Below are 72,089 nucleotides of genomic sequence, written 5' to 3'. Positions count from 1 at the left end.
CGACGACGAAAGTGTGGCAAGTGGGTGGGATGACGCGCAACGTCGATTTGCATTTTATTGGTCATTGCAACACCAGGTGAAATTCAGCATGATGCAGTACGAACTCGCTCCGCTCGTTTGCCCCTCGCTGTGGTCCTTTATGTTACGTGTAATAGGAGTGCTCATACTCTTTGTACCAGCTTCATTTTATTCTTCAAGATATGCTTGAATGCTGACCGAGCCGCAGTTGGTCTTTGAACGGGGAGTTTCGATATCCCGAAACTTCCTCGCAAAGCCGTAATATTAGTGTCATTTCCCCACACAATGTCAGCGGCATCGCTGCACCAAGTACACCTTTCAAGGCGCTTAGTAGGACCCAATTATTTGGCTCCGTATGCTATCACCTGCACACACCTTGGTTGAACAGCATTCATTGTAGTGACAGAGATGACCTACTATTCAGTAGTTCCTTCCGCCAGTTTTTAGTGGCTGAAATGTTCCTTTCATGGCTTCTCCCAATCAAGCCTCATAAGAAACCGCTCCTCTAGACACGATGTAAATAATATCGGTCAGATGAAATTTTGTTCCATGAGGCCCTTTCTTGGAGGGGACTTCTCACTCATCACATGACTAAATATTATGTTCCTGCATTTTAACACGAACGTGTTTTATTTCGGGATTCAAGCAGATCTCACTTGCGTCATATCCGTCTCGGAAGTGACGCCAGTACAACAAAGCAAGCGGCCTGTGAAGGGTGCACCCCCTCACACATGGTCTTCTTGTGCGGAAGCAACTTTTAGTACTGAATACTACGTTATGCTTAGGGTCTTTTTTTGTTTTAGAATTTTATATTTTAACACGAAAGTGTTTGATGCCGGGATACAGCAAGATTTCATTCAAGTCATATCCGTCACGGAAATGACGCCAGTACGCCTTTGCCGGAGCGACCCGCCAGCAGGGTATCGCTTGCCAAGCACACCCACAAGACGGCCGCCGACCCACAAATCATGCTCAGTTGCACATTTCGCTGCACATTTCACTTTCGTGCTTTACCGATTTCTATGACAGAGGAATCAACCACAGTTTTTTTTTGCCGCGAAGATAGATGTAGATTACATTTCCAGCGTTTTCCTTGCTCTCCTTCTCCTCTCCTTGTACTCCTCTCTTCAACATCCTGTTCTTGCAACACTTCTATTATTACGACCGTTTCTGGTGAATCAAACGCTTTCTTCATTTTGTGTGAAGGCCTTGCGCAGAAGTTGATTATGTTCTGCATATTTACCGATTAGCCGGTTGTTAGCGTGAATGCCACCCATCTTCTATTAAACTGTTTTGGTTTAGGGCCAGTAAATAAGGCGTCTATCCTTCCACACCACGACCACCTTCCGCCGCACCCATTTCGTTTACTCCCCAATAAAATTTGCTCCACATCGAATTCTTGCCTTCAGTTCCTCTAATTGCCTTCAGTTGTGTGTCTGTTCTTTCACTTCCCACTTTTGCGCAAGCATGCTCGTTGGTGTGCTCAAAATAATAGGTGCTGTCCTCCTCATTCTCCCCGTCGGTCCTTGTTCATTAGGTTGCCGCTCAAATTCCTCGCTCAGCGCCTTGCCATTAACTATTAACCAGCGTCCCTGCATACCACGCCTTGCTGCTAGCTCAAATAGTAAGAGTCGTAACACGGCGAACGTACACCCTAGAGACGCGTGGTCGTAAGCGCGGCTATGTGACGTCAAGGTGGCACGACAGCACCTACGAAAAGTAATTTGATTAGAAGGCTTGCTGCTCGCAGCTTGTTAGGGAGCATTGGGCGTCGCAATCGATTCTAGCTCTGCCATGGCAGCTGCTTGCTCGGGCGGCTAAGCCTGACGTCTGCGCGCTCTAATTTAATTGGCGAGACTTGTTAACAACCACCTGCTGTCAGCGAGCGCAAAACAGCGTTGACGTACTGCTGCGACGCTCTTCCGAGGCGGCTGAAGAGTTTTCACTGTAATCAGAGGCAAGAAAACCTCGTTACGAGCACCGGAAAGAAACAACTTCGCGAGTTGCCACAAAAGCAAGGGGGCGACATTGCGCAGTATTTACCTTCCCTGCCTTCCGTGCGTGTACTTCAAAGAGGGGGAGGGGGGGGGGGGGTTGGAGGAGTTGATACGCTGCCCTAAGAATAACCAAGGGAAAAGAAATGTTGTTATAAGGTTCTGCTTGCCAGCCACGGCAAAACTTGCACTAAAAAAACACGAAGAATTACGCAATCAAATAGACGAAGACGTTTGAAACCCGATGTTTTTGTGACTGATTAGGGCGCGAAATATTCGATACAGTTACGCTTTGTAGTAACTGTTGCCGATAGTTTTTGGGGAATGCCCAATGAGAAATGCGTTATGCGGCTACGTCGCATTTATTAAAGAAAGCAACTTCCACCCTCGCTACAGCACTAAAGGAAGGTTACGTTCTGTCCTCTTTTCCTCGGTAAAACAACGACGCGTTCTAGTCTGTTGAACACAGTAAATCACATGAACAATACATGATGAACATCCTTACACGACAGCGCTCACACAGCGAGGAAGTAGCAGGCTGAGGATTTTTGTCTCGGCCCGACCTCTCATCTTTTAACTAAATACAGTTCCTCCTTTCCCCCCAGGGGTGCTGCTACTGCTATATTGGTATAACTACGGCTGGTGTTTTCTAGTTTAATGCCCAAATGATCGTTTTCTAAACGCCTATACGCAAAAAGTGCCCGATCTGTTATTTTATAGGATTACGTATAATTAAATTAGGTGCAATATTTTTCAACTACAGACAACCCTTGAGCAGTGGGAGTGCGCGTTGCAGAGCTGCCAGCTCGAAGACCAGGGGGCGCTGGTCTCTCCCGTGAAGATGGCAGCCGCAGCACGCAGCTATGGTGGCTAGAAGGGCCCCTTCTAGCCACCATAACGCAGCCTACCGGAATAGGGTGGCCACCCACTGCCCATGGATTTTTCTCCCCTACGCCTGCCGATAGTTGTTTCAATAAACTTTGTTCTCTCTCTTTCTCTCTCTCTCTCTTTCTCTCTCTCTTGAGACTCTTTAATACAACTCATTACATAGTTCCAACAAGGGTGCCTCCAACAAACTGCCCCTTTCGCACGAGTACTAATATTGTTAAAACCGCGTCACGTATTCAGAACACAGAATTCGCCCAGTCACGAAGCCAGAACCCCGCAAATATGATTATCAGTGACTAAAGTGACTTAAGCATCTCATCCTTGATCACCTTGTATGGGAATGTCAGCAATCCCCTCTTTTGTCCCCCGTCTCCACCTCCACCCACCAGCTGTAGGTGGACCGGCTGACTAGGTCGTACTTTGAGGCGCAATACGAAGTCATCGCTGGAGCCCGGACGGCCAGCAAAAGCCACAGCGTTTTGGAGGCGCCCCTGGTGCTGGTGCCTCTGAAATCTAGAACCAAACTTGCTCGTTTAAATAAACTTTTACGCTCCCCCCTGGTATCGTTGATGCCGTGGTATCTTTGCTGCTGTAATTTTTTAACCTAGAAGTTAGGCTTAACTTCCCAAAGCTACTTTTAAGCTACAAGTCGCATTGTAAGGAGGACTAGGAAGGAATTAAAATCCCTTGGGTGTCCTGGGTGCTTCATCTTTACGAGAAATACACTCTTAAAGGCTGGATATCGAATCCGCGGCCGCGTCCATAATTTTCCCACAGCGGCTGACTTTTTTCTTCTAGTTTTTATCAGTCAAAACAATAAATCCTGAAGTGCATTGGCCCGGACATCTCTATCCAATTCACATAAAAAATACTAACAAGCAAGGGAAGGCGGACTAATATGAAGCTTACGTAATGTTGCGGTAAATCGAGATCAGTGGAGTCCAACCATCGGCCATCCAATTCCTGATGATACCGAGCACTGTGACATCTCACGACGGCTTTGCCTCTAATATTGTCTTTATGACCTTGATGATCACCACGATGGATGAAAACGTGTTGTTTTTGTTCCTATTTCTGTGTTTTTCTTTCCTTCTACCATCTCAGGCACCGTGCATCGTAAGAACAGTAACATTTTGCTAACAATCTCTGCACTTTTTAAAAGCTTTTTTTGATGTTAGTTTTATTACCCAGAAAAACCTCTTACTTTTAATGGCACGTGGTATTCCTGCAATAGAAAGTACCCGATGTTATTTGAACCAAGCGCTTACTAAAGAACCTAGTTAATTTTTTTCTTTACGCTCGCAACTACGGAAAAAATAATCCCAATTTTTTCCAAGATTGTGGTCGTGCCGGAGTAATACACTTCCGAGCTCCATAACTCGAACACGTGTAGGGGGAAAGAATTCAGCGGAAGTAGGGAATGTCAAGGAGAAACTCTAAAAAAAAAGAAAGACGGAGAAATAGCAATTCGATTAGGGGAGGTTCTAAGGCGGTCTTCATTTTGTGTTCAGTGGCTTGGAGGGCGGAAACAAAAGGAAAGAAGCCCACATGAGATGATCAGGGAAAGTAATCGACACGTGGGCGACCAGACACCGTCAATCTCCCCCTAATGGCACTTCAATTCAATCTTGGTTTCAGCGCTTAGACCCTCACAGCGTAGGTGGATGTTTCCTTCGAGGCAATCTATCCCGGACTCGTTAACACTGTGCATGATCGCCGCTTATGAAGATCTGTTCCGTACTGTGTACTACCGTCGCGGTGCCTATGTCGATATAAATAAGACCACCAGAAATTCATTTCAAGCGTTATTATATTTCTCTTTTAAATGGGACACTCTTTCTTCTGATAACAAAACGCGAAAATGCTGGTGCGTCTGTCTGTCTGTCTGTCTGTCTGTCTGTCTGTCTGTCTGTCTGTCTGTCTGTCTGTCTGTCTGTCTGTCTGTCTGTCTGTCTGTCTGTCTGTCTGTCTGTCTGTCTGCCTGTGACTTGATTCAGCCAGCCGGCTAAAGTGATACAAGGTCTGCGCAATAATCTTATATGCTCGCATCCAAATCTAATTGTCTAAGTCCAGTGTAATGTTCAGACTTGTCAACATTACGCAAGGCAAGGTATTACGCAAATACAAGACAACAAATAAATACGTAAGTGATATTTGGAGGGTCTCTTTGTCAAAAATTATAGATACTCGATTTTTGCGAAATGAAATACTACATCCATTGCAGAAAAAAAAAATTCACTCCGCAGTCGCCTGCTGTCGCCAGCGCCCCTATAGCTTCTGGGAGCATTTTAAGAAATTAAGCGGCAACAGTTACGAAAGGTTCCACTAAATAGGTTCCACGGTCTGCTTGGAACGCACGTGGAGTAGGGCAACGTGGTTCTATAAAGGTTGAAGTAGGGCGCCTCGATTTACGCGCGTCTCCGCCGTACGGCAGCGCTGGCATCGAGGCACCCGGCCTGGAGGAGTGGAACGCGGTAAATTTAAATCGACTTGAGCAAACCTTTAGCGTGTTTACCTTAAAAGGAGCGCGACAGAAGAGGAACAGCATGAAATGTGAGCGTGAAAGCGAAGACAGGCATTTACTTTACAAATGTCGACAAAGACTATGGTCTTTTCCCGACATTTGGAACCATAGGAGCAGATACGCGGCCATTTTTTTTACATATTGGTAATCCCGGATTTTTACAGGAGCTTAGCCAGATGAACGAAGTGCACCATTGGTATCTCATTTGCAACGTGAAGCCAAGGTTGTAAACATGGACTTTTTAAGGCATAACTGTCTCTTTAGTGCTTCAGGTTTTGTTTTGATTTCTCGCTCCTAGTGGTCCCAAATAAAGGCGCGGATGGAATGTTCAACACTGTGAACCGTGGTACAGACTCATACGTGCATGTAAGGCGCACAGAATGTAGCATGCTTTCTCTATTGCTTATACTCAGTACAATTTTGGCGGTGAGATGTTTGAGTGGCGCCCCCTGGCTCTGACGTCGGCTTAGGGACTCGCGCCGCTGTCGTTTGCTGCACTCCGCTTGTGAGGGGAGACAGTGCGTGGGCTAGAAATCGCCCGCTTTGATGCTTTGGTGCATTAAAAAGCGTATTTACACTAATGAAGTTCTTTTGCCAGCTTTCGATCACTCTGAATAATTTCAAGCTGTATCCCGCACTAGTTTGCAACACACGAGGAGAGAGAGAAGAACTTTCTTCAAAGCATCTGTCAGATGATCGTGCGTTACTCATCCTTTCTTATTTGCGAGGTTCAGTGCTCAGAGCTCCTCGATAAGTATCTTAATGCGTTGGCTCCCTTAAAGTATTTTTGAGATGCTCTTACGAAGATTCAACAGTCTAATGCTACGCACCAAGCAGAGGGTCCTTACACGCGCATCGCACAGCGGGAAATGAAACGGCTGTCTTCTACTTCTTTTGTTGTTGTTGACTTGTATCAGATGACTCTTTTTTCTGTTCCCAACACACTATTTTTTCTGCAGGGTCACAAACGTCTTATTAGGAAGTTTGGGGGTGTTTGCAGGGCTCACAACGCTCGTGCGGATATTTTCTTCAGGCTGTAAGGCATACAGTTCCTTCTTCGCAAATTGGCTTTCGTTATGGCTGCGTGCAAGAAGGTGCATATCCGCAGCGTGCGTTGTTTACTATGCAATAACAAGGTTTCTGCTACGCCAGTGCGAAATGGCGCAGACAACGTCGTCCAGACTATTCGAAGGCGGCTTTTGTGCCCAGAATTGCTATCGTAACGTATTCTTATCAAAGCGAACTGACTTTCAACCCGCACAGTTATGACATGATTATGGAGTTGAATGGTTAATATACTGGCTAATGAAATAAATAAATAAAAAGTATACGGGCCGGTTTCCAGTGCAACAAGAATCGAAACCGATGAATAGGTACAAGCAACTCTTTATTGTTTTCGGAGCCTTTCGGGCGTAAAACCAAACCCTGGCCTACTCGGGATGGCGTTCTATAAATTGAAGAAAATTACTCTTACTCTCTTGTCCTGGACGAAGGACGTCGCCCACTAACCAGGTCAGGTTCACTGTTTAATAAAGTTTTCTCCTCCTCCTCCTAGTCCTCCGCTTGTGTGCAGTTTCACTGTAATGATGATGATGATGGTTTAAGTTTAATGGCGCAAGGCCGACATGGGCAAAGAGCGCCAAATACAAAGTTATTTGATAAGGAGGGAAATCGAATTAAGTCAGTTAAATACTATGAGCACGGCTGGTGTAAAGGGCCAGGGTGAAGAACGTGAGTGGTTAAAAGATAAATACGGTGGCTGGTGTATAGGACCAGGGGTAAAACTATGGGTGATATGAGATGAGTTGTAAGAAATGAACTTCAGATAGGAACCTTAAGGTTCGCTGAACAGAGAACATGGCATCATCTCCTAAGAAGTATGACGGGTGTGGTGGAATATGTCGTGTGTGTAGTTGTGGGAAGTGTTTTCGTCGTGTAATGTCGAGTGACTTACATTGTATGAGGATGTGGATCACGGATAGGGCCTCTCCGCACCTGCTGCACAGAGGTCTTGGAGACCCCGTGAGAAGGTGCGAGTGCGTTGCATGAGTGTGCCCTATCCGTAATCTAGCCAAGGCGACTTCAGTGTATCTATTACGTGTGTCGGTGGTGTATGGTCCCAAGTGTGGTTTTATTACGTGTAACTTGTTGTCTGTTTGTTCACTCCAGTGTGTTTGCCATGTTGTGCGAAGTTGTTGTCTGATGTGTGGTTTCACTTCGGTGTAGGGTAATGTGGTTATGTCTACTGTATTCGTGAGTGTAGCAGCAGCAGCCATTCGGTCCGCTGCTTCATTCCCGGCTATACCACAGTGGCCAGGGACCCAGCAAAGAACCAGTTCAAACTTGCGTACATGCACAGACATATTACCCTTGACGATCAGATTGACAACGTGGTTTTTCGAAGGCTTTGTTGACGACAGTGCCCGCACAACACTGAGCGAATCTGTATAGATAATGGATTGTGAGATGTGGCTTTGAAGTATATGATCGACAACAAGAAGTACACCGTAAGCCTCTGCCGTAAATATACTAGTATGACTATTCAGAGTTTTGGTGACCCTAAGGCCGGGCCCATGCGCCGCGCAGGACACAGAGGTGGAAGTCTTAGAGGCATCCGTATAAAATTCAGAGCACTCATACTTCTGCTGCAAATACAAGAAATGGTGCAGAATTGCACATGTGGGTGCTCGGTTTTTATCTACATGTGTGAATGATGTGTCGCATGAGACAGGGCGGAGATGCCATGGTGCTATGAGATCTGTTACAGAACTTTGGATGGTATCTAAAAAGGAGACAGCAAGCTCTGACGCTTCCTCTCTAACTCTGTAAGAGAAGGGCGCAGAGAAAGATGGTCGATTTAAAAGGAGTTCAGTCATGGAGGTATCATGAAAAACTGATTTAAAAGGATGGTGAGGCATGGATGAAATTTTAAAAGCGTAAAGGAGGTCTGTGTATGCTCGCTGACGTTGTAGGTTCCATTTGTTGCACTCTACATACAGGCTTTCGACTGGACTAGTCCGAAAGGCACCACAGGACAAGCGGAGCCCTAGATAAAGCACAGGGTCCAGCATTATGAGGGATGTTTTAGCGGCTGACCCATAGACAACGCTGCCATAGTCCAATCGTGAGCCTATGAAGCTGGTAAAAACACGCAACAGAAGCTGTTTGTCAGCACCAAAAGAGATGTGCGAGAGAACCTTCAGGATATTCATTGTTTTTAAGCATTTATTTTTTAGTTGTTTTATGTGTGGGATGAATGTGAGCTTTTCGTCAAAGATTATACCTAAAAACTTGTGTTCCTTTTTGACAGGAATCGAGACACCGTGGAGTCGAATGTCTGGATCCGGCCGGATGCCACGCCTCTTGGAAAACAAGACACAAGTGCACTTCCCTGGATTAAATTTAAAACCGTTGCTGTCTGCCCAACCAGCTAGCTTGTTAACACCAAGCTGGACTTGGCGCTCGCAGACAGACAGGTTACAAGACTTAAAGGATAATTGTACGTCGTCTACATAAATTGAGCAGGAGATCGATGGTGGCAGTGCCTTCTGAAGAGAATTCATTTTTACAATAAACAAAGTGCAACTCAAAACACCACCTTGCGGCACGCCGTTTTCCTGCACATGAACCCTAGAGAGTGCAGCTCCAACTCGCACACGAAACGTTCTTTCAGAAAGGTAACTAACAAGCGTATTCATCATGTTACCCGACATGCCAAAGGACTTCAAATCGCTGAGGATGCCGTACCGCCAAGCAGTGTCGTACGCCTTTTCAAGATCAAAGAATACTGTCATACAGTACTGCTTGTGGAGGAAAGCATCTTTAATATATGACTCTAACGCAACGAGTTGATCGTTCGTAGATCGGCCCGCCCTAAAGCCCGCCTGGCAGCTCTCGAGAAGACCGTTGTACTCTAAGAAGTACACGAGTCTCCTGTTTATCATCTTTTCGAAGAGCTTACAGAGGCAGCTTGTCAGGGCAATGGGACGATAACTGGCGGGAGAGGAAGGGTCCTTCCCTTCCTTAAGGACAGCCACTACTATGGCCTCCCTCCAAGAGCGTGGAATGTGCCCCGAAAGCCATATTTTGTTGTATAGGTGTAAGAGTGTTTCAAGAGTGTCTGGGTGTAGGTGCTGTATCATGGTGTATGTAATCTTATCTGCGCCTGGAGCTGAAGGTTTGCACGTGCTCAGGGCAGCCCTCAACTCATAGAGAGTGAATTCAGAGTTGTAGGAAGTTTTTGATCTGTCTTTGTCGTGTAAGGGCTTTTTTTCTGCAGATGTTTTGTGTTTCATAAAGTGTTCGTGTAGTGTGCTGAACTGGACACGTGTTCGAAGTGTTGTGCAAGCGTGTTAGCCTGGTCTTCAAGTGTGTCCCCTGTTGTGCTAACCAGAGGCAGGCGGTGTGTCTGTTGTCCTTTGAGCTTGCGTATACGTGTCCAGACTTTGTGTGTGTCCGTGTATGAATTAATGGATGTCAAGAAGGTATGCCAACTCTCTCGTTTCGCCTCACGGCGCACACGTTTTCCTAACGCCTTGGCCCGTTTGAACAAAATGAGGTTACCCGACGTGGGGTACCGACGAAGGACACCCCACGCCTTGTTCTGGGCCTCTCGCGCCCGCCTACAGTCCTCATTCCACCACGGCCTCCGCTGGTTGCGCGGGGCACCAGAGGCGTGGGGAATGGACTTTTCGGCGGCGTCGAGGATGTGCGCCGTGAGGAGTTGGGTAGCTTCTTCAACGTGTAGGTGTCCTATGGATGTGTGGTGTAGTTTGAATGTCTCTGTAAATGTGTTCCAGTTAGCTCGGGCTTCATTGAACCTATTATGGGAAGATGAACTGCTTGGGCCTTTACCTATATATGTAAGTGAGGTGGGGAAGTGGTCACTGCCATATGGGTCAGTGCCCACACCCCACTCAAGACATGGAAAAAGAACTGCGGAGCCAATCGCCAAGTCAAGACATGAGTATGTGTTGTGTCCTATATTATGGTATGTAGGCTGTTTATTATTGAAAAGGCATGCTCCTGAAGATGTAAGAAATTTTTCTATAAGGCGACCTCGGGCATCCGTGCGAGAAGAGCCCCAAAGAGCGTTGTGAGCATTAAGGTCGCCTGTCAGGATGTATGGTTCGGGCAGCTGGTCAACCAGCGCCTCGAAGTCAGAGCTTAAAAGTGAAACATCAGGAGGAATGTATATGGAGCATACCGTTATCAACCTATTAAATATTATTAAGCGTATTGCTACAGCCTCAAGGACGGTGTTCAAGGTGACAGGGTGGCATGCTAAGGATTTGCGGGCGATTATGGCCACACCGCCAGAACAGTGTGTGCTGCCAACCCTGTCCTTTCTGTATACCAGGTAACTATTCAAAAAATTTGTGTGCTTGGAATTCAAATGTGTTTCCTGAACACACATTACACTTGGCTGATTAGCATGCAGTAGTTCGTATACATCGTCAAGATTTTTAAGAAGGCCTCTACAGTTCCATTGAATTATGTTTTCTCTTCCCATTATTTAGTGTGAGAGCTACTGGAGTGTGTGTGTTTGTTTATGTGTCGTCTTTCGGGGCTGTGACTCTCGCCTTTTCTGGCTTGTCAGGAGGCTTTGGCGTCGGGACGCGTTCCTTGCGCTGCGTTGCAGGCAGGAACGGCCCGACATCCATGTCGTCGTCGGATGTCCGAGGGGTGCCCGACGGACCGGGCCCCCCGGACTTGGCCCCCCCTCGGGAGCCCTTCGTTTGAGCCGCCACCGCCGAGGGCGCCCGGGGCGCCAGAGGTGGCACGGGCGGTGCGGTGGCGGTGGGAACCGGTGCGGGGCCCGTGGTGTCGGTACCCTCGGTACCGACACCTCGGTACCCTCACCTCGGTACCCTCCAACGCACTGGAGGACGGGGAGACAGAGGCGGGAGCAGCACCGGTCCCGACGGAAGAGGTTGCCACCACAACCGCTGCTGCCTCAGCAAGCGGCGTGGCGACGGATTGGGCTGCCTGAGGCACCCCAGGGGGGGGGGGGGGGCGGAGAAGGGACCAGGTCAGACTCGCTGAACTGGGTGAACTGGGTCCCTGTAGACACCAGACGCCGCTCCGCCCCCCGGCGAGCCGCGTCGGCGTACCTCCCCAGGGGGAAAGAGGCGAACCTCTTTCGCGCCTCCGGGAAGGAAATGTTCTCGGTTACTTTTACGTTTATGATTTTCTTTTCTACTTGGAATTTTTCGCAGGTGCGGGAGTATGCTGGGTGGGGTCCCTGGCAGTTGGCACAGGTGAAGACCTGTGTGTTGCAATTATCAGTGGGGTGATCGTTCTGGGCGCATTTGGCGCAGGTTAGTCTTCCGCGACAAGCGTTAGTGCTGTGACCGAACCGCTGGCACTTGAAGCAGCGGCGCGGGTTCGGAATGTATGGACGGACTGGGCAACGGATGAATCCTGCATTTATGTGTTCTGGAAGTGTGGATCTGTCGAATGTTAGGATGATGTGCTTCGTAGCTATTTCTTTGTTGTCTCTCCGGTTTCTGATCCGCCTCACTGCCGTCACACCTTGATCTTTGAGGCCCTCGAGGAGGTCGATGTCTGTCTCGTTTAGGAGATCCGTCTCAGAGATCACACCCTGCGAGCTGTTGAGGCTGCGGTGGGGTGTGATCCTGACATCTAGATCGGCCATGCGGGTTTGCTTGAGAAGACTTGTTGCCTGTTGCTGATTATTGAGTTCTACTAGGAGTTCACCAGTTCTTTGTTTTTTAGCCTTATAAGATTTGCCCACAATGTTTTCAAGGAATTTCGAGATCAGAAATACAGACTTGGAAGTGATGGGGTTTTCTTTTTTTGTTGATTCGATTATTAGGAAGCGGGGGTAGTTGTCCGGTTTAGGGGCAGCGATTGCAGGGAGTAGTGGGAAGGAAACTTCGGTGCGGCCCCTTTTCAGGGACCGATCGTGTTTGGAGGGGGGTTTTGAAGAAGCCATGAATTAATAAATTCTATTCGGCCGTGGTGCATCCGCCCACCCCGGGGCCCAACAAGGGGACGCGACAGGTACTTGCAAGCAAGGCCTGCCTGCGCCAGATTTACACCACAGCTATAACCACATATGGCATAACACAGGGTTGTTAGCCACACCAGGTTAACCCTAGCCGCCAAGAAAAGGAGAAGAACCAAGAAGAGAGAAGGTGACAGGAAAGTTGTTAGAAAGAGGATAGGAAAGTAAAAGATGTAGAGGAGGACAAGAACAGGCGACTGCCGATTCCCTCCGGTCGGGTCAGGCCGGAGGTGCCGTCTACGTGAAGCGTGGGCCAAAGTGGTGTGTTGCCTTTGCCGAGGGGCCTTAAAGGTCCAAACACTCGGCATTGGCTCAACCACCAGGTTCCCCTTTTCCCCGGACACGGCTCTGCCACGCACGGCTAGACGTGGGTGCTCGGGGTCCGTGGTGTCGCACATACACCAAACATCTGCTTGCGCAGATGCCCCCTGCGGGGAGTTTCACTGTAATGCATATCTGAATATTGTGAAGATATGGCTGTAGGAAATGCGCCCAAATATGCCTCCAGGTCTCACCAAACATAGTGTTACTGTATTTTTACCAGACGCGTGACTCGTTTTGCTCAATAAGGATCCGTACTGGTTAGAAACCTGGTATAAAACCAGCACGCGTTTATACACACAATAGGTATTCGGAACTCAAGCTGCATTTTTTGCCGCCCATAGTGCACGTCGGCATACTTGATGCCTGTCGGCATACTTTTATGCCATGTCAACGTAAGGTGATGTGATAGAATGCTTTCGAGAGTTCGGCAAGGTTGCAAAAACTGTTTTACCTTACATACGATTACTGGGAATCGTAAATCCTCCTGCCAAAGCCGACAGCCCCGAAGACCTGGGATTTAGTCTTGGTTTTGCATTCTCACTGTTGTCGGTTATTAGCAGCTGACTGTTCCCTTTGTTCGAAAGATTGCTGGATACAGAACCTGACGCATAGCTCCAACTCTTCGCGTTCTGCACTGGACCGGCTTCGAAGGAATGGGGCGACGCCGGAAACGTTTCTTCCGGAATGGTGTCAAAAACTGTAATTTAAATTACGTCCTGAGCTAGTCTATACAATTTTAAGTATTTTATTATGGTAAAAAGTTACGCACAAACAAAATCTGGCGCGGACAAGCATCAAAAGTCAACCGAGCGCAAAGAAATAGCACGGAGAGCGACCCCGAGTGAAGCAGACGACAAATGCGGGATACCCTATACCGACGTCACGGAGACGCGCTTCGCAGCGCCGCCCGTGGTCGCGCTCAGCGCCAATAGAAAAGGGAACGACATGACAGGGAACGTTCTCTTGTTTCCGCCGCTTCATGCCCGTACTTGTTTTTTTTTTTTTTTTGGTCACCGTCTCATATTATCCTATAGCATATTCTATGCTCATTAAGAGCAGAAAACTAAGAATCTACCAATAATAATTTTTCCGCGTTCATCAATGATGAGCAACATTTTAAGGCGTGTATTAAATTTCTACAGACTCACTTATTCTCACTAAAGCTAAGCTTCGAGTTTTCGCTACTGGTTGACTAAAACGGAAAATATAAAATTCCCAGAACGTTCATATGTTTGTACTAGACTCCTTGTTTGAGTATGCTTGCTTTCTGGGGATCACATCTTGAGCGCTGCTCACTTGTACTTTTACTGCAATCCCGATTTCAGGTAGATTTATTTTTTAGCAAATTTTCTGGAAGTTTATGACCGCAAAAGGCAAAAATATCTAAGCGGAGAAGAGCGGGCTATTTCGAAGGGCCTATGTTCTGCCGCCTTGAGCACATGAGAGAAACATCTTCATTTAAAACAATATGGGGGAGGGGGGGGGGGGAATCGCGGAACTCATGGCGTGTTCAAATAACCGATGCTTACATAGCTGTTCAGCGTGGAGTACCTGTGCTGCACAGAGCTGGTCCACCCCATCGTGTGGACAAGTCACTTCACTACCCCAGATAACGATAAACACTTGAGGTCTGGAACGCGATAACAACACCGGTAGTGCCTACAAGTATCACAGAAGAAGTCTGGAGAAGATGGGAATATCTATCTCGATGTTTTCCTCTGGGCGCGGGGGGCGCTGCTTCCGTTGTGCTGCCATTTGCTTTCTCACTTTGCAATGATTTTTGGACAGCAATTCAGTGTCCATCCTTTCATTTTCTTGTTTCATGAAGATGATTTTAAATATTCAAAGAAATTCAACTCATCTCTTGGTGCGCACTGCCGCAAGGTCACATCGCCGTGTTTTCGGACTGTTGCAACACAAAAATTGATACTAGAAGTGACAAAACTGGGATGGTGTCGTATATACATAATATAGATGATAACTATTCTACCTGTAGTATATGCGGAGTAAAGTTCAATCAAGGATATCTGCGTTTCCAAAGCTTACCTTTTCTGCCAGTACTAGTAAGATTACTCGTCGTGTTTTACGAACACTAGGTGCCGCATGTCGAATCCTTAAAGAGTTCAGCTACCAGACACACTCTTTCGGCTCTATACAAAATTCTGCCGTACTTTACCACAGTATTCATCGGTTGCATGGAACGTAAGGGGTCCGCCTAACGCAGACGTTTTTGAATTAGTGCAAGCAAAATTTCTGTCTATAGTAGGATGTACACGCACTACTGCGGAGGATATACGGGTACATAGCAACTGACAACTCAGACGGCCAACATTAGTGTATCTAGCCCGTCCCCGTGCCCGCCTGAGGCGTAGACAAGAATCCCCCGGGACGTATTCAACGTCTTTACAATAAACTCGCAGAAAGGTTGGCCGTTTTCTACCATTCCCTTTCAACGCATTGTAATGAAATGCGCTGTTTGGCAAACAGTCAGTAGTTTGCATGTCTGATTGCCTCGTACTCCAAACACTGTGCGAAAATGGCATTATTTTTCTATGTACGTAAGCTAATTGGTTTTTTAAGTATATTGCCGTTATACAAACCTGAAAGTTAGCCGGGGTTTGTAGAGTTTGTAAGTTTACTTTCAGCGGGTATCTTTTTTTCTGCTTTGTTTGCTCCCCATGTGTAGTCTCGCAATTTATGCTCTAGTACACTTCTTCGCGTTTCAGTATACCTAAAAGTCGTGAACGTCATTCTCATAGGCTTTTATACCTAGTTCATGTGTTTGTTTGTTTTTGTGTTTCTCTCTTCCGCCACATATAGGTGATATTCATTGAAAAGTTTAGCTGTCAATTTATTCGCTTGGCAACACTGGAAATTGCCACGGAAATGGCCGAAGTGCCACGGACATGGCGCGGCTTGTGCCACTGCCCCCGCACGCCGAAGAAAAAAAAACACCGGCGTGCGTCGTCTGCTCCGTTTCAACGCGATTCTCATCGGTGGTGTCAACAGAGATGTTATTAATAGCACTCACATTGGAGCCGAGGCATTACTTTGCTTTCGGTGGGGTAGAATTTGGAACGTCCAACACACAAAATGGGCTTAGCACGGACAAGTGCACCGGCGCAACCAGTGACGGTGCACTCACATGGTTGATTGATTGATTGTAGGGTTTTACGCGCCGACGCAACGCAGGCGATGAGGCGCGCCGTAGTGGAGGACTCCGGATTAATTTTGACCACCTGGGGATCTTTAACGTGCGCCGAAATCTCGTACACACAGGCGTTTTTGCTTTTCGCCTCCATCAGAAAAGCGGCCGCCGCGGCCGGGAATCGAACCCGCGACTTCGTGCTCAGCAGCGCAACGCCTTAGCCACTGAGCCACCGCGGCGGGTACTCACATGGTTGCCTGCAAGCGTGCCTCGCCAGTGAATACAAGCTATATTTTGCTGTGACCGTTTCTTGCCTCAAAAAGTGCGTAGTACCAAGAACGCCTGGCTGTTACTAGGCACTGAAATGAAAATTGATTGATTGATTGATTGATTGATTGATTGATTGATTGATTGATTGATTGATTGATTGATTGATTGATTGATTGATTGATTGATTGATTGATTGATTGATTGATTGATATTAGTGTCATCAGGATCAACACCATTCAAGTCGTTCGTTGACATATCAGTCGTTGGATTTCCGCCCCTGAGGGACGCAGCCACCTCTAGTGTTTTGTAGCCACCCCCCTTTATCGTTAACCCAATCGCTCCCATTTTCTCGCCCTAGTTTTTTGTCGCCATATCACCGTCTAGTTCTCTAGCATTCACTGCCTTTCGCTTCGTCGCGCACTCGCCGCACTGTTATCTGTCATCCTTGGCATTACATGCCACGCATAACACAACCTCTTCTTCCCTAACTTTAGCCAAAATTCCCACTACCTTCATTTCTTCCAGAATCAATGGTGGACGCTTTTTACCCCACAGCTTGAAACTCTGGTCATTCTGGTGCTCCTCACCAGCTTCTGGTGACTGCTCCTTCCTTCTGCCTATGAATAAGAGAAAATAAAGCTCAGTTGATTTGATTCGAGAAGAGAGCCGCAGCTTTTGTCACTATACCTTGTGGTCGTTTTCTTACCTACCGTTTGATAATGAACGCCACGTTTATCAAGCTTATCTTTTTCTTTACCGCTTCGTGTAAGCACGAGAAGTTCGAAAATCACTCATATAAACGTCTCCAATGACCGTTTTCAACTGAAAAAGCATCATACTTTCATTGCGCAGAGACAAACATCTTTTGCGGTGATGTGTTTATTAACTCTTGCTTTATTAACGCGTTTTAGAATACAAGTAAAATATTTTATTTAAGGACGAAAACCTGGGCTGATTATTTACTTGATACTGAGGACATTACCGCTAAAAGATGGGATACAAAATGGACGTACACGGGAATAACTCCAAGTCCTCAGTATATGTTGACCGAACCTTTCATCGTTGTGGGTAAATAGACGCCGTGAAGGCACAATCATTATTCCACCTCCTCTTCTCAGGCGATCAAGAACATCGAACTTCCAGCCTTAAAATCGTTGCCATAGGTATACATGGGTAAAACTGCCATCAACTCTTTGCTGCTCTTATTTTTTAAAGGTACGAATACGTCCCTTACAGATGTGCAGCCAGCACGCGAGTGTGTACAGTATGCAGCCTGAATCAAAACGGATATAAATTATCCCAGTTCTGAAGAGCTGGCAATAACTGCTATAAAAATAGTACAGCCCGGTTATGCTACTAATTTGGTCTCCAAGGCAATAGTGGCGATCTGCCCCCCCACACTCCGCAGTTTTTAAGTAACACAGCATTCACTACATCCATGCGTAGAGGTACACTGGTGCTCGCGACAATACCAGGCCTTTTACTGCGATCGATGTCCCTGAAAGCTCCCTTTCGCATTTCCTCGAATGCCCCTCCCATCACGCCTGGCACTTACGGAAGCGAACACAATAGCTGAAAACTCAATGTCTCTCCCACTAAATCGCACGTTAATTTATTTTAGCGTAATGTAACAAATGCAGGTATAAGAGGATTGAAAGGCCTACATTATGCGGAATTTTGTGTGTGTGTGTGTGTGTGTGTGTGTGTACCTGCACTGTCGATATTTGTTGGGCGGGAAAATTCTAATTTTGCCCGCCAAAGGCGGCGTTCAGGAACTAGTTTAATACGTATTCGTCGCAGCGACGCGCGCATAAAGTACGCCGATAAGCTCATGTCGTCACAACGCCCTGTTTGTTTGCCCATGTTGGCGCTATTTATTCCGCCTGTTTCATTTTATTACAGCTGAAGAAACCTTGTTTTACGGCCCGGTTTCGCGTTTTGATGTTCTGTCTCCCATGCCTGGGACATTTCTCCGTTTTTTTTTTTTCTCGAAAGCAATAACGGGACAGCCCAAAAATAAAATAGCTCTAAAAACAAAACTACCGCCCTCTGACGAGATTCCCTCTGATTTGGTGACTCTGTCGTGAAACTTTGGCTGGCGAGCGAAGCGGGCCGGAAGCTTGCTCCGTCGTTAGATTTTATTGCGTGACGCGAAACAACGTGGCGAGAGAGTAGGAATTAAAGTTGATAGGCGGAGGGCACGGGCCGCGCTCACGGGATAACCCCGCTTTACGGCCCGGTTCCAGATGTCCCCCGTAACGTTGTACACTGGAACTGCATTAGGGTTGCCATTCTTTGGGGAGCGCGCGACATTCCCGCCCAGGACGGTGGTCGTTTGTCACGGGGAGGGATTCCCTCCTGGTCGGCCTGCAGTGTGCGCAGGAAAAAGTTTCCGCCGCGTTCTGCACCGCAGCTCGCACCTGGCGGGACCGGCACTGTGCGAAATCACTGCGCGCTACCGCCGTGCTTGCGCCAACGACTCACACGCAGTAATAATTCCTTAGTTATTATAAATAACTTACAGGCCATATTGCAGGACATTGAATGATGGGAAATGACAATATGAGAAGTGTCGCAATATAGTTCGAACAAACGGCTTGCATTTGAAATGAACAAAAAGAAACGAACATAACCATGACGACATAATGGTCAGCAATATAAATGTGGGGGAAAGAAGCTAACATGAATAAAATTCGTATGGGCACCTGAATCTGCTTACGAGGTTTGAATGCGCCGGCCTTGCGGCTTCCGCTGCCATCTTATACCTCCTTTTCTTCCGGCTTGTTGAGGTACTTGCGTGATCAACCGCGCTTAGCGTACTCGGTAACTGGCGGTACATCCAACGTCGAACTCAGCCGAGCGCCTGCCTTTGTGGTGGAGAGGTTTCTTGTTACTTGCGTAATCACAAGGGCAATGGTTCGAGTCCGGTTCTTGCCTCCTTTGTTTTTGTATGGGTGAGCCCCTTGGGGGCTGGGACTGTTGGCGTCTCCTGTCGTCGCCGTCATAGTCTCAAATAGTCACAGTGCTAAAACATCGGGAAACTCGTTTACGCCTCGCGCTAGAACGTAACGCGCACTAAAACAAACATCGGGACACTCGTTTACGCCTCGCGCTAAAGAGCTTTCTGCTTCAAAGACAAGAGACTTTTGCAGCCAAGCTGTATACCTGTACCCCAAACGGTTTCATCTCCGTTGGCAAAAACGCCAAGGCGCCATACACTGCATGCTTCACCCCTCCGTAGGTATCGCGTTTGTGGAGATGGCCCGGGATTTTTTCTTCATAGCTTAGTTTAAATTAAGATTGTCATGTCTGAAGTTAATTTTAACATGAAAATGTTTTATTCCCCAATACACGAAGATTTCGCTGACGTCATATCTGTCACGGAAGTGACGCCTGTACAACGAAGCAAACGGCCTGCAAAGGGTGCACCCCTGCACACAAAGTATTCTTGCGGGAAAGCAACCTTTAGTACTAAAGAGTACGTTATGCTTAGGGTTGTTCGTTTTCGGGTTTTATATTTTAACACAAAAGTGGTTTATGCCGCGATATCCAATATTTCACTGATGTCATATTCGTCGCGGAAATGACGCCAGTACACCTTTGCCGAAGCGACCCGCCAGCAGGACATCGCTCACCAAGCACACCCACAAGACAGCCACAGACCCGCAAATCATGCTCAGCTGCAGATTTCGCTGCATATAACCCTTTCGTATTTTACTGATTCCTATGACAGAGGAATCAACCACAGTTTTTTTGGGGGGGTTTTGCTTTATGTTCGTTAGGTTAGGTTACCTTACGTTATGTAAGGGAGAGCGAAGTAGTGCCAGACGCGGCATTCTTTTTTTTACGAAACGTCGGTGGACATCGCTTTAGTAGAGGGCTTGTAGCTAGTTTTAGGGACGGAGAAGTTGCCCCGTCCGTGCTTCTACGTCACCTTCACAGAAAACCCGGAAACCCTTCAGTGCCTCGGTCGGAACGACACAGCACCTACCGTTATATTCCGACATGAGTCGTCATAATGCTGGTGAACCAGGAAGTCCTATGAAAAGAAATGTATGGCTGTTGTGCCCTTGTATAGCTAGCCGGCTCGTTCCACATTCTGAAAAATACGCCCACAGAACAGGCTGTATGCATGTGGTAACTGTCACGTAACCCTAATGCCCCCTTGCGTGTGCAATTAACGCGGGAGGTTCAAGCCTCCACTCTTTACCCCACCTCAGGGGTGCAAGATCCTCTTACCAACTGGGACAATCTTTTTCCAATTATCCCCGCAAGGTTAGGCGGAAATGGCAATAAAGTAACTGTCACTGTCATGTCGCTCCCTTACATCTAGCAGAAAAATACCAGCAGCGCACCGCTTTACACTTAACTAAGTTGAATTAAGCTATGCTCGACTGGCACCCTTTCGGTCTCTAGATTGGAAAATTCCAGCTTTGTTGGGTTGTCAGCGCTTCGATTTTCCAACCTGAGCAGCTCACACGAGCGAAAGTCATCTAAGTACGAGCAAGAACGGTTTCGCTGTAATGGCCTGACTTATGCGCGGGTTAACGACCTAAGAAAATTACAGCTGAAACAGAGTCTACCCTGCAGTACGCCACTTTTCTTGGTCCACTTTGTCGTTGCCGTGTTTCGATAATGAAGCAAAAAATGGACGTTACAGGCTGCTCAACCACCGATTCGCTAGCAGGCTTGCTGTTCGTAGGCGCTCTGCCCTGCACACCGGCCCATTCGGCTGCTCGTTAAAAGTTAATTATCACTGGGCGCATTAACAGACATAACGCCCACTATTCGTCTATCTGTAATTGAGGTCCGTAATGAAGGTGCTTAGACCTCGTTTCACGACTCACTCCTAGCGGCGTCACATTTTTTTTATTTCGCTACCGTGACACCTTTTTGCTCCAGCGTCGTTTTTTTTCGATCTCCAGGGACACAAAACAATTTTCATGAGCCCGGCCCCACCGCCGTCATTTTCCGGGTCGCTCCGAAATATAGTCCCCGGGAATTTCTCCCGAGCGTTCGGCGCCGTAATGTTTTGTTACGTTTTGTTCTCTTAGAAGCAGCGAAGATATGAAAGCCGGATGTCATCCGTGTCTCATTTTCATAATTGTTATTACCTAAATGTGGTCTCGCAAAAATAAAATGTAGCCAACGCTGTAGTTATACAGTTCGCGCTTCATTTACTTCGGGGCTCCTGTCACAGTGTTGAACGTATACGGTCCGAAATGGCTGATGTCATTGAATTCCTTTAACCTCGAGCACCTTTTGCTCTGCCGGGACGTGTGTATCAGGTAATTGGCTTTTGTTTTGGCGACAGCGCTTCGCTTATTTTTGTTAAGGAATGTTGATTCTCATCTGCAGAGTCAAAGCGAAATGATGTCTCGTGCGGACGAGAGCTTATGCAAGGAAGATGTAAGGCGGCCTCGTGGATTCAGTACATAGTTTATAATGTTGACTGCGGCGAGAATATATATACAGTTACACCTGGACATGACGAAGTTGACAAAAATTCGCAATATTTTGTTACACGCAGGTTTTTGTTGCACGCAGGTTTCGAGTTAAGGTTCGCGTGAATGAAGTAGAAGCGAAACCAAAATGCTAGACATGAGTGACGGTGAACTCACCCTTAAAAGTTTTTTTTTCACAGTGAAAAACTCCACGATTTCCAGCGGCTGCTTTTCTCACTGGCCTAATCACTACCCGGCACTCCAAAGGTCACCAAGGACCATATTCCAAGGCCCGTACCAAGGCCCGTATTCACAAACGTAACTTAAATATCCGTGCTGCTTTTGACACTTTTTGGTGCCTTAACGCGTTTTGAGAACCAAACTTATGCTGAAAGTACGCCAGTCGGCAAACTTGGTGCTCTTTTTCCGCGCTTGAAATTTGTCAAATTTCAAATTGCGAGCTCGTCTAGGAAAGACAAAACTTTTTGTTTTGTGGCAGTATAAATCATCATCGACGAAGCGACACAGCAGATAGCAGTGGAGACGCGCGACTACACGCCGACAAGCAGGCCTATAGCACCTAACCGACCCCACACTGACCCGTGGAAATGCACGGTGCATTTTACCAGCCGATTTTTCAGAAAAAGTGCAAAGAACATTGAACCATCGGTGCAGCGAATTCGTTGCATCAAGGTTAACCATCGCACCACCTTCGTTGCATAGAGGTCGCAAATACAGAGGTTTAATTGGGGCTGGAATTGAGAATTGAAAAAATTCGTTAAATTAAGGAATTCGTTACATAGCGGTTCGTTACATCCAGGTTTAACTGTATATAGAAGTTGTTGTTAAAACTCCTACGGGGAAAGGGTAAAAAAACCGGCTGGTAGCTAATACAAGGGACGGCGCACGAATTCCGGCCTCCTAACTGCTGCTCTATTATGCACGGGAAGGACCTTAGTCCTGTTTATGAAAGGAGCTGGGAACACGGATCGATAATTGGCGGCTTCCAAACTTTGTCGCTTTCCCCTCTGCTTGAAAGCACTGCGAAGGCTGCTCCATCGCCGCAAATCAGCACTCCGGGCTGTCTTCACACGCACCAAAGTCATGCGTATAGTCTGCGTTAGTTTAAGCGCGTTAATATGCATATATGTTTGAAGTTTCCACTGCTGTATCTGGTACCAACTTGCCACGGGTGGTGTGGGTTCTGTGATGTATTAGGCCCAAAACTGCACTTTCGAAGTCACGAAATTCTCCGAGGGTCTGAAGCAGGCTACGGAAAGGTAAAGTGACCCTTTCAGCCGCTGATTTAAGGTTTATTAGACATGACTTATATTCGTCATCATAGACAGGGAAATGGTGGTTTAGAGCGCTGATTTGATTACTGTGTAGCCACAGAAAAAGATGCTGCATAATTTCAGAGAATTATCTACTAATGCGTAGCATTCTTATGCCGCTTGACTTGAGTGTGAGTTTTTTCCAGCTAAATCTTCGGTTTTTCTAAATCCTGTCAGACCAATTATCTCCATTTGCGCTATTATAACGAATATAGATGGAACTTCCGCAAAACCTGCGTCATAATGGAATTTCAGGTAGTTGTACGACTTCCCATTTTCCGTATTTTTATATTTTAGTTAATTATTATTTTCCAAATTTCGTTCGAGCAATTATCTCCATTTACGCTATTATAGCAACTGCAGCTGGAACTTTTTCAGAATCTGCATTATTGTGAAATTGCAGGGCGTTACCCGGTTCGCTATTTTGCGTAATTATTTTATGTTTTTCTTATTTCTTAGTTTTTCGAAATTTAGTTCGACCAATTATCTCCATTTACGCTATTATAACGATTACAGGTGAAACTCTGAGGAAATCTGCATCATTGTGGAAATGCAGGGCGTTACACGTTTCGCCATTTCCCGTAATTTTTTTATTTTTCTTATTTTTTAGTTTTTCAAAATTTTGTGGGACCAGTTATTTCCATTTACGCCATTACAGCGATTACAGGTTCAACCTCCGTGACATCAGACATTTTTTTGGAAATCCAGGGCATTACACGGTCCTGGCTGGGGGGGTACTTGGCAAAGAATGCTACGCATTATAAAATCTGAAATAAATCGCAGATAAATAAGTTTCCGTTAGCTTCAGTGAGAATTCCGGAAAAAGTTCCCGTGACGAAAAAAAAAAAAAAAAAACAGGCGTGGGGTTCAAGAAGTCGCTCAAGTAGGACAATTCCTGCAACCCTTTTGCTTTCCCTACGGTGAGGGTAGATATCGTGATTTATCAGTCCCTAAAATCTGCGTTCGCGCCTACGTCTGATCGAAAAACCTTGTTTATATATCTTCCCTGCTGTCGCAATGAGGCTGGATAAGGCAGAGCACCAGGGGGCGGAAAGCAACCGACAGCGTGATTGATTGACTGCGAGCAAGCAAACACGCAGTGCTGTCGCCTCGGGGAATAAATTAAATAAACTCGAGCACACAGGTCACGCCCAAATTGCCCACAGGAAATCAGCGCGCTCGAAAGAAGGCCTGCGAGGGTCTCGTGTGTAGTGCCGTCGTTCAGGTCCCCATTATCGCGGCGCCCGCTAAGCCCGGCTCTTCCGATCGGCGGTGACGCTGGGAAACGACGGCTGCCAGCCGCCGCCGGCGGCCCAAGCCGGGGCGAGACAGCAACTTCAGGGCCGTTGTTCGCCTCGCCTTCCCCAGTGTGTTTACCACAGAGGAGGATTGATGCCGAAACTTTGGTCCGCACCACGGAGCCCACATTGTTCTCCGAGAAGAACAATACACAAAACGGGGCGCGCTAATTAGGTTCGCGGCTGCGTCATCCCCGGGGAACAAGCTACGCCCGCCGTCTTCTGTCTGAGACAGAAACAACGGAATATTTTCTCGTTAGTTACTGAGAAACGGCCGCGGACACTCCTGAGCCGCGCGCGTGGCATCTCGTCTTCTATTTGCGTCGCTCTCTTCGTTCCCTTCAACGTTACACCTACCGCTGAACGGTGCGCTAACCGAGAGAGTGTGACTAGCATCTTCTCCACATCCGCGACTTCCCGAGTTACGGCAACAGTGGGACTCCCGGCAGTCTTATTTTGCTTTTGGTAGGACTTCAATGCGAGATGTCAGCTTTGCACGGATGCAATGCGAATAAAGGATACAAGTAGCGAAACGGGAAAGCTCTCTGGGGCGAATGTAAGTTTAAAGCCTGGAAAAGAAATTATATGTCGTCTGTACGTTGCACGTTGTTAAAATCCCAGCTGCCAAGACGCCCCGCGCTACGCGACGCAGTCAAACACACGCCTTTTTACGCTCTTCAAAATCAGCCCGGTCTAAAAAGCTACCCGTATTTGGAAAGCAAGTTATCTCCTTGCGGATGTCACGATAAAAGCAAGAATGAGGGAAAAAAATGCTTCACCGTTCATTTGCAACGGCTCTGAAGTTTTTCACATTCCGGTGCAGAGCAGTAGGCACAGCATTTTCCGGAAACAACGTTCTTCGTTCACAGCAGAATGATTCAAACAAAGATGCCAAGACATCTCGTTATCAGCGTAAACACGCCGAAGAAAGTATTCGCGCACTGACAGCATCCCGTGTTGTAGCCTGGTACCGAGCCTAAATCACAATAAATAATCATATAGAAAAGCTTGGAACACCAAAAAAACAACGAGAAAGGCGTCGGCCAGGATGCACTTTTTTTGGAGCAGCGCTTCGGAGAACGTCTAGTCAAGGATGTTTATGACCACCGCGAATATCGCGCGGGATGAGAAGGGTGGCTGTCCCCCTTTTTTGTCGATTATTACGCCGTCCTACCTGCAGCCAGAATGTATACCTGGTTTCTCTTCCGTCATAAAAAGCAACGGGGGGAGATTGATCATAAAAACTTTGATGGCAATGTACTCCGTTTACGCCCAATACACCTTTTGAAGTTAAAACTCCGTATACATTCAACGTGATGCTCGGATTCAAGAATTCAAGCACAGGAAAAAGATAAAGTGACTCAAAACTCCATCGTGGTATTTTTATAGATAGTCAAACCCGGGCTTGAAAACTGTAAAAATTCGATACAGCGTCCAGCTAGTTCTTTATAACTCCATAAATGTGATTTTGGTGAGAGTTAGGACCTGGATGCTCTTTTCACAGAAAGTGGGCGTGGCATTGTTGACGACAGATACGTCGTTCTAATCCCGCTATGAAGAAAGCTGGAGAAAGGATTAAAGATGCATGAAATGCACTCAAGATGAACAGAAAGGACTTGAACTGAGGAGAGATAAGCAAACCGCAGCGCAATTACGTAGCCAAAACAACAACGACACGAAGTATCACTACGGAAATTGGATTGTATGATACCTGCTCGGACCGCGAATATACTACACCCTTCCGCAAAGCCCCCTTTATTATCTAATTACAGAAACAAGGACAGCCACTGGTACATTTCTTCCGTCTATTTGCGAATGGAAAACCGGGAACGTACATATGAATGTGCTGCTAGAAAAATAGAGTAGGAAGAATGAAGCTAAAAGCTTGCAGGCGCTCGAAGAGTGTATCTGGCAACCAACTTTTAAGTTAACGTCTGAGTTTGGCCTAAATAAGCACAAAGAAGACTCTCCAGTGTAAAATCTCTTAGTTTCCAATGAAAGTTTATCTCTCCTTTGTTGTCCATGTACAGGATCATTAAAAAACCTATACGCGGCGTTTATTTTGTGGGCTCGTGCGTGTGCGTGTGTGCGTGTGCAGGGGTGTGTGTGAGTGTGCAGGCGTGTGTGTGTGTGTGCTCGTGTTCGTGTGCGTGTGTGTGTGTGTGTGTGCGTGTGTGTGTGTGTGTGTGTGCGTGCGCGCACGATGTCAAAAGTGGAGCACATAAAGTTTCACACTACTGTGTACTAGACGGAAATCTGGTGCTGCAACCGCGGGCTGCCGTGGGCGCCGCCATTGCAGCTAGCGACGTTCCTCGCCTACTTTTGTTGGCTAGCCACAAGGCTACTTTTTTGTACCGAAGCCAAAATCAAAAAGAAAGGGTAGCATCTTTTTATTGTTCCTCTTGCATGGAGCTTATTCCCTGACAAATAAATCTTTTTGGGGCTTCAACTTTATAAACACAAAACAAACTTGATTAATCTTGTAAAGTAACATAGTTGCGTTCTTGCAGCCAGAGGCAACTTTCCAGCCTGCTCATGAGTCATGCCAAGGACAAGTAGAACGTGCCTACCCCGTACATGGCGGAGCGTTCACTGAAGCGCGGCTCGCGTAGACACTGGCGCCGGATTTCCCTCTAGTATGTCGCCACGTAGCCAAATACGATGCAGCTGTATTTAACGAAAAAGAAGTTTGTCTGAGCGAATTTCGGCTCCCCTAACAACACAAAAAATACACAGGTGGCGAAGCACCAGTCAGCAAAGTGACGTGCGCAGGCGAGTGTCGGCGAATCGAATGCCGTGGCGTCTGCTCTGCGGGCATTTGTCTTTTGGCGCGGGGGTTTCTCGAACCAACGATTTACATCGCGTACACTGCAGATAAAAGAAGACTATTCTAGGGTAGTCGCGTTAGGGCGAAACATTTTCCCTGTCAAGTGAGATAACACGTGCGGCATAAGAAAGAAAGAAAGGAACGTGCGCTTCACTTGAGACAGTGAAAACACAGCCCGGCGCAGCCTGGTGGTAAAAGCACTAACACAAATAAAGAAAGACAGTCCTTGCTTCGCAGCAATATATTAGTATGAAACTCTGTGTTGGCGCATGGTGACCGTCGCATGGTGTGAAGTAAATCACCGATAAACGCGCTACGTGCGTAGTCAACGGTGGGGGACAATACATCGCGGGTTAGGATTTTAACTTACCAGTAAACGTACCAGTATCACGCGCGAAATAGCGCAGCGCCCTAAATTCTGAAATCTTTTTCAGTGAAAAATACACGCGACCTAACTTTGTTACATGTCCTGGGAAGTTTAATGGGGCCCAGGAGACCGTCGCGTGGCAGAGTTGTGCTATAAGATGGGCAATTACCCAGACGCAGATGCTGAAAAAAAGGTCTCGCCTAATTAATTCAGTGTCGAAGACCAACGATAGTGGTAACACGTATGTGTTTCTTTTTTAAGCGCTAAATCTATATATATGCCCCCATATATATCCTCACGGTAATACTTGTCGACCCTTCACCAACAGTGCCCGCCGTAATTTTAATTTTCAGGTGACCAGTATACATACCGCCTTCGAAGCTATGATAAGCATAGCTTGAGAAGCATTCAGCTACCAGCAGTCGCTTACGCGACATTAGGCAATTCTTCGTCCACCGACCCGACGCGTTAATATCCTTTATTGATCCGTTTTCCACGTTCGAGCGGAAGTTGTTCCTCCCTCAAGTGCGCCCTTTAATCTAGTTTCAATGTTTTTAGCTTCTGAATCTTTTCAAAGACACCATCCGCTTCGTAATAGGCGCGGATGTCTTCGCATTAGCGCAACTTTTACAGAGCCGCCACTGAGCCATCGTTGAGCGTTTGGCAACCTGCACTGCGTCCGGAAGTGGAACAAGCTGTTCCGCATCCAAAGCTACTCGTGAGTGATCAATGCGGTGCACGTGACGCTTCCTCTTCCCTGCCTGCTTCATTTATAGCTGCACGACTTTCCCGCTCCACTTCTCCCACTCCTCCCGTCTTTCGCAAGTCTTCTCCTTCTAAACCTAATGACGCTCGCTGAAACGTTCGGAATGGTGTGATCGTCATGGCACCCATTGAGTCCGAACACAGCCTGAGGGTGGTGTCATCAGAGCGAAGGAGGTCGACCTATCGCGTTAGTGCAACCAACCCGAAGACACATAATCTATACGATGTAATTTCTGCCGTAGCCTAGCCGTTTATAAATATAAAAACGCGGGTGAGGTCGCAGGGCAACGGCCTTGTTTATATCGGTGGTGATGGGAGGAGGGGTGGGGCAAGAAACAAGGCAGGTTTTCGATGGAAAGCAACAACGAAAGCGCGGTGGCGCGTGCCGGGAGAAATGAGCCTTCGACGTAGCTTTCCCTCAATACACTCCGTGAAGTGAATAATGAAAAGGCGGCGGCACCGCGACGTCAGGAAATGACTATAAATCGGTGCCGCAGGAAGCCAATAAAGCCGAGTGATGGAAGCACAGCGCAAAGGGAAGCACGGAACAAAAATACTTTTCAAGCGCGCACCAAGGCAAGACGATGAACCGCGGACGAACGTAAAAATTTCGCCACCGATCGAAGCCCGGAAGAAAGGCAATCTGGGGATTCTTAGAATGCAAATGTCGTTTTTCCTTTGCCTCGAGGTCCCGGACACTTATCACGAGCGCCCCCTGACTGCCATTGACATTTTCATTGCTAAAGGCTACTTTATGCAGTGCTCAAAACTGCCTCAAGAGTTATACTGCCACGAAATGAACGGTCGTTAAATCCATTGTTTCGGGCGCTCTATTTATTCCGTCACCCGTTCAGTGAACTGTTAGGGAGTGCACTGTCCGGAAGTTGCTTCCGGTCTGCACTGCAGTATTCTCAAGCTCGAGCTCTCCGCGTTTTGGCAAACAGGGCACGGCTTCATCTCGGGCGCACTTTCTTTGGGGCCCAAGGCCCATACCCAGTACCCTTGACGAGCTCATGGGTTCGGTATGGAGCGAGAGTATAAGTACGTGGCGTTTGTTTCCATGGAAACCACGAGATGGGGCTGCGCATCATTTTGTTCTTGTCTTGGCAGGCCCATAAAGAATCGCCGTTCGCATGCTGCACCGGAATTATTCAGGATTTGTTTACTTATTCCTCAAATCGAGGGAATGTGCTGGAGGTGTTGGGAGTTTCATAAGCAAACACCGCCCAAATTTACTCGTGTACGCGCAAATACAGCGAATAAAGTCGCTATTGGTGAAAAGAAAAACTGTTGGCACCCATTTTAGCAGGAGAGCTGTTTAAGTTGGTTGCGCCTTCGATGAACAAAAACGCTCGCTCTACCTGTCGTCTGCTCATAGCGTCACTTGCTCCGCGTTGCTAGGGGCAACCACCTGAGCTCATAAAACTCGGAGGCACCCGGCGGCGGCGGCAGAACTCTCTCCGACTCTGTGCTGTGACCATGGGAGATGGGGCGACCAAAGAAGATCCTGACGCCCTCAGAACAGCCGGGCCGCCGACGAAGGGAGAGATGGGGTGACAGAAGAGCGTCCCTCCCAAAAAGCCACTACTCGAGAACGGATGCGACTTATTCGGTCCAAACCCGAAAGAAATGACTGGTACTGACAATAAGACAACACATTGTACATACTTTAACGACAAAGCGTTCATTGCTCGTTGGGGGCTAACAACGACAATACGCAAAAAACTGAAAGAGTCTCGAAGCATAACCACACAGAAAACTTGGTCGAGTCTCCAAGCCTTACCTACGTATAAACTTCCACCTGTGCTGTTCCTCCAGCCTTGCACCTTTAATGCGAGCTGCGACAATTTTTTTTCTGGCTCATAAGGGCCCCCTAAGCCGAACAGGCTGGGTTTTATTCATTAGGTAACGCTTCTTAATGCCGAGATGTCACAAACGGCGAGGAAAATATTTTATAACTAAAAGAATTAGGAGAGCAGAAAAAAAAACAACGGTGCTTCGCTCGCGGTTCTTGAGATGCTATGTTAGCCAGAAGGGTTGTGAAGGAATTGAGAGAGAAGAGTTCCTGCATGGCTTCCTTTTAATTTCTGTGTAAAGAGTGTCCCTTTTACCACTGAACAAGACTTGGGGCTCCTTACGACTGTTGTAGGCGGCAGCCTTGCATGCTCATTTGACGCTACGAATACGTCCGTGTCAATCGGCCATGCGCTTGCGACGGCATTCGCAGTCACAGGCCACTTCTCTCAGCTAGCAATTGTAGTATTGAGGGTGGGCGTGCTGACGTAACAGCCAATGCGATGACAACTGTGGCTCGGTATGTTGACGTCTCAGTCAATGGGATATTTCATGCCACCGTAGGCCCGCCGACAACTTGGATGGCGGATTTTCGTATTACGTGCCAAGTAAGTCGGTCTGGTAAAGAAATCTATGAAAGGGCTATTATCCCCCTAAACAAATATATCGAGCGTTTAGAGCGCAGTTAAAGATGAGTGGCTTCCATAAATAACCTAAAATCACGCTTCTGTAGTTGCGTAGTAGAGTCGAGCCTTTTTCGAGTAGGGTAAGTCACCGACAGCGCCAAAAAGGATAGAGTAAAGAAACGACCAAGTCGCATTGCTTTTGCTGTTCTTAGAGAAAATCATGTTACAAAAAGAGCTATGATTTCGCCAGACAAAATTTGTTTCGTACACAAAGTTGTCTGGTTCTAGGGCCGAGTAGAAAGTAAGGCAGGACTGGCAAAGCCTTTCTGCTGTTCCAAAGAAGGAATACAGAAGGAACATCTTCAAAGTCTTAAGAAATATGTCGTCTAGACGAAATATACGCTGGTCCGTTTGCGACTAAAGTAGAAAAGAAAAAGCAAAAACGCCGGAAAATAAAACGACTTTAAACTCGTACTTTGCTGGTTGGTTCTTTTCCTCGAAAAAGTGGAGGGGTTGCTAAGGCGGATTGAATGGCCAATAGCGGCGGCATGGGCGCGCGTGAGCGCCCCGGTGATATCGAAGCCGAAAATTGGCGAGAACAGTTCCCGGGCTCGCGCGTGCTTGATAACCGCGTGCCGTAGCGTCGATGGCGGAATAGCGTGACCCCGGTGGCGTCAACCAATTCGGCGCCGGCAATGAGCTCGGAAATGGCCGTGAAGTTCCGCGGGAGGTGGAAACCGGGGAATCGGAAAGCTGTCCGAAATTTGGAATGAGAGAAAAAGGTAAAGTCACGCATAAAATTCCATAAGAAAGCGAAAAGAAAGAGCCTGGCGAAATGTTTCTCCCGTTCGTTCTTTATCTTTTCTTTCATACCTGAGTGAAACGGATGGAAAACCGTCGGCATTTTTTTATTGGTGAATGAATGGAGAGAGGGTAAAAAAGAAAGCTTGCTCTCACTGTCGGGTAAATGAGATGGGTAAAAAAGAACGCATAAGTGTGTAGTTACTTTTTTTATGGCTTCTGGATCTGACCCACGTGCCGGACGAATAAGAGCAATAGATGAAACGAGTTCACCTCGCTATGCATGTTCCAAGAGAATCAGCGCAATCAGTTTTCCATTTGTTTATAATTGCATATTGTTTTATTTCCACCTGAATTGCATTATTATTACTATTATTATTATTAGTAGTAGTAGTAGTAGTAGTAGTAGTAGTAGCAGTAGTAGTAGTAGTAGTAGTAGTAGCAGCAGCAGCAGCAGTAGTAGAAGAAGAAATAAATTTATTACAAATCAGTCTGTTATGCATATAACTTTAATTATTGTGGTCCTTTTGTTGGTGTGTCAGCACACAGACCCTACAGTTATTCAGGGACACCGAAGCTGTTGTCAGCACTGAGGAATTTGGACTCTCGGCGGCCATTTTCGGAGGAGGAGATTCTGTGTCACTGGCCTTTTCTGTCATCCGCTCAGAACGTGACGAAGGAAGTCTTACGCTTTCTACGGGCGACAAACTTAAACATTATAGACTGAAAGACTCCAGCGACAATCACTGAAATTGAACGTTTAGTGCTTCAGCGTTGGGCCTACCTGTCTGCTCCAACTTTTCTTCATTCTTTCTGCTCTTTTTTTTGCCTATTTTCTCTTTTCCACGTGCTGGATAGCAAACTAGGCTCTAGCCAGGGTTAACTTTCCTGCCTTCCTGCTGACTCCTTCCTGCCGAAAATAAACTGATTGACAAACTTCATATTATAATCTTTCCCTTGTATATAAGAGTCGACCCGCATGTCAGTATCACTGCAAATTATGTGTATCCTTTCTTTAAAAGCGAGAAATTTAGTTAACTAGGTCGCAAATTTGGCGTACATCGTACGCGGAAGGGCCGACCGATGGTACACAAATTACCAACTGCCGAGTGTGTAACAAACGGGTTCATGAGTCCTCAGGAAGCGGCCACATGTCTCAAGGAAGCTCCTATAAACAACGTAACTAAGTTAAAAAAAAAAACTAGGGAAAGTTTCCGCGGGGCCCTACAGAATGTGAGACGAGCATTCCCCTCAACCGACACACCTTATACTTTAGCTGACTAAAGGCGAACCTAGCGAACGGGTTGTGGTCTCCGACATGGAAACGTGTGTTCGACTCATGTATGTAAACAAGAAAATCAAATGTTATGGCAAATAAATATGCACGTAAATACACGTAAACAACGAAATTTCGTAACAAGTCAGCCAGTATAATTATTTTGCACAAGTTATCAGTGCTGATTCAAATCATAACGAGGAAACTGGACACAGCATTCGTGTGAACTTGGCTGAATTCATGTATTATTGAGAAATCACGAGTAGCAATATATTTCATGGGGAACAACCGAGCAGAAGAATATGTAGTGCTCTCTTTTATTAATATTATTTATATTATTTAGGAATACTGCAGCCCAATTTTCTGACCCAGGCAAGAGGGGGATTACAGAATGTAAGTAAAAGAATTAACCAGAACATTTTGTCAGAAACAAGTAAAAGGTCAAAGTGGACTACGCTAACGCAATGAGGAGACGTAATGTAAACAAAAACAAGGAATAGAACCAAAATTCGCTCAGGTAAACTTCATGTGTGGGAGCCCCTTTTAAATGAGCCAAACAAAATATGCCTTCTCTCTCACTTCATTGGTTACCATGCTCCTTCCATCCCGGATAATCCCACTTGTGATAACCCTGGAAAAGTGGCAATATACACTGTCAGTAGTTTCTCTCCAACAACAATCGATCTCTAGAAATGGTGTAACCAACAGCAAGTCGTGGTCGCAGTTTTAACGTGCCCAGCCAAAACACCCCTTCTTCTAGTGTCCTTTTATGGGAGGCTATGCAGAGCACGTCCTAACCTGGGTTCGCTCCCCTACCTTAGGGCAACGTACCCCGGCATTCCCATACTCCTAGGGGGAGACTTCAACGCCACACATCCTTTATCGGGCTACGAGTAAGGCTCCAAGAGAGGCGTACAAGTTCATGACACCTTCACGAACATGAACTTCTCCTTACTGACAACTCCATCATACCTGTTATCTTTTTAATTCTGTCTCATGCTCCAAACCTTACGGGGTGGCTTGGCCCCAGGAACCCCTCGTGCAATCCGGAGCCAGACGCTCGGGCAAGCGACCATTCCCCAACTTTGATTGGCCTGAACTCGAAGAAGTTACATAGACTTCGTCGCCAGGTGACAATTGTTCATTGGGACAAAGTCCGCTCTGACGATCGAGTTTTTTAATAACGGCCGAGAACCTGAGTTCTACGCTGCAGTATAGGTACTCACAGACTGCACTATACATACCACAGCGAACGAGGATCAGCCGAAGCCCGATATGCACCGCCTTAAAATCTGTACAGAGCGCCGCCAAGCAGAGATTTTCGCTAATCGCCACCTGACGCAATTCTACGCTCGTGCCACGGCAAACCGTATCGCGACACAAGCGGGACGCTACCAAAACCAGTTGTCCCGCAACCGGTAGCCCGACTGGCACGCTGGCATTCGCTTCGGCACCGGAAACAAGGCGTTATGGGGGACCTTCCAAGCCATGGAGAGGCGTGGCAGCCTGGCTGACCCATCAGCTAGCATTCGCCTGGCTCTCAACATCAGCTCAGAGGAGTTTTCGGACAGAGCGGCCGTGAGTTTCTTTCCTAAACATCACCTACCTCCGGCCGCCCCACCGTCTGCTAAGGTACTGGACGTCTCTGGTATAACCGAACCGTTTACGATGGCCGAGCTTATCGCCGCCATTGAGGAATCAAAAATCAAAAGCGCGCTCTTCTCCAGGGTAGGATTAAATCTCGTATGAGCTGTTCAAGAACCTGGAGGAACAGGTTTTGGACGCACTACTCCATTCGTTGAATAATGTGTGGGCGAAAAGTGTCATTCCACTCGAGTAGAAACACTCCGTGGTAGTGCCTATCCCCGAACTGGTAAAACACCCCACGAGTATTAGTGCACTATGGCACATTTCTTTGACATTGACAATATTCAAGATATTTGAGCAAATACGGGCCTCTCGATTATCCTGGTGGCTTGAGCACAACAGGAAATGCAATCCCGTTCCGATTGGCTTCAGACCACACCTGGGTATGGCCGGTCTATTCTGGCTGACGGTATCTTGCCTGTTTCATCCCACAGCCACTTTGTGCGGACTGTGCTGGCCACCGACACCGGCTGGCCTATGACAACGTGGACCACAGGACAAAACTCAGAAACATGGAGTCTTTGCGGATTCCACTTCATGTATCCAAAGTGGTACACTCCTTCCTGTGCTCAAGTATGTTTTCAGTACGAGTGGATGGGAAGCTTGCCGGTCTGTTTACATCGAATCGTGGGGTACCGCAAGGTTCCGCGCTATCCCCTTTACTGTTCAACATCGCATTTGCACCCATCGAATGGAAGCTACAAGGTGTCCCTTAAGTGAGATTTCTCATCTACGCGGATGATATCACGCTGTGATCCCCGAACCGAATCCTCGGTTTGCAGTGTCGTCATCTCCAGCAGGCCCTAGATGTATTCCATGTTATTGCGCAATCAGCCAGTTTAGAAATTTCAACTGAGAAGTCTTGCTACGTACAAGTGACTAACAAGGCAAGAAGAAAGTTAGCCTTTATGGGTAACATTCTACTTAAAATTGGTTTATACAGTGTCATAGCAGCGATAGAAGAGCTGTGGGTGCTCGGACTTCGATCCACCAGACTGGTTCTGGTATCCATTAGCTCCGAAAGGCACGGAATGACTCTTCAACAACCTTGCTTTTAATCCGCCGGATTGCAACGCGCAGTGGAGGAGCCCGCACGGAGGTGGCTCGACGACTCGCACGCGCTATCCTCCAGCCGCGCCTACTCTGCCAAGCACAGTTTCACAGACTCACTGTGAAACAATTGGCGCAACTTGGGACTATAAACAGAAAGGCAATGCGCACCATCCCGGCTATTTCTCATCTTACCTCGTTTCCAGTCTTGCAGGAGCACCTATAACGGAGCTAATAAATCAGCGAGAAGAAGCAAGAAAGCTCAAGCGTTTTTATATCTCAATGTTCGTTGCGTTTCAATGACATTTTTTGCAGTGAGCCTTCCGTGAATTCAACCTTGGACGGTCTTCCACCATGGCGGTACAACCAATGACAACCAATAAGACAACGAAGCTTCATCGCCGTGACCAGCCAGCGCCAACCTCCGAAAACACAGTCCCTGAAGGTCACTGCGTATTGTGCACAGACGCAGCTGTTATGCCCGACGGAGGACGGACTGCTTTCGTCAGTGACATTTACCCGGAAATTAAAGCCCTGTGCTGTTCTACTACCGACACTCCAGACTCCCTGCTACTGGAGCATCAGGCTATACATGGCGTAATGAATGCTGCAAGTGCACTCCATAACATCCCGGAGGTGCATATACACAAAGACTCGCTCGATGCTGTGAAGCGTCTGAAGCGATAAAAGAAGACACCTTTGATCTAGCAGCAGATTGACAGTCTCCGCAAGACATCACAGCTAGTGATCCGTGTACATTTGGTACAAGGTACAGGGTCAGAAGATACTGAACCAATTAGCGGACCATCTTTCCCGCTCTTCTTCCCCACCTGAATCTTCCCCTAGCCCCCTTCCTTGTGATCCGTGCTCCCGTCTTTTAGCCCAGAAATCTCTCCTGAGAAGGGACACACGTGCCTATAGTTCCCCCGTGTGCCTGCTCCCTGCCCCCCAATCTTCCCCGGATGGAGGAAGTTTCTCTCGGAGCCTTCGGTCTGAGGTGGCCCTGACACCCTCAGTCCCTTGGGCTTGGGGGTGCTCACAAGACGACCCAGGAACTTGTCCCAAGCGTCCGGCTCCGGCGGCTGAAGCTGATGTCAAACCTCTTTGGTGGACGTGCGTGGGAACAAGGGCAGCTCGAGACGCCACGCTCATAAAGGTTAGTCTCCGGAGGGATGAACCGGATGACTACAACCACTGCATGCAGGAAGATAGATACTGCAGGTCTCTGGTGGGCTTTTCTGCACGTTACTGGACTGCATGCCTACCTGTAGACTCGAAAACCTATCAGTTTTGTGACTATTAGGGCTTTTTCTCTTCTTTTCCTACTGTCTTCTCTCTTCCTATCTTTAAACCCTCTCTCATATGCCGCACGGCAAAAACACGGCGCAAAAAAAAAAAAAGAAACAGCATAAAAGCAGAATAACATAATGAAGACCGCAAAATTTAATAAAACCACAAAACGCAGAAACCACAACATAACAAAACCAAAGAACCACATCAGCAAAATAGAAGGATAGATACAGTATAAAGCGCCATAACATAAGATTAGAAAAGATGCATACAGTAACACATGTGCAGTTTATATTACTACAAAACAAGCGTTCCAATTCTTTCAAAGAACCTCTGGCATTCAGAAGATTTTGTGGCAAATCATTCCATTCGCTCAATGCTCTGAGGAAGAAACTGTATTATGAACTCTTTGAAGTGCTTGATTTTGTTTTGAGATTACGTTTAGGGGCGCACCTATTCATGTTTGCGTATTGTTTTTCCTACATATATAATTATATCAATTATCAAGGCGCCACAAGTTACATACATCATTCCGCTGTAAATGTTTTTCTTGCTCCCGTTTTCGGACTCCTGGCATTTCGGAAGCACAAAACAACCTTTATTACAATGTCCGTGAAACAAATTGTCCGATTAAGAGCAAACGGTAAAAACTTGCGAGCCTTAGCCACAAAAGCAAATGTAGTGCTTCCAAAATGAATTTCATAGACGTGGTTATGGAGCTAGCGGCAATTAAACGTCCGTAATGTCAACACCACTTGGGAAGAATAGTCAGATAAACCAAATATAGGTCAATTGGTTAGTTCATTTCGCATATACGAAGTGCATTAAAGCTGCGTCAAAGTTAAGCCTTGCAGAATTAAATTTATAAAATTGACCGCGTAACTTCTTAATTCCCTCGAAATGTCGCCGAAAGACGATAGTCTTATGCCACCTCTGCCAAGTAAATACCTCTTTCTCCTCGCCCCCCCCCCTTCCATATTTTCCTCTTCCCCTCTCTTTCGATCCTCCCACGATAAACACGGAGGAAATTTGCGAAAACCAATTTTTTCTGTGTTTCAGTGCTCCGCTATCTACCGGGACCTTTAGTTACTGTTGAAATTGGAACACTACCACGAGGTCCGGGCTCGCACGAGCGCTTTTATATTTTGGGGTGAACATTGTGTTTTCAACGCGTATTTTCTATTTTCCATCGTAAATATCAAGCACACGTTCATTTTCAACTAAAATCACACTGCCAGTACCACGTGTATAAGCATGTTTTGCCTCAAATGTTTTGCCTAATGCATTCTTTTTGCTCAACAATGTCGACAAATATGAAGTATGCTTGCAGATTTAGTCGTTCGGAAAGGTTTTTGCTATACATATAAACTTATCGTTCAAGATTTCTTTAACCTTTTGGCCAGATGGCTGATTGGAGGGACGGACGGACGGACGGACAGACAGACAGACAGACAGACAGACAGACAGACAGACAGACAGACAGACAGACAGACAGACAGACAGACAGACAGACAGACAGACAGACAGACAGACAGACAGACCAAAATTTTTGGGTTTAAGCAGGCCAAAAAAGACTATCTTCCTTAAAAAAAATATTGAATGACCGCATCGCTGCAAGTTCTCGTAGCGTAAGGAGAAAGATTAAATTAAGCGTTGACCCGGAGCAAATAAAGATTGAGCAGCTGTCGTGAACCAAGTATTTTTTACTATAATAATAACCCACTATAGAGAATAAAAAATAAAATTTTTAGTTTTAAAATTACGCGCTCATCTCTCAGCGTACTGTGCGCCTTATCAGCGGGCGATGCAGAGTCTCCACCTCTATCCCTTTAAAGGAGCCATGAAGAGAAAATACAACTTCGTTTAATTTGAAAGAACTAGGATTCAGTATCTCACTCAGCTCCATTACAGCTCCAAAAGATGTTTTTTTAACGAAAAAAAGGCAAGAATTATTTAAAAACTTTCAAATTTGGCGCCACAGTGACGTGTTATGAGCAAGAATGACGTCATACGGGCCAACAATAAAACATAATTTTCACTGCCTTAACTGCACGTTAGCATTCAAGTGATGCGGTCAAATGGAACTAGAGGCCCCATTACACACGTCCAGTCATGTGTCGTCGCGACAGGTGACTTAGGCGGACGCCAATCGCACAAACAAGGTTCCGTGACGTCATGGAAAAGTTGCGGGAAATTGGCTAGGGGGTCGCGACTGCTTCACACGTTTTCTTTCATATCTCCGTTATTTGTTCGAAGATTGCGATGATATTGGTATCATTGTTATCGGGACTGCGCAGTCTTTCTAACAAATCCAACTTGTATTTTGTCTTCATGGCTCCTTTAAATAAGAAATCAGGCCGCTTCCGTGTCACAGCGGATCATGAGCTCGCTTGACGGTCACCTCCAGTTTAATCCGATTTCATCCAAATGAATCGCGCACTCACTTCTAAGCATACAGTGCTTCCTATAGTATCAGCAGCAGCGTCGACAGCAACGTACTGCGCGCAAAGATAACATTGCAACAAAGTTGTCTACAGAAGCGCTAAGTTCCCTGATTCCGAGAGATTTTGAGTTACGCCTATATCATACAGCATGTGGTGTGTCCTAGCAAGCCTGCCTTTCGAAGTGACGTGCAGTCGTCACCTTCACCGCTTTCCATGCGGAAATCACTCCACTTGCGTTCCACAGCGTGGTCCGTGGTTGTAAACCGGTTAGGGGAAGCAAAGACGTTTTAAGGCTGTCAACCTGCTCAGCCCCGGACTCACGGAACCAAAATGCTGGCAGAACAGCCGAACATCGTTTGGCGTTAATATTGTAAAGTTCGATATGATGGAGCTTGGTTCTCACACCAGGGCTATGTGAAGCCCGCTGAATTTATTCTTTTAGTTCCTACTCTGCTCGTTGCACGCCGATGTGGAAAGTGAATTCAAATCGTAAGTACAAATCTGTCACAAAATTGGACGTGAACTGCTGTCGCATACCCTATCACATACATCGGAATAATCGTCCCAAAACCGTCTCCTCTCATCGAGATGCCACCATGCGCTAAATGCGCGTGTGCAATAAATACCTCTCTTGTGGTAGTGGACTTCGTTACCCCCTACTAGGCCCCGGAGTTAGAGCGGCAGCTATGCACATTTGCAATCAAAACCACTCGTACGCCGCCATTTTTGACTACTTCTCACGCGTGCGCAGAAAAAGGTGCGAAGAGAGTGACTTCACAAACCATCTGCGCACCCTGGAAACAGTCCATAAAGGAGGCGATTGGGTTCCGCTTATCTGAAATAAAAATGTTTGTATTCAGTGGTCAAGTAGGGGCAACGTCATCCGCTTACATACCTCTCAATACAAAGCAAATCTCATTTTCTTATGTAATTGTGGCCAAAGGTTGGTTCTGCTAAATATTATTTATGTGAGCATGTGACGCTCCGAGGGAGGGGAGGGGGGGGGGCATAATTTTTGACGGCTTATAGTACCAGAGGTACTTTTTCTCTTTCCCTCTATGAACCATGACAGCGTGAAAAACGTTACCGGTGCCTTAAGGTCAAATATTTCGTTGAAAAAAAAAAAAAAAAACACTCCGCCGCTCGTCGAAACACTGGAAGGCTACTTGGCATCCATTGAAAGAGGCCATGAAGGCAGAATATAAGTTCATTTTATTCGAAAGATTGGGCGTTTTATACTTCCCCCAGCGCTTGTCCAGCAGCGAGCAATGCTTTATTCAGGGATAAATTACACAATTTAAGCCAATATTTCAATTCTCCCGCTAAATCACGTGTTTCGTGACGCCAGCTATGCAATATCCAAGGCAGGTATTTGAAACGAATGTTAAGTACGTTGACTAGGGCTTAGCGAACGGCGAAACTTCTTTCGTTGCTTCGTTTACCGTCCATCCTCCAGATGGCGCCACAGTACCGCTCCGGCCCGCTGTCCGAACTTACTGTTTTTGACCGGACTTGCTCTATATTTCAGTAGCGTGGAAATTTGGGCTTGTTGGTTCATAACTTACAAAATTGTAGCGCAGAAACGAGAGACACAGACAAGTAGACACACACGGCGCTAACTTCCAACACCTTTATTGAAAATGATATCACACATATATAGGCAAGAATCCCGTGACGTCACACACATGTGTACATCAGCGCGAACGCAAGTAGGCAATCTCTTTTTCTGATAATTTGATAGAACTCGAGCTTACACAAGAGCTTCCTAACCTGGTTGCTAACCTGGTTCCTGAGCTTCCTAACCTGGTTGCTCTATATTTGCTACGGTTGATAGTAATTGCTTCGTGAAACATTGGGTATGCTCGACAAAACAAGGTCACGTAAGACAATGTCGCTTATGCCAATTGGCCAGCGTCGTGTGAGACAACCCCAGAGCGCCGGACTGCTGTGTAGATATAACAAGCACAGTGCGCGCAGTCCGCACTGACGCTTCTATGTTTACGTGGGCATGCGTAACTTTCATTGTTCACCCCACCATTCTCAATGCTATAAAAAGGATATGCATTACATTTAAGCGCAAATAAAGCTTTTTATGCAATTTTATAAGCCCTTCCTAACTTGTGTTTACTTTTGCTGGTTTCAGCCAATCACAAGCTTTCATAATATGTCATAACTCCTAGTGCCAAAAATAAGCTAGTGGGTCGCATGGCCACTCTATTTTTCCCTAATTAAAGAGCTCATTTGAGCGAAGGAAGGAAGGAAGGAAGAATGTAGAAGAAAGGCAGGAAAGTTAACCTGGCTAGAGCCTAGTTTGCTATCCTGCAAGTGGAAAAGGGGAAATGGGCAAAAAAGAGGGGAAAAAAAGCGGAAAAGTTGGACCAGACACGTATGCCCAGCACTGAGGCACTGACAGTGATTGACACTGGAGGCTCTCAGTCTATAGCCTAGTGTTCAAGTTCGTCGCCCGTAGAAAACGTAATAGTTCCTTAGTCGCCTTCTGAGCGGATGACTGAGAAGGCCAGTGGCACAGAATCTTTCCCTCCGAAAATGGCCGCCGGGAGTCCAGGTTCCTCAGCACTGACGACAGCTTTTTTTCTTTCAGCCGAGTAGCGTGGGCACTCGCATAAAACGTGGCGTATCGTCTCCGCTGTGCCGCACGTTTCGCACTCCTCCCTTGCTGCCATTCCTATTAGGTACGAGTAAGCATTTGTGAATGCCACCCCCAGCCAGAGACGGCAAAGAAGAGTTGCGTCAGACCGTGGGAGGCCTAGTGTGGAAGGGGACGTTGCAGGTGCGGGTCAAAGGCACCAATGCGTGCGCATGTGAAATCTTCTGGAGACCATTGGGAGATAGCTGTTTCCCGGGCAAGAATGCGGAGTACCCTAGCTGCGTCCGTCCTAGACAATGGGATGAGTACAGTTGTCGCTGTTTGATGCGCCAGCCGGGCGGCAGCGTCCGCACTTTCGTTGCCGACAATGCCGCAGTGGCTAGGAAGATACTGTAGGGTGACATCATGACCCGCCTGGGCAGCACGGTCGTATACCATTCTTATTTCTGTCAGGAGCTGTTCGTGAGGTCCCCGGCACAGCGCTGACTGGAGTGACTGAAGTGCAGGCTTCGAATCACAGAAGATAGCTCATCTGCCGCACGAACTTTGCTCGATGGTGTGAAGAGCGCTACGAATGGCCGTAAGTTCTGTAGCCGTGGATGTTGTAAGATTGGCTATCTTGAATTTGGTGCACAGTGACAGTCGTGGTATAATAACAGCTCCGGCAGAACCCGACGATGTTACCGAGCCATCAGTGTATGCCTCGTGCATGTACAGTGCTCGCGGATTGAAACGCGACACTGCGAGCGCGTGGCCGCCGGTACATGTAGCGCCGCCCGTGGACGCCCGTAGAAGCTAGGTGTTGCATTGTGGTATACCGCGAGGATGAGAGCGTGTTGACCGTAGCGTTACTGCTTCCGGTTGCCAATGGGCGGGGCCGCGGTTCCCCGCAGCGACAGCGGGGCTCTGCGAGCCTGGAGCGCTGGAACGCGTTTTGTGCGCCGACGGTACTAGCCCGACTGTGCGCGCAGCCGATTTCGCGACGTCGTGTGCGCGCGCTCTTGTTACTCGTGCCCTTCCGATGCGACGCAGTAATGTTCATGTAATGCACGGTCACGCTTATCTGAATAAAACGAGCGTCTGCACGAAGGAACAGCAAACTTTATTCCAGGATGTAAACTAAAAAAAGGAAAGACGCCTTTGCAGACACGTTCGCGTGTGGTGCGGTGCATTAGTACTTCGTCGGCTCTCCTATTTTTTTAGTTTATATCATGGAATAAAGTTTGTCTGTTCCTTCGTGCAGACGCTCGTCTTATTCAGATAAGAGTGACCATGCCTTACATGCACATTATGTGTGTCGCATTGAAAGGACACGCGTAACAAGAGCGCGCGAGCGGACGATGCGAAATTGGCTGCGCGGACCGCCTGGCGGCTACCACCGGCGCACAAACGCGCTCCTGCGCTCCAGGCTCGCAGCGCACTGCTGTCGCTGCGGGCAACCACAGCCCCGCTTATTGGCAACCGGAAGCAGTCAGGCTACGGTCAACAGACTCTCATCCTCGCGGTATACCACAATGCAACACCTAGCTTCCACGGGCGTCCACAGGCGGCGCCGCATGTACCGGCGGCCACGCGCTCGCAGTGTCGCGTTTCAATCCGTGAGCATTTACGTAAAAGCGAGCTGTTGCAGGGCCGGAATTGGAAGATCCCGTTTTTTTTTTGTCACTCCTGGGATATCTAGGCACACTCGGGGCTGCATCACACACCACAGCGGAACGAGCGGTCTCATCGCATTTGAGCGAAGTTTGCGGTAAAAGTGGTGTCAGTGTTATTCTAACGAGGCAATCTTTCTAATGAACAAAAATTTCATTCTGCCTTCACTGCCCTTTTAAAAACCACCCCTGTGACATGTGGTAGAAAAGGCATGCCCACTCACAACGTTACAGTCTGAAAATGTAGCTGTTCTTTTCCCGGACCTCCCCCCGGCTATTTTCTGGCACTTAACTGCAGCCCACGCTAAGAGCCAGTGGAAATGACTGCAGCAGGCAGAAAGCAGGCGTCAGAGGCTCGAGGGGCGGCGACGCGCACTTTCGCTGTGCGCTAGGCAGCATTCATTCTCACGACGACGCTGGGTCTATTTTCCGCCAAGACAAAGTCGTTTGCCTTCCTTTTCAAAATGAGAACCCCCTCGCCGGCGGACGAACGCCGCGGCAGAACAGGTTCCTTGGATGCGGCCATCTCTTGCTCGTGCTCGGCGAATGCGATTAACTTCTCCCAAACTGAATTTCCAGCGAAGGCGCTCGGAGGAGCACGCTCCCGCCTTCATCTGCAAGAAGCCGACGGCCCACTGGAATGGTCAGCGGAAGGCGTTGTCTTTAGCTAATTAGGCAAGCCCCATTCGGGAAAGGCACCACTGCGCGCGAGCCAGCCCAAAGCGAGCGCCGCGACACAGCGTGCTCCCCAGTTCGCTCCTAATGAATCGAGAGCGGAACCTGCAGCACGGCCCGGGGCTCCGCTCAATTTGCCAGGAAAAGTGCGGCCCGGCCTGTTGTACTCGTGGATCGGCGCGAGCCGCCGCGCGTAATGCGGTCGCCGAGGGGGCGGCGACTGCAACGCCACCCACGGCAGTGCAGGGCGGCACCCGCTGCTCCCCACAGAGACGGTATACCAGTTACATGAACGAGCGGAAAGTTAGCACACAATAGGCAGTGCGCTGGTACTTTTCAGGCGTTCTTTCCATTTCAAGCAAGGTTTCACGCAGTTGACGCTGCGGTGGTGATTTGTCAAGCCTTCCAATGGGAAAGTTGAGTGGATCGTGCCACCAGCATGCCACCACCCGTAAGCAAAGCGGGGGCTGTGCAGAGAAGCGGGATATGTGCAGTAACGTTGTTTGTTTGTGGCTTTATAATGGGTAACAATAGCGCGACCTGCTGCTACTTGATGTTGGCGGCAGAAGTTGGAGTCCATTGCGTTCGCTTCTGCGAGTAAGAGCTCTCAAAAGGGGGTTCTCAAAGCCCCCAATTGGGATGATTTCAAGCTCGGTTACGCCTTATATGAGCACTGCATCGAGGAAATCGAGCCACTTTAACACACACCGCGAGCGGGCAGAACGTTAACAAAAAAAGAGAAGTAAAAAATAAAAAATAAAGCAAAAATTCGACCGAAAATAAAACGTAATTTCGTGAGGAAGTGGGCTCAAAGTACTTAACTTCGTGGCTCTCTATTCTTTTTCATTCTTGTTTTTCTTCAGAGGTATTACAAATGGCTGATTGTCGTGTGAGACCAGACATCGGTGTTGCGTAACATTGGCGCATAGCTAACGGCAGGAAATTAATGATCCATGGCAGTTGCTTAATGATAAGCAATTGCAGTGGCCTCGTTCGTAACCTTCCCCCCCCCCCTTGGCTTACCCTATAGTGGGGACAAACTGACGCTATAAAAAAATTGCGAATACCCAAGGCACCCGTTACGATTACTCCTGTGGCCAATCGCCTCGAGAATGAAACCAAACGGAAAGGAAATGGTTCAAACACTTACTACATAGATTTTTTTCTCTACGGTTTAATGAAAGCTGCCGTTATATGTTAGGCTCTGCTACATTCAAAAAGGCATCCCCGAATCGGGCTCCGTCACTTCCGTCATGTGTGGTAGCGTGGTGGCGAGCGGCAAACAGCAGCACCTGCCTTGGTGATGACGACAAAATGCCGAAGGCAAAACTTACCTGATTTGCTGCATTGAGAGAAATGATCAGCGACGATACAGGAACACCCCATTGGGGGCCAGTTTACAGCATAGCTCGAACAGAGCGACAGCAGGAACCGGCAGCGAGATAGGAGGCTTGCTAACACATTCTTTTTCTTTTAAACACTTCGTTAGTTCAACTGCATTGACGACAACGAAAATGGCATTACTAGACAGTTTGTAGGCCAAAACACGCGCTATGATGTATATTGCAGATCCTTTATTTTGTTCTTCGTGAATGCTTACCTTATGCTGTCACGTCATCTGGATGCTTGCATATAAGCTAAGTCGTTGTGATTAAAAAAAAAGTTGTTAGTGTGCGCTTCACTCATTTGTGTAATTTTCGTCCATGTCCTGCTTAGCGACAGCAATTGTTCAAGTTAAAAACCAACTAGCTCCATGTCAAGCTCTGTCAATCGGATGCGTTCTACACTCGGAGAAACCGTGTATTTAACCCCGAAGCGCTAACCGTCAGCTTTCCTAGTGCTTTGTACGCGGAACTAAAATAGCACCGACACACAAACACTCTTTCCAGAGCTCGTGAAGACCGGCAGTCACGGCGCACGTTTATCCTGAGAGAGGGGGAAAGGAGATCTCGGCGAACGGCGTCTTCTTCGCAAGTGCATGTCTGCATGAGCAGTTTGTTTTTGGTATTTTGTAGCTTCAATGGCTACAGTCACCGCCAGCGAGACCCTGCGCCGCAGGCGTTCTCCGGCATCCGAGGAAGGCGGGCTCTGCCGCAAAGCAGAGGAGCACTACACAAAACTTGCAGCACGCGCGAACAGGGCAGCGGCGAGCTGAATCGTAACACCTCGCAGATCCTCTCGACGGCACGTGAGGCGCCGCATTACATGTCGTCAAGAAATTGTGTGACTCATTAATCGAAGCTAAAGCGCGCTCTGCTGACCGCATTTGGGTTCAACGTGTTCAGTTCACAGTGGCATTCATCCAGTCCCCTGAGCCTACCGGAAAACTGAGTTACGGTTTGTCACGGAGGCTAACTCAGAACTCATGAAACGTGGCGCTCTTATCAATACAAAACTAAATCAAATGGGTTTCATATTTGGCGGATTGATGGATTGATTGTAGGATTTAACGCGCCGACGCAACGCAGGCGATGAGGCGCGCCGTAGTGGAGGGCTCTGGATTAAATCTGACCCCTTGGGGATCTTTAACGTGCGCCGAAATCTCGTACGCACGGGCGTTTTTGCTTTTCGCCTCTATCAGAAAAGCAGCCACCGCGGCCGGGAATCGAACCCGCGACCTCGTGCTCAGCAGCCCAACGCCTTAGTGACTCAGCCCGCGCGGCGGGTATACTTGGCGGATTACCAGGTGCTCTGAGTGGCCCACCGTACCCAAGAATACAAGTTGAAGTAGATCGCAAATAAGACGAAAAATGATGATTTTCGCAGGCCCAAAACAGAGCCAAAAATGAGAGTGTGCGAGCAAGATAAATTGCGGGGAGAAGAACCAGCACCATTTGTTCTGCCTAAAGCACTCACAACAAACAATGATGTCTCAGAGAAGCTTTTTTTTTCCGCCAATATTCTGCCTTCACTATTACTTCTTCAGGAAAGTCTGGGAAAAACTAATACCCATTCAATTCATTAGAGTGCTTCTTTAAATAACACAGCCGCTACTTTCACGGAAGTTTCAGGATCGTGAACAATTTTTTTTATTTTTTTACACATGAATGCTGTGTTTGCTTTTCCCTTCAAACACTAGATGCTGCAACGAAAGCATGGACGCGTAAATAAATGATGATAGCAATGCGATCATTGTCGTCCGCCCATGGACGCCCGGTTCCTCGTATGTCAGATTGTATAGGCTAGCAAGGCCTTTGTAAATCACTTCCCCCTCAATTTTAGCAGCGAAGCTGTTTATCAAATTGTTAGAGTTTAGTATCAGCAGTTAAAAATGCCAAGAGAATGCCGAGCATAGCTGAGCGCGCGCACGTGAGCGCGTGCCTCGCAGCGGCCGCCCGGCAGTTAAAAAATTGGCCGCGTATCTGCTCCTTTCGTTGCAAATGTCGTCAAAAGACGATAGTCCTTGTAGACATTTGGCAAGGAAATGCCCCCCTTTGCTTTCCCGCTCACCTCTCATGCTGTTCCTGTACCGTCGCGCTCATTCCAAGGTAACCACACTAAAGGTTAGCGCAAGGCGATTTGAATTTACCGCGTTCCACTGCTACAGGCGGGGTTGCTCGATGCCAGCGCTGCAGTACGGCGGAAACGCGCGTGAATGGAGGCTGCCGACCAGAAGGTTTATAGAGCCGCGTGGCCGTGCTCCACGTGCGTTCCAAGCAGAACGTGGAACCTAGCTAGTGGAACCTTTCGTTGCTGTTGCCGCGTAATTTTTCCTATGCCGCCAGGAGGCGGCGGTTTTCTGCAGTAGAGGTAGATTATCATTTGCTATCGGAAAACCAAGCATCCATGAATTTTTTAAATAAAAGAACAGTGTAAATATCCCTTGTGTACTAATTTCCTGTCTTATATTTGCGTAATGTCTTGTTCTTGTTCAACAAAGTTGACAAGTATGAACATATAAACCGGGCTTAGACGTTTACATTTGGCTGTGAGTATATAAGGCTTTTGCGCAATATCAATTTTACTTTGGTCGGGTGGCTGAATCGAGTTACAGACAGACGACGGACGGACATACAGACAGACAGACAGACATACAGACAGACCAAAATTTCTGGGTTTAGTAGCCCAAGAAGGACTACCATCTTTAAAAACCAAAATGCCGAGCGCTCGCGTGTGCGTTCCTCGCGGCGGCCGCCTGCAGCCTCCCTGGCGCATGTTTGTAAAGCCTACCAACACAGGGAGATTGGCCGACTGCGGCGACCGCGTCCCCGGCGCACGTTTGCCAAGAAAGGGAGATTGTCCAAGATTGCGGCGACCGCCCGGCAAGTAAAAAAGAAACAAAAAAATGCTGAGAGCTCGTGTATGCGGGCCTGGCGGCGACTGCCAGCGTCCTTGGCGCATGTTTGTAAAGCAAATTTGGCAAGAAAACTCCAGCGTTCGCCGTAATCATGGCGATACTTGCTCGAAACGAGAAAGACTCCTCATAGCGTACGCCCCTCCAAGGTGATGACCAATGATTATCACTTACAAAAAATTGAAGAAATCTCTCACTTATAACAACAATGATGGAGCAAAGGTCGTTGCGACAGCGAAGAAGAAAGCAAATCGGCTGCAATCGTGGACTTAAACCGTCGTGATGATCGGGAAGGTTGCATACAGCTTCGCTACCTAAAGTCTTACGGGTTAGTGTGAGCTTTCTTCATTTTTTTAATGCTAACAGCAACAATAAGGATAACAATTTATTGGGACCGTTATTTTTTCCTTCGTCCCCTGACAAACAATAGACAAGCGGTCGCTTAAACGAAGAGGAGAAAAGCTCCAATTGTGTTTCATCCCAACTCGCGCATGCAGTGTTCACACGTCTACAACAAACCCGGGAAGGGCGACTGCGGGTTGCGGGTGCATTGCATGCTGATGTGAACTATTTTAATGAAGCGCACGTCACCCGTAGAGCGTGTAAAGTAAAATGGCTACCAAGACAGCAACGGACGAATGACGTCGCCAGCCACAAGCAACGGGGGTCGTCCTGCTGTTGAAACACGCGCTCACTACGCCGCTTGTTTGGGAGGTGTTCGCGCAGCGATCCATCGTAGTTTCTAAACAGTGCGTAAAAAAGGGTGCATACTGTTCAGTATGCGCTTATTCATGCTCTTCAACTGCTCTCACTTGAATTTGCGTTGGTCGTAATGGTTTCGCTAAAATATTTTCGTACTACTAACACAAGATAACTCTCTGCCTGTCCGTTGATATAGTTACGCGACGCAATCCAATAGCCTGGGCCACACCGCTTCGGCAGCCGAGACCGGACGAAGCCTGGGCACGGATGGGGATGTACACACCACTGCATAAGTAAGCGTGTTGCGTGGCGGCAGGACGAAAATGATGGTACCGATGAGATAGGGTTGTATACAGTGTACGTGGCAGCCATCAGACAGACTGGGCCAGGCCACGCGCCACCCTTATCGGGACAGTATTTTGAGTACTGTCTTATCGGACTGTCTTATCGGGACAGTATTTTGAGCTAACTGCATCTCCATAAAATATGAGGCCTATCGAGTCCCGCCATTGCATCTCTCTCGAGTAGCCGCATGAGCAGTTGTTTTTAACCTAGCCATCCTGACAACGAAGCATCGAATATGCGTGCAAGCGTTGTTCCTATAGACGGTATTCGTTGAAAAGTTTAGCGGTCAATTTCTTCGCTTAGCAACACTGGAAACGGCCACAGGCATAGCCGATGCGCCACGGACACGGCGCAGCCTAGGCCACTGCGGCCGCACGCCGAAGAAAAAAAAGACACGGGCGCGTCACCTGCTCCGTTCCAATCCGATTCTAAACTGTGGCGCCAACAGAGATGTTATTAATCGCACTCACAGTGAACTCGACGCAATACTTTGTGTTCGGCAAAGAGTTCGTAACGTGAAACACAGTCATGTGTTTCACAGTCGTGCTTAGCACGGACAAGTGCCGCCATCCCGCGGAGCCCGACGTAACGAGTGACGGCGCACCGTGGCTTTCGCGATCGGCTACCGGCGGCGTGCCGCCGGCAGCAAATTGCGGAGGCCGCGGGTGCACTCACACGGTTGCATGGAGGAGAAGAGGGGTGCCTGATCTGTGGGCCGTGCGCGCAACGTCGCCTAGCAACAGACGCTTGGCCACAGATATGGCGGCGCACACTTGGTTGCCTGCATACATTCCACGCCATTGAATACCGAGTATAGAGAGCGGGCGGAATTGGAGATATTAGAGCAGTTCAAGCGAGCGGCGGTGCTATGCGCGGTATGTGTGTGTTACTTCGCCCTGTGGAATGCCGGAACGGTGAAATGAGTGAGAGGGGAATTCCGCTTTAATTCGAGAAAAGAGTGAAGACTATGAATGCAGAACGGGTGAGGAGAACACAATTACCGTGGGCGTGACAACCATAGCGCATCACCAGTTGGAGCCGCATTAGGCAACCTCTGCTGACACGTGTGATGGGCGATGTTGTCAACTGGACTGATGGTGCGTCATGACACCTCCGCAATTCACAGCCTGCTTTTCCGTGCTCGCGAAAGTGCACCTAAAGACCCTGTTTATGGCACATATGGGCGTGCATATCACCCTGTTCCTTGAGGCATCATGTGCCGTGAAGCCCTAACGCTGATGCCTCTAGAAGCGTGAGGGTGGTAGTGGTGAGAACGTTTTTCCTCCTTATTGGATGCTATCGAAACAACCGCGTTGATTGGTGTCATCAGTAATGGATGGCCGACAATATTTGTCAGTCTTACTCTGTCAGCCGTAGCTGGTCTTGCAGAGCATGGCTACACAGAGCAGCCTCCCGAGGGAGCAGGACGGGATGTGCATAGGAATGAGCCCGCCTCGCGGTCGTGGACTCTCCCAAGATTGAGTGTGGGAGTCGGGCTATTACAAGCTGGGCACAAACTATGGTGTCGGGTTGGATAGAAGACGTATTGGTGCGTAAGTTCAGAAACGTGCGTGTCTGGAGCTCCGAAATTACATAAAGCAGCAATAAGGCAAAAGTCATTCATGGAGAAAGGGGAGGTGGGTAAGCTGAAAGGACCATGGGAAGGAGTTGCCGAGAGGGAAGTAAAGAAGTCCTGCAGAGAGTCATGTGGGTCGGTAGCAAACTGGTGAACAGTTTTAGGCATTGAGTGTACGTTCCGGCTCACACAACTCGTACTAGACCGCTCTGGAGAGAAAATCTGCCTGGCGCAGCATGACTGCCTGTTGTGGTGTGATGGATCGTCTGCTGAAAAATCACGAGAAACTGAATTTGAAATGATATATTGAAGGCCTGCAAATAAAGCCAGTGGCAAGGCAAAGCATGTAAGTCAGGGATAGAGACATAAAAAATGAATATAACCATAAAGAGAACATCTCAGACATATCCATTAAATCCTGCCCAAAAAATTGGCCTGTATTTGCTCGCTTCGCTGCAAATGTCGTAGAGAGACGGCACTCCCCTGCCGCTGCTGCCACGTAGCTGTTTTCCGGTCTTCTCGCCCAACTCCCATGCTCTTACCCTCCCGTCTCGCATGGTGGAGGCTTCCTGAAATTTAATTTCCCCGCACTTCTCGCGCGCTTTCTGTTCGACTCGTTTGTTACTGATGTGGCTCGCGCTCGATCCTCGACTTGGAAGTTCGACCGCAATCCCTTCTTGTAGGTATTGCCACACGACGAGGCGGTCACTCCCCGTGGCGCCATGGCCCACCACCAACGACGATGACAAGGAAGAAGCGTGTTCCGAGGCGCTTGGGGACAGGCGACGAATAATTTGGCTGCCAGCCCCGTTCATTTATTTTATATTGGCTTTAAACCTGCCTTAGCCTTGCTCGAGAAGGTAGTGTTCCCCACGTTATTTTTGTTTTTTCTTTGGGGGCGTGGGGGGAGATTAGGGTGGAACACAGAATTTTTAAATGGTTTAAATGGAATATGCAGTGCGACCACATGCTCCACGAATGAAATACCATTGGGCTATGTGCCTCGGCCTTGCCGGCTACGCACCGAGCGCTTACAAGGAACGATGAGGAACATCAGGAATCGGCCTCCCTCTAACCGCGGCCGCCTTGCCTGACTTGTGACTCGTTTTACTTGCACTGCGCCTACAGTAAATACCGGTCAATACAACACCCTTTGTTGTTCTTTCCTCCTAACAGTATGCTCGAAACATTGTCTTAACGCGTTTTTTTATTATTTCTAACCCCAAAATCAAGCTCACGTTTATTTTTAACTAGAAGAACACTGCTAGTGTCAGTAGCGTCTTTATGTTGAGACTATGATAATCTTAATGCTTTCTCTTTGCTGAACAATGTTGACAAGTATGAAGTGTACTTCCAGATTCAGTAGTTTCGAATTGCTTTGCCTATATATACGTCTTGTCGAAGAATTCTCTCAACTTCGAGGGGCAGACAGACAGAAAGAAAGGAAATTTTTGTGCATAAGTAGAGCAAGAAAGACTATGATCTAAAAAGCATAAAACGAAACAACACTGCCGACACTTGTGGCAGCATGAACAAAACACGCTTTGCCTGTTTTCGGCGTTCCCCAGACGCGTTTGTTGATGATGTGGATGGAATACGGTTATGATTTGGACAGATTCGCAAGGCATTTTTCAACGAATCAGTGAAGGAGTGGACGAGTGAGTGAGTGAGTGAGTGAGTGAGTGAGTGAGTGAGTGAGTGAGTGAGTGAGTGAGTGAGTGAGTGAGTGAGTGAGTGAGTGAGTGAGTGAGTGAGTGAGTGGACGAGTGAGTGAGTGAGTGAGTGAGTGAGTGGACGAGTGAGTGAGTGAGTGAGTGAGTGAGTGAGTGAGTGAGTGAGTGAGTGAGTGAGTGAGTGAGTGAGTGGACGAGTGAGTGAGTGAGTGAGTGAGTGGACGAGTGAGTGAGTGAGTGAGTGAGTGAGTGAGTGAGTGAGTGAGTGAGTGAGTGAGTGAGTGAGTGAGTGAGTGAGTGAGTGAGTGAGTGAGTGAGTGAGTGAGTGAGTGAGTGAGTGGACGAGTGAGGTGCGAGATGATGAAGCGAGGGAATCAATTTAGAGAAAGGCATTCATCAACTGCGCTTGAACTCAACGTTCCCCTTAATGTTCCAGCGATCCTCCCTCCAGCTTCGGGGCAGCCGAACGTGCCGGACAAACCTCCCAGACATCTGTGTCATTCGCAGTGGCTGTGGAAGCGCGGAGGGCACGCCACATTTGGCAGGCGGCGACCAGAGCGGGACTAATTAGTCGCCGCGGAAGCTCGGCGCCACGCTGGCCCAATGCGGCGCGCGTCGCTCCCATTCCGCCGGCCAAATGTCGCTGCCCCGGGACGTGCCTCCCGGCGCCCGGCGCAGCTGGAGGCCCGAGCCAAACAAACACGCCTTTCGCCCTCCCGGTCAAGAAACCCCGTCTTGGGATGCATGTTAGGCATTCATCAAAAGTTTGGCCGCCACAATCGTTCATTGTCGAGACAATTTCACGCTGGAAATTTTAACCCTGAATTCTTGAACAACGCTTACGAAAGTGTGGCGCACCTTTTTTGAGAAAGTGTGTTTGGACACTGAGGCTTGAAGAAAAATTCGAATCATTTTAATTGACGCATTAGTTATGAATGCAACAATGCAAATGTGATGGCTAACAGCTCCCCACGACGATATTTGCGTAGCAATTTCAGAAGTAGTCATTACGTGCCCCCGTAATTTCGCTCATCGCCGGCTGTGTCGCGGCCGCTGCAGTTTCACATCTACAAGAATGGACGATATCAAGATACTATAGCTGATACATGGTGGAGACAGGTCAACAAATGAACTAACAAACACTAATGTTCCTCTAATCAACTTCCCTTATAATATATTCCTACCCCCTTATCTATGCCCCGCGGCAAAATCAACTAAAACAAAAAACACTTCATCGCCGGCAAGTTTGATCCCTACTTTTATGTAGCACACACCTCTGTCAATCCGGCGCACACACCCAAGATTTCCATTCAGGCACCCGATCACACCTTCATATTACCATTCAGTGAAAATGTACACACGATCGGTGACCACGGTGACTTCATACCTACACACGATCGGTGACCACGGTGACTTCATACCTAACTACCCATTACGTAATTTCTCTTCATTTGAGACTGCGTTATAAAAACAATTCGCTCTTCGCAAGCTTGCTCACGCCATCTGTCGGGCTTGTAAAAGTGGGTGATACAGCCAGTTTATTACACCGAAAGCAAATTGGCCGTCAGGAGGCCAGGTGGTCTGGCAACAACCGTGCCTGTCTGTGTACATTGTGCATAATTTGTACGTTTTGTTCACTCTCATTTCTACGTGTCATCTTTTAGGCTGGCTGTTATGGCGTACTCCCATTTTTTCTTGTGTTAATGATGCATTTGATGAGCTTGTAAAAATGAGATCAGTTTGCCTCATTCGATGGCTGAAACGAGCCCAGCTAAGAAAGGAAATAATAATTCGCGCAACATCTGCGCAGATAAATATTAACGATCGTGTTGTCGCCATTTTAGCAGGCAGTAAAGAACCCTTTTTTCCACCCAACAAGCATGCCAGATAGAATAAACGATGTGTAAAGACGTTCGCCGGCCCGTCGCCAATTTTATAGGCAGACAACGCGCGAGCATGTTACCGGACGTGCTGAAAGCGTGAACAGGGGTCACTCCGACGGCCTAATGAGCTCGCGGTATGACGCCGTCTCCGGCTTGTATACGCTACGAACGATTTTCGCGAGCGAGCGTGAGGTAGTCGATACACAAAACGAGGTTCGCACAGGTGAGTGGCCTAGAGAACTCAGCGCTGCCTACCGGAGCGAACGCCGAAGTACGCTCATAGCGTCGCGTCGAGAAAACGTCGGTGTGTGATGGAGAACGCCCCGTCCCACGCCACATGCAGAAACTCGCCAGCTGGACGGGTCTTTCCGTGCACACGATCATTTTCGCATGCCGGGAAGAAACATCAAGTACGATCATAAAGTTTATGAACGAGACCGGGCTGTATTGTCGGGCTTGAAGCTGGTTAATCTGGCAACTAATCTCGAGCTATGGCGTCACTACTACGCCATCTTAGGCAAACGATACATTGTTGTCTAATACCTTCAAACAGAGTGAAGAACTGGAACGGGACCGGAACAGAAAATCGGAAAAGAACCGTTATAGTGTGATCACGCCGGACAAGAACAGGAATGAAAAGGAAAAAAGAAGCTACGGTTGCCAGTTCCCGACGGAACAATTCTACCATGCGCTGTTGATAATGCATGGTCAGGGACATTTGGGGACTTTCTCTGCCACGTACCATCAACCTAGTAATCGGTCACACATATTTTTTTTTTTGTATGCATAAGAACAACAAATGTGATAAGAAATTCTCGCCAAAATTTGAAGTACACGTTACTGCCAATTGCGTGCGGAGCGTGCAAAGCTGCGCAACAAAAATATCGCACTCTCAGCAGCCTGCAGGGGATAGGAAACGTTTTTGTTTCAGGGAGACACAAGCTTGCTGCAGTACGCATCGTTGTGGGCCTGCACGCTAGAAGTGCCGAACTGTTGCCTTTCATATTTCGTATAAAAAGGTCTCAGAACTGGAAAGTGAGTGAGAATACTTGAGAAATGTGCTTTACAGGGTAGTGGAGGGGAAAGAGCGAGCGAGAGCGAGAGCAAGAGAGCGAGAGAGACAGATAGAGAGAGAGAGAGAGAGAATTGAGTGCACAGATGAAGAAACACAACCCCTCTATTATCGAGTAACAATGACGTGTCATCCGCTCCTAACGATAACAGAACATCTGTAACGGCTAGTTAGGGCTGCATATATAGCTGGAGTGGAATAAATCAGTTACTTGCGCTTCGTCTGGTGGTGTTGTCTTTATAGTCCTTGTTGCTACTGCTCTGTGTATAAGTTCTTTCAACTCAAGCTATTAATGAAGGCGAAGAGAGGCGACACATGTTTGGGATGCCGGGTTTATCCCTCAGTGTGGCATTTATTATTTTCGGATTGAGACAATTGAAGAAATCGTTAACCGTGCAACTTCTTCCATCTGCGCAAACAATGCATACTTGGTAAATTTAAGACAATTATGTATTATAATAGATGTTTGAACATGTAGACCGTTGGTAGCTAAATAAACACCGAAACACAATAGCTAAACGGATTGAAAGGTCGCAAAAAACATATAGCCCAGTATAGCCCAACGTGAACAAAAATCGAAGAAAGGTAGCTTAATTTGACTACTCACAGCCAAACCTCGCTATAGAAACGCAAAATGGAGAGACGTGACGTAAGGATACTTATGTATTAACAGACGATTATCAGAATTCCTGCCCAATTTAATTTTGTCCGCTAAGAGTGAAATAGTGAAATTTGGAACACGTGTTCTCATGAAGTTGGCGTTGCTACATCGAAACTGTTGCCCCATCAAGCTTTTGTTAGAGCTCTTTTTTTTTTCAGAATAACAGTAAATGACAGTACCGGTGCTGGAAATATAATTTTAGTCCATTTAATTTCACCTCATCTTGGTAACGGACTGCCTGAAACAAATGTTTATTTCTTTGCGACCTGCTATTCTATTCAGAGTTGAGCTTTAAGAAAATAATACCCTTCAGTGTTGCATTTCTGCTTCATATTTTCATATCCTATTCTTTACATGTGACGTGCACCCAAGCCCCAGTGCGAAGCTAGTCAACGCACATACGTCAAAACCTTCATTTCAGGGCGTGTAGGAAGGAATTAGCCTCCCTGACTTTGACACGACGTACAGCATAAAACCGCCTCACTAGTTACTTTCTTATTCTATTTTATAAAAGACAAATACAACGGTGGAATTGAAACATACATTGTCCGAATCTTACACGTGGCCTACCCATAGTCCCTTTGAAATATGCTTCTGGCGCTTTTGACTATTCCAAGTGACATTAAGCTCACGTCACTGGGGTGTGGGAGGCTCAATATCTTTTCATACAAAACTTGTTTGCTGGCCTATAGGAACTCGGCCATATTTTATCGACCTTTTTTTTTTACTTTTCAGCGTGTTTTCGTGCATAGTATGGCGGTTTGACATCCCGCGCAGTGAAACTCGGCTCTCATTAACTCCGGTTCTATATGCGGACTGACATCATGCTAGCCGTAACTGCTGCGCGTCATTCGGTTTGAGACCAGGACGTTTTCAATTTCAGCTCCCCATTTAGGCGGTTGGCCGATAGACAAAGACGGGACAGACAAAGGAAACGTCACCCAATTACTAGCTAGTTAGCGAGTCTGTACTGCGAGGTAGATTATGACAGATGAAAAAACTAGAAACGCGAAACAAGGTAAAGAAAAAACCATGCGCACTCAAAATAAGGCCATGACCGCACTGCGAGCTTTGTTTGAGTCTAGATAATGTTCCGCTCACAATGACATGCAGGCGCACACTTTTAGAACATGCAAGGAAGAACGCTGAAAATTGAAATTTGATGCGCTAATTTTACGATGCGGTCGCAATCAATCAGACACCTTATTTTTAGTATAAACACATAGGCCTTATTCAAATCACTCAAAGTCAGTAGCTATGGCTACTTTTTCATGGCTAATTGAAGTCGCCGCTCACGATCCCTAGGTTTTAATTACTAATTAGCCATGCAAACAAGTTGAACTACAACAAAATTAATTCCCTACCGCAGCACCGAACTACAGTGCGAAACTGAAGAATGTACGGCAAATATTTGAACAGTTTGAAATATCCACCCTATAAAATTGAAGATGTGGTCGTGAACCGAAGTATATGTGTGTGGAATAATAACACAACAGATGCATATGTACCAGGTCGTCTCATAACTGGGAACAGCCCTAATCAGTGGCTGGACTAACTAACAACCACAATACAGTAAAGCACGTGAAGTATTAATTTCTTTTCTCCAACGATTTGTCTTGCGGTATCCGCAGTCCCTTCGACGAAACTTTTAATGTGATTGAATGGTATAGTTTTGTATTTTTATCATTATAGAGCAGTGTGTATTATTATTGGAGATATTAAAGCGGAAAACCTTGTTGTTTATTTTAATTATAGTGTCTCGTGAATTTTTTTAGCTGGGCCCTGACTAACCGCAAATGTATCCAATCCACAACAGCAGCCTCTGTCATGTTGAACCAGAAACCCTGGTGTAGCCTCTCAATTCCCCGAGACAACCTCCTCCAAGCCGAGCGTACGACAATTGTTTACGCGCTGACCCAGTGCAACGCCAGAGTCATCGTCACGGCCTACCAGCAGGCGTGTCACCCCTGCCATATTTTTTGAAAGAGCTGATTTCCTGCGAATATGAGAAATATTTGGGTACATTCACATGTTTTCAGGTTATTTAGTCGGCTCGGTATTAGCGCTGGATATATCACGGACGAAGGACGTGACTTTTTTCTCCTTGTAACAATGTGCCAATATATGGATTGAATTTGAACTGTATTGAATTTATTTGTTCTTCTCTGAATACAGAAAAAACGGAGGGAGGGCAAAAGGCGACCAGCCTGACAGAGGCCTTGCCTCCGAGCACCGTTAACACGCAGGTACATGTGTACACAAGCACAACAAAACATGGAAATTAATTCGCAAAACAGAACACGACAAAAGAATGATTTACAAATAAATTGATTTATACACAGACACACTCTTAACAAAATAAAATTACACAGCCCCGTATTGAAAATAAAGGCATACATAACAACGTCATTTTAATCATGAAGTCATATTAGGCTAAATATAGGGAAACAATGGCAACAAACAATGGGCACTAAAATTGTGCCGTCGCGCGAGGCATCCATCAGAGCGATTGAAGCCATGTCGACGTCTTGCATTTCCTCCCTCGCGGTATTCGGGGCCGCAACATACCCACGCTTGCGCTTGCCCTCCGGTTCCCGATCGTCGTCGGTGGCCGCCTTCCGTGTCGTTCGCGACCTTTGTCGCCTATTTTTGTAGCGTAAGCTACACTGGCCGAGGTTGAGCAGTTTCACGTGGACCCTGAAGGGCCGTGCTGCGCAACACGAGGAGCATTGCATTGCATTGCATTGCATTGCATTGCATTGCATCGGAATTCCAATCCAATCCAATTGGAGTGCTGGTGTGTAGAGAATTGGGTCTGCACATTCACCGGTCTGCGCATTCCGGAGGAGTGACGTCATAGCCGCGGCAGACGCACTGGCGCCGGCGCGTGCCCAGCTGTGTGCCTCCGCTGCGCAGTAGCCAAGTCTGACGCTGCGCCGAAGCCGCTTGATAGCCGTTTCGCGTGGCCCCTGGAGAGCCGGGTGCTCCGCATGCGCGAGGAGGAGTGACTGGACTGGACTGGACTGGATTGGATTGGATTGGGTTGGGTTGCTGAACCTTACCTCACGCCACGTGTATCCTGGCATAACCGAGCTAAGCCACTGCTAATTTTTTAACAGCGAAGCTGCTGAACAAATCTTTTGTGTTTGGTGTCCGCAATTAAGAATACCAAGAAAATGCCGATCGCCTCGAGCGCACGTTCGTCAAGCTAAGCATACCAATTTAGAAAGATTGGCCAATATTGGCCAAACCGCAATTAAGAATACCAAGAAAATGCTGACCGCTTTTGCACGCTTGCCTCGAGCGCATGTTCGTCTAGCTAAGCATACCAATTTAGAAAGATTGGCCAATATTGGCCAAACCGCAATTAAGAATACCAAGAAAATGCTGATCGCTCTTGTACGCTTGCTTCGAGCGCACGTTCGTTAAGCTAAGCATAGTAATTTAGAAAAATTGGCCAATATTGGCCAAACCGCAATTAGAATACCAAGTAAATGCTGATCGCTCTTGCACGCTTGCTTCGAGCGCACGTTCGTCAAGCTAAGCATACCAAGTTAGAAAGATTGGCCAATATTGGCCAAACCGCAATTAAGAATACCAAGAAAATGCTGATCGCTCTTGCACGCTTGCCTCGATCGCACGTTCGTCAAGCTAAGCATACCAATTTAGAAAGATTGGCCAATATTGGCCAAACCGCAATTAAGAATACCAAGAAAATGCCCATCGCTTCTGCAAACTTGCCTCGAGCGCGCGTTCGTCAAGCTAAGCATAAAAATTTAGAGAGATTGGCCAATAATGGCCAAACAAAACCTTTAGCGTTCGCCGTCTTACCCACTCGGCCCCGACCGTGAGTTAATACCCAAGAGTCAAACGGCTTACTCCCTCGGCTACGACTGTGGGGAGAGGAATCACACCCCCGGATCGAGCCAGAATGCGTGATAGTGTACACGTTGCACCTGCGGCACCTAGTTTAATAGGGCGCGTTCCGTTCGTTCGTTCATGGAAGAAGACCCCTCCTCGCGTCGTCCACGACTGCAGCCAATTTGCTTCTTCTTCGCCATTATAGCAACAAAGCTGGAGTAAAGGTCGTTGCGGCCGCGTAGAAGAAGCAAATCGGCGGCAATCGTGGACTTAAACCGTCGCGATCGTCGTGAAGGTGCGTACAGCTTCGCTACCTTCAAGTCTTACGCGTTAGTGTGAGCTTCCTGCATTATTTTCTTTATGAGTAGGCTTCACTGCGTAACATTTAACCAGGGAAAGCCAACTTACAAGGAGCAAGCTTAGACCGATCCACTTAAAGCTCTCTACTTTACTTTAAATGCACAAATTTATTGCTTAGAAGACATTTTTGAGGCGCGAAATACGCATCTTTTATTAAGATTTGAAGCGCCGGACGCGAACACGAGTCGGAAAGGAGAGGGTGCGCCCAAATGAGAAGGAGGGCAGCGACTTTTCTCCGTCTACACACGAAAGAAAACGGGGGAGTTAGCCTATAACAACTCCGCTGTAAAATTCGTAAAAAGGTAAGCCTTGTATAGTTCTGCATTGACACAAAAAAGGATAAGTGGCAAAGTTAGCCATTCAATTGTGACAAAAGTGCCAACAGAGGTAACTGGTCGAAGAAAATTAAAAAAACAAAGCTTACGTGTGCAGTCTTCGCTCCCTCATCGACATTCACGGACTTGTGTACAGCTGCCGGATTATCGCACGGGGTGAGGCCTGAGATGTGGCACAACATCCCACGAGCATGCTGTTCACAAATTAGCATTAAGAGAGTTGCAAAGTGCGTCCCTGTAAGCTTCATCATTCCTTGGTGATGTGCATTTGGGTGTGTGCTGAGTCCTAGCGACCGAAAGAACAAGATAAGAAAGGTAAACGCTGATGAAAATTATAAGAGGGCGTTGCGCGTTGTGCAATTGCACGCTGAGGCTTTCGCAATCACAACATGATAAAAATGCTCAAGCAGATCCGCAATTTTTTTGCCACGCTGAGACTCCATGACTAAGTCTGTGATGGTCTGCATTGTTCCCAAAAATGCTGCTTTACGTAAAGTGCTTCACTATATTGCTGTATAGTATCACCGTTTAAGAAGTGTCGTTCGAGCTCTCAGCATGCACGCATGCATACATTAAAAGTAAATAAATTAACATAAATTAATACCAACTTAGCAGTTTGTGCTTTCGATGGTCCCGGAATTTTAACGGTTCACGGCAGTAATAATGTCTGTTAATTCCGCTGCGCTTAAATTGGACGTGTCCAGCTGCAATGCTTTGATCCTGGTCTTTTTCTTAACCACACACACACACACACACACACACACACACACACACACACACACACATTATATATATATATATATATATATATATATATATAGAATAAGGGTTGGCAGTCAAGAAAACCTTGGACAGCAAAGGGGGAATGCGGTGGGGCATAGAAAAGAGATGAACAATTTTTTTGAGTCAGAAAGAAAGCGGTGAAAAAATGCCCAGACCGGTATCGCACCAGACCGGTATTCTGGAGGTCGTGGGTTCGGATCCCACCCGGCGGGCATTTTTTCACCACTTTCTTTCTGACTTAAAAAAAAATTCTTCATCTGTTTCTATGACCCACCGCATTCCCCCCTTTGCTTTCCAAGGTTTTCTTGACTGGCAACCCTTATTCTGTCTTAATTCACCGAGCCCCTCATTTCCCATTTCTGATTCGCTACATGCATACCGAGGGCCTCTGTTCTGTCAGTCTTGGTGCCAAAGGTAGCTTAAGAGGGTTCAACGCTGGTCGACCACTCTCGACATGTCGTAGACACTCGAGTCACGGCCCGGGGGTTCAAAAGAAGGTCTCCTTCACCCCGAGTAGTCCGAGTGGCGCTGGCTACCACCCCCAAGTACAGGAAACTTGTTGACCCTTACTGGCGACCGATTTATTAGTTGCTTCCACGCAGGACACACCTAGCTACTTCCTACCTAGCTAAATAATTGGTTGCGCTGCTGGCACGTGCGCACTTCTGTGACTTCTGTGGACTTGTAAAGTGCCCTGACATTCCCCACACCGCCGGTAATTGGTATTTTCAGGAATGGATGTGTCACCGGCGGCTTCCGTTCTGTATTTGTTGTTCTTGTACTTTGCATTTCGTGTGTCGAGACGTTCCCTGCACATTCATTTATTCGTGTAATTCGTATGAAAAGTGTTTTTTAACAGCTCCCTACCCTGTCGTCTTTGTTTTTTTTTAATGGATGAAGTTGTATATTACTGGGATTTTTAGAAAAGAGTTTGTCGTTATATATAGTGCCATATGTATAGTGCCCTCCCTTCCCTGTTCCCTCGCCCCAACCAGCATATGTTGTTAACAAGGGTGCACTGCAGCCCACCTTCTGCACCTATATAAGCGTGCGTGTTCCTACGTTGTATGTTACTCAAGATGAAGACTGGTCCTCCAGTCGAAACGTCAGTAAACCACTGTTTTTGTTTTTAATCGTGCGTCTACCATTTTCTCAACTATATATATATATATATATATATATATATATATATATATATTACATTTGTCATTGTGCGCACTACGCTTACGTATGTACTCTACACAAGTTCATTCTTTTACTCGCTGTAACTGCTACTGCACCTGGTACCGCTGCCCGCAGGAGTGGTAATTTATCTGCATCTCTAATGAGTTTGCACGTGATTGGTTGAATTCAACTGTTGATCTTATGTCCTCTAACTGCGGGCTACGCTCGTGGAGATTCTTTGCGGGCTTGTGCGCGGTGGTTTTTGACGCTGAAGCCGTCGTTAATGATTTCGGCCATCCGCTGTAGTGAGCTGCGAAACTTATTTTTTGTTTTCCCCGTCCGTGTTCTTCTCAACGATTAAGTTTCGTGGAGGTAAATGGGAATCTGATTGCTAAGCTTGTCATTACCGGAAAGTTTCTCCCGTAGCAATTAGCAGCAGAGTTTATAATGAAACACCAACTTGCCCGTTCGTTTTCTTGTTACCCTATTCGTTGCCCCCGCAAACCCAAATGAGACTTTGATGACGCAAAGGTATACACGGAAGCGAAACTTAACGGGAATCCGCGCGAGAACTAAGGTTTACCAGATGCTATTCCGCCACGCCGCATAAAAAAAAAAAACTGTTGGAGGAACATTTATTATATATGCCTTGATTTTCTCAAAACTCACACGAAACATGAATGGATGCGCCAAATCTGCATCTTGACGCTATTGACGATTGCTGTAAGGGAACGGCCTCACCTTGGTTTCGTTTTCCCCAAGTCCCTCAATTGTGTGAGAGACCATGTTTTCACGGTTTCAAGCACCAGGAACACGCTTCTTTCCGTCAAATAGTTTTCAAAAAGAACAAACACTATTTGAACCGTCGTGCTTCCCGGGAAAAAGATATTTTCTTCTCTATCTGCACTCGCTACTGAGGGCTCAATATGCGTCCTTTATTGGGCTATGGTTCCGCGCGGAGAATGAATATCAAACCAAGAAATGCTGTTTTTGTGTTTTTGTGGCACCTCTTTCCTCTTTTCCTCCGAGCACTGTGCACTATGACATGGCCGCGCTTTTAATGTAATCCATCCACTGGTAAGAAAAGGCGGAGGAAAAACGCTATATCCGCAACTCTCAACCTTCTACTCCTCCTTGCCTTTATTACAATCTTGGGGGTTTTTTTCTTTGCATTTTGCGCATCGGAGAAAAGGCGGCAGGCACGTCAAGAAATGCGCATCTTACGCGCAGCGCTGTCACATTAACCCCCCGTGTTTTCTTACGCCCAACAATATTTCCCCCTTATTCTCCGTCTTGCACATCGCTGTCGAAGACATTCAGGAAGAAGATGCGTTTTCCTCTGTCGACACGTGTCCACTTTTTTCATCCCTGCAGCTTCCTTTCCCATAATATTATCTTACCAATGTTCGTTTTAGCTCGCTTCAATTTTGCAGAGACGTTTTTTTTTTTGTGTGTGTGTGTGTGGGTAACTTTGCTTGAGGGACGGGGGGAGTATCGCATGACCATTGATGCATCTTTCTGCGCACGTGTCGCAGAAGGGTACTCTTCACAACGACTCTTTTTCTTCTTTGAGTCTGTTGCAAAACGGCCACTGCAACGTTGCATCCTAATTTCTTATGCGGAAAACCGTACTCGTTGCATGTAGTTCTGCCAGTGCCCCGATTGTATAAATCCTTGGAAGGCTACTAATAGCGGAAACGAGAGAAAGATGCCACGCTTCCTGAACGACTTTAGGCACCGTCTGCATGCCCTATTCAGGCATAACTTCAGAAAACGGGCGTCCACGCCTGCCTTCTATTTCACGGTTCGCTCTTTGTAACAAGCTTGACGGCTCAAATATTTGTTTCCCGTGGGTATTATACCGCCCTCGCCCCCGTCCCCAAAAGAAGTACGCATGTGTTACGCATCAGGCTGGAAGTTTTCATTTTTACGAGTTAGACAAAGCGGTATGAGTTACTTAAGGCAATACGACGAAAACCCCTTTCGGTGTAATTTCTTGAGCATAAGTTAAATGCTTTTTTATTACCCAATTATTTATTTAAACTTTATTGATTAATTTTAGATGCGACTGCATCTCATTCACTCGCCTTGTCCATACAGCGTCGTCGGCGTTGTTGTCGTCCGCCCCTACCCCATTCTCCTCGCCGCGCCAGCTGCGCTCTCCGCCGCTCACCCCCTCTCCTCTCCGATGCCCCTCTCTCGCGAGGGGCATTGGATTGGATTCGATTGTATTGGCTTGGATTGGCTTGGCTTGGCTTGGCTTGGCTTGGCTTGGATTGGATTGGATTGCGTTATAGCCGCGGCAGACGCACTGGCACCGGCGCGTCCCCTCACCGTTATGCGCATCTATAAAACGCGGTGCCTGCGCCGCTCCGCTCCATCGTTCCAGCGCCGTTCCTCCGCTGTCCAACGCTGCAACTTGAACCCCCTAAGCGTCGCATCTACACAGGGGTTCCCGCGAGGGGAGGTGGTAGTTTTTTTATTCGTCGTTCACTATTATGATACAGGTCGCAGAGACAACAGTCGTTCGTAACTGTGAAGCCAAATGCCGAGCTTGGAGAAAGCCCGTAAACTGGTTATAAGTTACGTGCAGGTTTGAGTACAGGTTTAACAAGTGTATGTCCCCAGCAGGAAGGCTGTCCTTAGCGCTGGTAGAGTCCCGGCGGCCACTAATTCCCCTATTTGTTCTTGCAACATAAAAGCTATTCCGGTTCCTGATCTTCGTACTGCAAATATTCATCTGCTTCTCACAATAACTACATATGCGCAAACGTCGACAAATGCACACAGTTCATCCGACGACTGCTCAATAATAAAAAAAATTCACGCGTCCCCATGAAGTGAACCACGACGAGTGGGCGAAGCACTGGGGATCGTTCTTACCGTAATTCACCCGTGGCATTGCCCACTCGCCCAAGTAAATGAGTGACAATGCGTGTGTACAGTATATACAATTCCAATCCAATCCAATTCAATCCGATACCATTCAATTTAATCCAATTCATTTCAATCCAACCCAATCCAATCCAACCCAAATCCAATTCAATCCAACCAATGCTTCTCGCGCATGCGCAACACTGTGTACACGGACGCCAAGCCCCGGACAAAGCAAAGTCCATAGGTGCTTCGCCCCTAAAATTCGGCCACCTTCGCAATTGAGATGCAAAGACAGAAAACGGCGGATCTGGTGGGCTTCATTACCTTTAACTTGGCTTTTCTTAGGTCTGCCCCTTCCTTGAGAGAAAGATGGTTGAAAAGCGGAGCTTTCTCTAGGCAAACTGAGTTAAATCGCAGGCCGATATCCACCCTCCTAAAGTCCAGAATTAAAAGCCAGCGCCCGTGCTACGAACCCGAAGGGAATGCTGTACATCCCGAATCGGATTATAGCGCAATCGAATAGACGCGGGTTTCATATCGCGAGGAACTCAGCTTCGATTACGACCACGGAACGCGTCTTCTAAGTGCAGAGCACTTTAGGGGCTTGCCTTGTCGTCTTAGCTGGCTAACGGTAGATGCTACTGCCGGAATCAGGCGGCGCAGCGAGATAACGGACCCAAGTAGAGCGTCATGTACCGTCATCAGGGGGTCACGCTGAGGCTTCGAACACCACGCGGTTTAAATAGCCATAGCCGTTCGAACCTCGTGAACAGCTGGCGCTTGCCATACATCTGCACGTTGTTTAGCGCAAAGAAACCTGCAGGTACATTTTAGGCAAAATCTGTGTATATAACCGGCAGCCACCGCGTCATTTAGTTAGGAACGCTCGTTGGGTTGGTTTTTACGATAGTAAGCGAAAAAAAAAGAGGGCGCAAGAAAAAAATTGCGGGCTCGAAAGGACGCAGACAGGCTCCAGCCGCGCAAGAAAAAAATGGCGTGTTCGAAATGCCACAGAAAGGCTCCAGCCGCGCAAGAACAAAATTACGCGTTCGAAATGACGCAAAACAGCTCCAGCATACGAAATTAAAGGAAGCACAAAAAGAACAGAACTACCGCTGGTGCAGTTTCAGGCAGAGGGCGCGCGAGCACTGCGAAGGCGGCAAATTTGAAATGCATTAGGTGGAAGCAGTGAGCGGATAACGGCGCTGCAGCCCATTATGGCGAATCACTGCTTTGCACGTCCGACAGCTTTCACATTGGGCGAACGGCGTTCATTTTTTCCTTGAGGCGTGCACTCCCCACACCTGCTCGTTGGCTGCTTGCCTCCTCGCCACTTTTCTTCACACTTCTTGGCCTAGCATTTCCCCCCTGTCCACTTCGCCAAGCGGAGGTTTCTGTTAAAGATCTGGGGAGGTATTCTCGTGTTTTGTCTGGTTTGTGTCCGTTCAAAAGTGGGCGTTTTGAGCAAGCCCTGATTGGCTAAAAGCGAAAACCCGGATGTGACGTAATGCAAGCACGGCGGAGCTATTAGCCGGGGCTTCGCGGAGCAGACGATTTGGAGCATACGATTTTTCGTCGTCTTGTTGTTGGTCCGCTGGTGGAGCAATAAACACATAAAAGGTAGTTTAAATTGGTTTAGTCGCTTAAAATGTGTTCACAAGAACAGTTGCGCAAAATTCAGCCCAAAATCCACCTACAGCTGCAAGTACGTCACAATAAAACGGGCGCGAAACGGACGTCTTCAAAACGGACAAACACGAAAATACCGCCCCTGCACGAACAGATCTCGAGTTTAAACAGCACCGCTGTCAATAACACGGAAAACTGCAGTGCTATCAGGCAGTGATTCCAAATTCGGAATCAATGCGTGGGAGAGATCTAACTTTGTGGGCGTTAAAATTAAAAGACTGCGTCCCCTAATTAGCATATTGAGCCCACATTTCTCAGGCTGAGCACAGTTTTCACTAGTGCAAATGCAGTTATGGTTAAAGAGTGCATAGCAAACAAGATTTCACAGCCAATCAAACACAGCGGATCGACTTCGAAGGCGGTAGGGGCAGTATTGGTTTTCTTCTTTCTCATCTCCTGCTTCTCTTTGAAAGAGAACGATCCGCACGAAGTGCGCCCGTCCGATTGGTTCCATGAAAAACCGCGCACAGCCCGACAGATTTGAATTTCTCATGCAAGTACTTATTGTAATGAGAAATTTTGAATAGAACGTTATCGCAGGCAAATGAGGAGAAGAGCGCCGTAAAACTGGTTTGAGGTCTTGAGAGGGTGCCTGCGGACCTCGCCGAAAGAGCCAGTGTTCATAACGCCCAGAGACAATTCTTGTACCTTAACTTGGCGGCACAACCTTTGCTGTGATTAGGACAGAAACATTTCTATCATAATTGTAAACACAACCGGTACAGCCACTTTCTCTAACCAGATTTCTCTTGTACAATATTGCGAGCTTAAAAAAAATTTGTAACATTTACAACTTCACTGGAAAATAACTATTTATGACTAGTAAATTAAACTCGAAGTAACGATATCGTCATCTTAGCGGCCAATCGTAAAATGTGGGTCGAAAGAAAGCCAGTTTGTGTCGTCGTGATGGCAAAATTCTGCGGCACTCGCTTTTTTCCGCGTCATGGACTGGAAAAATGCAATAATCCTCTTTGGATTAGGAGGCTGTTGTACCATAATACCTCTCACATGCGGGAAAATAGCAAAACACCGCAAAAAAATACTGTCTTTTGTGCGTATTTCAGTCCTCGTTTCGCCTCTAGTTGTGTATGTGTACAGAGCAGTTTCTATGAAAGACGTTGTCCCGAGTCTATAACGGGAAGGGATTGGCCAGGCGAACTGTGGATTAGTAGTATACGAGGAGGTTGAGGTGGTGACGGGGCCGGCCACTTTCAGGTCTGTTCGCTCGGCTGTTCCTGGATCTAATCACTGTAAATAAACCCATTTCATCAACCAAGACCGTGCCGATATGATTGTATTCGGGAAAGGTTTGATAAAGCGAGAGTTGCGGTTGTTTTCTGCTTAGCATTTGCGACAAAAGTGGGTCCTTGAGGAGGCCTCTGTGCCGACCAAGATTTCTTGACGGCCACAAACAATCCATAGAACCTTAGTCCTTTAATAAGATTCGCTATAAAACGTACCCATTCCGTGACGTGGTGCTAGCACCTAGACTTTGCGACGATTGCTGCCAGGGTTTATTCGAGCCATACGAGTGCGTCAGGGACACGACAATCAACAACTTGTGCCAAGCTGCAATCCGTAAGTACAAGATATCACAGAAGAAACATTGTAGGTGGATATAAACGTCAAATCATCGAGCACCCAAACAGGAACTGATCGTGCGTCATCACTTTTGTGATGGTCTTGCTCATAGCGTTCAATTTGCCAGATATAGCATAGCCTAGTTTTCCCCGGAGATTCCCAAAAAATCAACCCCGAGAGAGGCACAATGACTTTCTTTAATGCGCTTGCCATCCACATAGAGCCCGCACCAGTCAACGTGATTTGAACCAGGCACAACTAATTTCAGACAAATGATATGCTATAGATTCTTGCTTTACGCAGTTAAAAACAATGTAGTGTACCTTAGAAGTTATGCATTTGTGAATTGAGAAAATTTTATCAGGTTAGTTTGAGTAGTTTCAACCATAGTCGCCTGCCTAAGCATACTACGTAGAGACTGCACTTTAATATTCCCCGCCCCCGTCCTTCTTCGTTTGAGTAATTTTTATTATTGAATCATAAAAAATGGTGGTCAAGGCGTGCAGCAACCAAAGATTTTTGTTCTCTACTTTTTGCGGGAATTTTCATACCACTCGTACCGCTAATATTTGCATCCTTAATCTTGTCAGTGTGACAGCAATGAAAATGTGGTAATGCGGCATTTTATTGGATTTTTGCAATAATATGCGCACGCGTTAGTCCCTTTTTATTTCCCTTCTTTCACGAAGGGGCACAGCTCCAAAAAAGTTGCGATAAGAACGGAGAGAAAGATCGTGGCCTCTAATGGCTTTTCTTGCGGCCCATTAATTGCTGGTACCGGCTGCAGAAACTAAACTGTCGACGTCTGCCGAAGAAATATCGCTGCATACAATCTTCCTCGGGAAACCCGATTCTCCTACTCGCTTACTTCTTTTTTGTGTGTGTCCATTACTTCAAATATAAATGTCTCATATTTCGTACTTTCTCGTTTTGGGCGTAACTGTTGGTTAGTTCGTTTATGCTAATTCTGCACCCTTCCATTTTCTTCAACAATTAGCTCGATCTCTGTGCTCGGCAAATTTGCATTTCAGCTTGCGGAATGTATGTTTGTAGAACGTGAGGCGAATGCAATTGGAGCATTCGGAGATGTTTTCTGTATTTCTTGGATTCCGCGCAGTTCCGGATACCGGTGAATTTACTTTTTGTGATGCACTGAAGAAACGACCTCACGTCTACGTGTAATGGCGTCAAGCAAGATAAGAGTGATTGGAACTCTACGGAAGGGGAATTTGTCCTAAAGTAGAGATACATAACACGATGATGGTGATAATGCCATTAGGTTTGGCACAGCTGTTTACATTAACGTAGATTAATCGGAATTAGAAGTTCCTTAACTTTCACTTTTTTAACTTCAGTGCGAGATTGTGCAATTACGCCCACAGCGTACACTTGCATTGTTTAATGACTACTCTCCCTCACCCCTTATGACCGTCTTGGCCATTATAATATTGTCACGAAGCCAAAGCCGACGCAGTTGTCTTCAAAGAAAACAAGTTTATTGGAGCGAACTTGTGCTCCCCTAACAACTTGGCGATGTGAACAACTTGGTGTAGCTGAAACTACTATTACTGTACTTAGAATCAGCCGCTCATTTTACCTTAACTTATGCCCTTGAGGATCAGCCAATAGCTCTAGTTGAGTGATAAGTCGTTGGTTCATAACGGGCACCACTTCTCTCGCACAAAAATATACGAGATTAGGCTAGAGTACGTGCTGCTCGGCCGCCCGTGCGTGAGAAACTTCTCAACCTAACCTGTCTTCGAGGTAGTGTCTCTTCATTCGAAGTTCAAAAATTCGAATTTTAAATCATTTCTTCCCTCTTGATCATTCGGCTCACGTTTATGGGATTAAAAAGACGCCGTAGAACCTTGCTGGAACAAGCTTGGCACGTTTACTGTCTTATGTTACACCCGCATATTGGGAAGCTGGAACAGTTCCGTTTCGCTCAAAGTTATCACGGAACTGCTTCAAGCGATACGAACGGGATTAACTCCGCCAGTCATTCTTGATGCTTGAGAAACCACCAATAAAAGGAATAATGAAAAGTTTTGAAGAGGAATCATGAAAACTTCGCACACTTCTAAAGTTTCTTTTTTTATTGTTTACATTAACGTGAGCCGTGTTCGGTCATACGCGCTACTTTGTTGTCCTGGGAACAGGACAGGCGATACTAAGCAGCGTTTGACGTCACCATTAAGAAAGTGCCTCGCCTGCTCTTTGCACAAGTTAGCTATATGGGTGGTCGGTTTTCAGTTTACGTTTTGTTTTCCTTTATTGCAGATTATACGTGGACAGTGCTGTAAGAATACTATTGCAGATATAGTTTTCAAAAAGTAGCACTGCCTTGACACCTCTTGTAATTAAAATATTAAATAAAAACATAGTATCCACCCCTACAGAAAAAAATTACCTAATACATTGCAGTACTTCCAGTGAATTACCTAAGGAATTGATAAATGTGTACATATAATAATATTTTAGATGCGAAGCATCTCATGCTCGGGGCTGTGTCCCTCCCTCCCTTGTTGTCGTTGTCCACCGTCCACACTCTACTGCGCATGCGCGTCTCTTTAGCCCCGTCAGCGTTTGGGCTGACGTCAGCGCAGTCCACTATAAAAAGAAATAGTTAGGCGGCACCCGGTTTCGATCCCATGACTCTCTGGCCGCAACGGGAGGTACGTGGTGCTCTTCCCACTGCGCTACAAACCGAGACGGGAACATGTGCTACGAACGCGCCTTATGTCCTTCACGCATTCAAACTACGTCAAGAAGCTACTGATACAACGCAGGCACGCGAAGCTGAACGTCAACGGAAACGACGAACTGAAAACTAATGGGAACTTCAGTCGACCCCATGGCTGCTTCGCATACTACTCAGGGTTCCCCTACGGGAAGATGGTGTAATTTTTTTTTTTTTACTTTTATGGTGTTGATGGAAAAAGTACAAGAATTCCCGGAGAAACAGACGGGAAAGAAAGAACCTAAAAATAAAAATAATAAGAAAGAAAAGGCGAAAGTGTTTGTGTAATCTAAAGCGTGGATGTATTTATGATGTGACCGTTGGTATGATGAAAAAACTGGCACTTCCCAAAATTAATGGCAGTTAAACACTGCACCATTGTTAGTTATATTAAAG

The sequence above is a fragment of the Haemaphysalis longicornis genome, unplaced genomic scaffold (assembly GCF_048455015.1).
Source record: "Haemaphysalis longicornis isolate Haplotype H1 unplaced genomic scaffold, Haemaphysalis longicornis Haplotype H1 scaffold_4, whole genome shotgun sequence".
In the NCBI taxonomy this organism is placed as follows: domain Eukaryota; kingdom Metazoa; phylum Arthropoda; class Arachnida; order Ixodida; family Ixodidae; genus Haemaphysalis; species Haemaphysalis longicornis.
Note: the sequence above shows the minus strand (reverse complement) of the source record.